Source organism: Electrophorus electricus, chromosome 10 (assembly GCF_013358815.1).
Source record: "Electrophorus electricus isolate fEleEle1 chromosome 10, fEleEle1.pri, whole genome shotgun sequence".
In the NCBI taxonomy this organism is placed as follows: domain Eukaryota; kingdom Metazoa; phylum Chordata; class Actinopteri; order Gymnotiformes; family Gymnotidae; genus Electrophorus; species Electrophorus electricus.
Genome location: NC_049544.1, coordinates 2,558,305 through 2,629,968, shown reverse-complemented (window position 1 = coordinate 2,629,968; position 71,664 = coordinate 2,558,305). Strand labels below are relative to the sequence as shown.

The 71,664-nt window shown below is 41.3% G+C and overlaps 4 protein-coding genes across 7 annotated transcripts in view; 3 read left to right on the top strand and 1 right to left on the bottom strand.

Moving 5' to 3' along the window:
• The window catches only part of grik5 (glutamate receptor, ionotropic, kainate 5), a 53,797-nt gene extending 43,772 nt beyond the window's left edge, over positions 1-10,025 (top strand). For all 3 annotated transcript variants that reach the window (XM_027019461.2, XM_035531015.1, XM_035531017.1), the window contains exons 13-22: positions 164-271; positions 405-608; positions 754-867; positions 1,276-1,385; positions 2,097-2,270; positions 2,563-2,728; positions 6,278-6,503; positions 8,520-8,648; positions 8,909-9,030; positions 9,372-10,025. In XM_027019461.2, the coding sequence (XP_026875262.2) occupies positions 164-271; positions 405-608; positions 754-867; positions 1,276-1,385; positions 2,097-2,270; positions 2,563-2,728; positions 6,278-6,503; positions 8,520-8,648; positions 8,909-9,030; positions 9,372-9,980 (1,962 nt within the window). In that variant the 3' untranslated portion in view covers positions 9,981-10,025. The remainder of the gene's footprint in view (positions 1-163; positions 272-404; positions 609-753; positions 868-1,275; positions 1,386-2,096; positions 2,271-2,562; positions 2,729-6,277; positions 6,504-8,519; positions 8,649-8,908; positions 9,031-9,371) is intronic.
• A 20,430-nt stretch (positions 10,026-30,455) lies between these two features.
• LOC113583249 lies at positions 30,456-50,385 on the top strand. The gene is made up of 20 exons (XM_035530719.1): positions 30,456-30,716; positions 31,052-31,369; positions 34,426-34,704; positions 34,840-35,106; positions 36,815-37,090; positions 37,192-37,449; positions 38,058-38,246; positions 38,364-38,373; positions 38,406-38,443; positions 38,663-38,682; positions 40,528-40,671; positions 44,109-44,162; positions 45,022-45,331; positions 45,557-45,704; positions 45,792-45,813; positions 46,142-46,340; positions 46,800-47,321; positions 49,382-49,460; positions 49,513-49,637; positions 50,336-50,385. Exons 1-20 carry the CDS (start codon positions 30,668-30,670, stop codon positions 50,383-50,385), a joined length of 3,357 nt encoding a protein of 1,118 aa, XP_035386612.1. The 5' UTR covers positions 30,456-30,667.
• A 4,392-nt stretch (positions 50,386-54,777) lies between these two features.
• Positions 54,778-61,773, top strand: ceacam1 (CEA cell adhesion molecule 1). The gene is made up of 11 exons (XM_027019470.2): positions 54,778-54,832; positions 55,171-55,428; positions 56,886-57,164; positions 57,676-57,939; positions 58,080-58,355; positions 58,577-58,828; positions 59,875-60,150; positions 60,365-60,616; positions 60,803-61,078; positions 61,307-61,537; positions 61,691-61,773. The coding sequence occupies exons 1-11, from the start codon at positions 54,778-54,780 to the stop codon at positions 61,771-61,773; spliced, it is 2,502 nt and encodes an 833-aa protein (XP_026875271.2).
• Positions 61,774-65,794: 4,021 nt separating this feature from the next.
• On the bottom strand, positions 65,795-69,580 carry pafah1b3. 2 transcript variants are annotated; one of them, XM_027019454.2, is made up of 6 exons: positions 69,476-69,580; positions 68,852-68,942; positions 68,647-68,736; positions 67,926-68,042; positions 67,537-67,659; positions 65,795-67,413 (listed from the first exon to the last, which is right to left on the bottom strand). In XM_027019454.2, exons 2-6 carry the CDS (start codon positions 68,930-68,932, stop codon positions 67,156-67,158), a joined length of 669 nt encoding a protein of 222 aa, XP_026875255.2. In that variant the 5' UTR covers positions 68,933-68,942; positions 69,476-69,580; the 3' UTR covers positions 65,795-67,155. The 2 variants fall into 2 exon arrangements, with proteins under 2 accessions (XP_026875255.2, XP_026875256.1); XM_027019455.2 differs by having other exon boundaries at positions 68,647-68,713.
• Between the last annotated feature and the right edge of the window lie 2,084 nt (positions 69,581-71,664).

The window sequence follows — 71,664 nt, the reverse complement described above, 5'->3', positions numbered from 1 at the left end:
ATTGTAACAGTTTTCTGGAAGAGGTGCAGGGGTGTCAGTATTTTTGTGCACCAGATTAAGAAATGGTAATACACATGTGTGTTATGTGGCTTTTATGGCCCAGTGCAGCCCTGAAATCAGAGCCCTGTGAGTTTATAAGTTCTGGTTTCTGTCTCTGTGTTAGATTGGTATCTGGTATTCTAATAACACCCTGGTCATGAACTCCACCAGTCTGGACATCAATGTCTCTGAGACTCTGGCGAACAAGACCCTCATCATCACCACCATCCTGGTGAGGTCCAACAGCAACACATATGCAAGGGAAAGGCTTGTTTTCTGTGAGGAACATGCTTTGACCAAGGTGGCCTGCATCCATCCATCCATTCCTACCATGTGTGTGTGTGTGTGTGTGTGTGTGTGTGTAGGAGAACCCGTATGTCATGAGGAAGGTGAATTACCAGGAGCTGGAGGGCAATGATCGCTATGAGGGCTTCTGTGTTGACATGCTGCGGGAGCTGTCTGACATTCTGAAGTTCACCTACCGGATCAAACTGGTCGATGACGGTCTGTACGGAGCCCCTGAGCTCAATGGTTCCTGGACAGGCATGGTCGGGGAACTGATCAACAGAGTATGCTCTCTCTCTCCCTCTCTCTCTCTCTCTTTCTCTCTCAAAGACACACACACACACACACATTTTATTAATGTGAAATTTGCACGTGTTGTCTGCACTCATCCTTTTGGCCTTGTCCTTTTTTGCTCTCTCTCTGGAGCAGAAAGCTGATTTAGCGGTAGCTGCCTTCACCATCACCTCTGAGAGAGAGAAAGTCATCGATTTCTCGAAACCTTTCATGACTCTGGGCATCAGCATTCTCTACAGAGTTCATATAGTAAGATGTACAGATGTACAAGCACCAAACACGCAAGCCACACACACACACACACACACACACACATTGAGGGTGCTCGTAATTCAACTCACGTATTTCGGTTGAGTTGATCCATAATAAATATTCCCTCTAGTGGTGAGGAGAGGTTATGCATGCAGTAAATAACCTTTTCCCATTGATGCATGTACAGAGTGTAGATGTGTGAGGTAAACCAGCGGAGACGAGGCATTCTCCTCCTTATTGCCACACTTAGTGTTCCTGTAGTAGATCTTGTTGACCAAAGTGAAGCTAAATCAAACGATCTCTGCGTGAATGAGATAAGACAGAGTGTCTGTATCTAAATATTCTCTGCTTTCCCTGTTTGTTTGCTTGTTTGGAATGATCTGTGCACTGCTTGTTTCCCGCCAGGGCCGAAAGCCAGGCTATTTCTCGTTCCTGGATCCCTTCTCCCCAGCCATTTGGCTCTTCATGCTGCTGGCGTACCTGGCTGTCAGCTGTGTGCTTTTCCTCGCTGCCAGGTACACGCTCACTCACATACGCACAAACGCACACACAGACACACACACACACACACACACACAGGCACACACATGTACACACAAGCACATACACGCAAGCACACACACACACGCATACACAAGCACACACACATACGCACACTAATGCATACCCCCTCTCATAAAGAGCATGTTTTGATTTGTTTTTATGTATTTTGTCAACCCCAATTTACAATCCTCTGCCCATATGCACAGAGCCAGATTACAGAACCCCAGGGCACAACTTCCATTCATCCCCCAATACCCCCCCCCCACACACACACACTCACCCCACACCTCCTACATGGACTATCCTAAACCTATGAACCACTCACATATCGGACACCATTCATTCTCCAGGAGACACTGCAGTTTGTAGATTAAGTCCATATCTATGATGGAGTTATATGGAGTCACTTTGATCTGAGAAATGGAGCAAGATTTTAACTGAACAGTGAAATAGCACAACAGACAATCCTGCCGGTCTGGGAGAGCCATGGTTACAGAGCCCTGTAAGCACTGCCTTCTTATCCGTAGTCTCTATGTGGTCTCAATGTACCCACAGCCCCCTCCTGACCCATCGGCATGGCGCTACGGACGTTGGGGGGGTAGAGTACTGGGGCATGACGAGGAGCAAACGCGTGTACCCGCAGTGTGCCACCCTAAGCGTGTGTGTCTGCATCTGTGTGCCAGGTTAAGCCCGTACGAGTGGTACAACCCTAACCCGTGCCTGCGGGATCGCCGGGACCTGCTGGAGAACCAGTACACACTGGGGAACAGCCTGTGGTTTCCAGTGGGAGGCTTCATGCAGCAGGGCTCAGAAATCATGCCCAAAGCCCTGTCCACCCGCTGTGTCAGCGGAGTCTGGTTAGTGTGTGTGTGTGTGTGTGTGTGTGTGTGTGTGTGTGTGTGTGTGTGTGTGAGCACGTGCGTGAGTGCGTGTGGGTGTGTGTGTGGGTGTGAATGCGCCTGTGTGATGTAGTTCATTTTTTTGTAGTCACAGTTTCAGTAAACTGAAATTGGCTAAATTGCATGACACTACAGGTGATAATAAAGAAGTAATAACTTACTTCATTATAACTCCTTAACTTCTTCTTCCTTTTTATCCTCCCTTTTTTAAAAGCGTTTCTAATGTATGCTAATTATCTCTCTCTCTCAGGTGGGCATTCACCCTGATCATAATTTCTTCGTATACAGCAAATCTGGCTGCATTTCTGACTGTGCAAAGAATGGAGGCCCCCATCGAGTCCCCCGATGATCTGGCGGACCAAACCAATATCCAGTATGGAACTATTCACGGGGGGAGCACCATGACCTTCTTCATGGTATAAACCACATTGTCTCTCTCTCTCTCTCTCTCTCTCTCTCTCCTTCCCACACACGCTTACGAGCACACACATGCGTCCCCGCGTATACAAGCGAGGAAGTGTGTCAGCTAGTATTTTCGTTTGAGTGGGAATGTGCTTGTATGATGTGGGTAGAGTGTGTGTGGGAGAAGAAACTTCAAGAATGCGAGCTAGCCTTTATTTCCAGCTCTCACAGCAGTGTTAGCATCTCATGTGTTTTCCACTAATCAGTGCACTGCTACAGTGTGATAGGACACAACAGAGCAGTCTATCAACAATCAATTAACCTCTTCACCCGCATTAATGAAGCTGTAGCGTTCGCACAAATTATATGAATTATTAATGTGCTAACTAATTTTCTCTGGCTTTTTACTTGTGCACTACTTGCAGTAAAAAAAACAAAACAGCTTTGTGTCTCTCTTTAGATATATAGAATCCTGTTTTTTTAACCCACAGAACATGAGCCATGTGGGTGATTGATCTTAACAGCAAGCAGCAACAATAAACACATTTTCAGTGTTTTGTTCAACTTAATTATACTGTCAGTTTTTTTGCTAAGTGTATATTTATGTGTCTATTTACTTTGTGTACTTATGTGTCTATGTGCTGCTCTTTCTACCACTGCTTCTTTATGGTGTCTTTATGTTTACATGGTGGTGGCAAGTTACAGTTTAGCAATTGCCTCTGAAACATTGGGCAGGATGCACACAACGTCCTGGCACTTTCCATCCCCAGTGGGAGGACCTATAGATGGCGCTATTGCATTTCCACTTGAACCTTCAGAAGCTCTGGCTTGCGTTGGAGATGGCAGGTCTAGTGTTGATAAACAGGGTTTGATGGATAGAAGACCCAAAGCCTTCCATCTGTAGGTGCGGACAGGCTTAGAAATACTCCTCAGCTCCTGGACGTGGACCAATTTTACCAACAGCACCCATCTGCTTCCTGTTTGCCCAAAGTACAAGCGCGAGCTACACAGTCTAGCATTTTAACATGGTCAGGTGACTTTTAACTTCTGGCACTATTGCAATTCTTTTTGAATTATCGTTGTAGCAGCCAGCTAATTGTTAGCACTAGGGCATGCCTGTCATTTTAGGCCCAGTACACCACTGGACCACCCGAGCCACTGCAGGGCATTGGCAGGCAGTCAGAGCAGGGAGGTCACCCGGCTCATCTGGCCTAGTGTAGCGGTGCTTCTGCCAAGGTCCTGGGTCAGCAGCATTACTCTGCCTCCGAATGGAGGTGGGACACACCCTCTCCACCACAGACCTGGCGCACACACTACTGGTACTGTGCATGTCACTGGAAGCCACTGGTGCACGCCCGACAACACAGAATGCAAGGAAGACGAGTTTATTTGTTTCCTACATGGTGGTAATTCAAAGTGCTTTGCACAGGTGTAGAAGAATCTACATGATAAGAGTTACATTCTGAGGTTTGTTGCCTCAGCATGGTTTGATGGACATTGCTTAACAGACTTGCTTCTCCACCACTGAACAAGAACAAAGACATAAGTTTATGATTTGACCTGAGTTGGTCCTTGATGGTTCTCTTTGCAACCCTAGTCAACCTTCCCACTAACGTAACATGGTAGAGAGATGTAGGCGATTGGTGTTTTCCAATGTGACTACCATTCTTTTACCAAACTGGAGACAAAATGACAGACCCTTTTTCAATGGCAGAGTATGACAGCTAATGTCAAATTCAAACATCTGTAAGGTCATACACATTCAGGTTTTTTGGAAATTAACCCATCACTTACATGCATGTAACAATTACCTTTTCAATTCAACTATTGTCTTTTCCAGAGGGAATAGCAGTGTTATTTTTGCAGTGAAGCTCACTGGCCTGGACTCTGGGGTTGCCATGCTTCACGAGCACTGCTCTGAACATGCTGTGCTTTTGCTACTAGTGAAATCCTCTATTGACTCAAGTGAATGTACATGTAAAGTTAGTGCCATATCAAGGTCTAGCAATGCTTTATTGTAAGTGAACAAAGAAAGTCTGTTAGAATCCTTCTGCCCTGCACGGGATTATGAAAACGCTCTCACACCAGAAATGACCAACAGAGGGTCATTGTTTTCAGAAATGATGTGAGACAGCTGGGTTTCCTTATAGCGTCATGAACGAGGCCAGCATGCACTGAACATTTAACCACCACAGGATCGTTTCTTTAGTCTTGAAGAATGACTGTTTTCTCCATACAAAGAGGCAGGTAGTGACAGCCGTGGTGCCTTGAGATCCCAGGTGGGAGACATTTCCTTGCCGTTCATGTAAAGCGGGTGAAGATGGCTCATTTAGATCCAACTAAATCTGTGCTGAGTGGACAGTTACGTGATGACTCAGAGAGTCCTTTCATTTGGAAGTTACAAGCGCACACTCTGCAATGGCACATTCTCTGCATTTGGTAATACATCCCAGTTTCAGCCCGCCCTGCTCCAAGAACTGCCCAGTTCCAATTTTCTCCAGCTAAGTAGGGGCTTGTGGTCCGTAATGGCTTGGACAGGCATTCCTGCAGGTATTGCGTGGAGCACAGGAAGCAGGCGGTTACCTATCAGGCATAAGTCGCCTATCGGGCATAAGTCCTGCAAGGCCACAAGCAGATGGAACTTGTCTTGTCCAACAGCTGGTAACTGTAGGAGAAGATAACTGACACAACACCTGGACTGGTGGTAACTGTTAGACACTTGAGACCAACCACACACTTTAAGTTACAGTAACACTGATGAATCTTCAGGAATCGTCAGTTGTAATATTTTGATTGAAACTGATGTTAGATTTTTGTAGCATGGTTGTTGCTGAACAAAGGTTTTTTTCCCCCTTTTGAACAGTTAGCTCTGCCGTTCAGTTCTGTTCTCCACCAATCACAGATCACTAATCTGATTTAACACAAATTGTTATTAATTATCCAGTAATGAATAATTCATGAATAATATAATAGCACATAATTACTTGTTGAATAGTCATTAATTAGCATTAAATAATTCAACTTTAAACGTGTATTTAGCACAATTGATTAGGATTGGTGAAGCACTTGGTACTTGTTTGTTTTTAATTTGAAAACCAATTTATGGAAAACCAGTTAAAGGACAACCAATTTGATAATGCTTAAGTACTTTTTACTAAGCTAATAACTACTTAAGCATTAATGAGCCATCAAACATTTAGTTATGACACTGGTTCAAAATTGGTACAAAATCATTACACCATCAATGTAGTAACAAAGTAGTGAAAAGAAATGAAATACTTCTATAGTAAGACTCCATTACTTACTTTTAACAATAAACACTTAACTATTCATTAAGAAACCATAATGTTACATATAAATCAAATGTGTCATTTATTGAAAAATCATGTGAAAAATCAAGTTAAATGAAATCAAATTTTGTTTTCAAATCTACAGTGTATAAATGTACATGGGGTGTACTTCTCCTCTCCTCTCCTTTCCTTACCTCACCTCACCTTACCTCACCTCTCGTTTTAAGGGATTTTTTGGAAGGAATTTGTTAAGCCTCTGACCCTGCCTTTCAGAACTCCCGCTACCAGACGTACCAGCGCATGTGGAACTACATGCACTCCAAGCAGCCCAGCGTGTTCGTGAAGAGCACAGAGGAGGGCATTGCTCGCGTGCTCAACTCCAAGTACGCCTTCCTGCTGGAGAGCACCATGAACGAGTACCACCGCAGCCTCAACTGCAACCTCACGCAGATAGGAGGTCTACTGGACACCAAGGGCTACGGCATCGGCATGCCCCTGGGTGAGAGGGCCGGGAGGGAGGGCCATGCCCCTGGGTGAGAGGGCCGGGAGGGAGGGCCATGCCCCTGGGTGAGAGGGCCAGGGAGGGAGGGCCATGCCCCTGGGTGAGAGGGCCGGGAGGGAGGGCCATGCCCCTGGGTGAGAGGGCCAGGGAGGGAGGGCCATGCCCCTGGGTGAGAGGGCCGGGAGGGAGGGCCATGCTCCTGGGTGAGAGGGCCAGGGAGGGAGGGCCATGCCCCTGGGTGAGAGGGCCGGGAGGGAGGGCCATGCCCCTGGGTGAGAGGGCCAGGGAGGGAGGGCCATGCCCCTGGGTGAGAGGGCCGGGAGGGAGGGCCATGCCCCTGGGTGAGAGGGCCAGGGAGGGAGGGCCATGCCCCTGGGTGAGAGGGCCAGGGAGGGAGGGCCATGCCCCTGGGTGAGAGGGCCAGGGAGGGAGGGCCATGCCCCTGGGTGAGAGGGCCAGGGAGGGAGGGCCATGCTCCTGGGTGAGAGGGCCAGGGAGGGAGGGCCATGCCCCTGGGTGAGAGGACCGAGGAGGCGGGTAGGGAGGACCATGTGGAGGGGTTAATGACACCTGGGCCAGTGCACTCCCTCATGTACCAGCATGGATGGAATGAGACAGCAAAGCACTTTTGTAAGTCACCCAGGACTTATGAGTGTGTGTGTGTGTGTGTGTGTGTGTGTGTGCGCGTGTGTGTGTGTGTGTGCGCGTATGTATATATATATATATATATAGTTAATTTTGAATATTTTCTATATTTTAGAAAAACAGTGAGGGTATCAAAACCATGAAAAAACACAGATGTAATTATTCTGTGTTAAATAAGTACCAATGACTCTCTTAAATTTTAGTTTCTTCAAATTCGCCATCCTTTATAGTGATGAGAACTATGCAGAATCTTGGTGTTCTCTTAATCAGCTTCATGAGGCAACAACCTGTGATGTCTTCTAGAAATTCTCATGCATGCTGAGTACTTGCAGGGTGAGGGATTACATTTCTGAATGAAAACTATTTGCTAAGGGAGCATTTCAAATTAAAATTTTATTTGATATTTTTTATGTTATTTTTATTTTGTTTTTTAATGTTATTTTCATGTTATTATTTTGAAATTTCGATTCGTACGTAGGATAATTTAAGATGAAAACATTAGATTACAATGTGTAACAATCTGAGCACAAACAGAGACGGAGTAGTATGGTGAATGCAGTTTAACAGAGAACACGGGTAATCCACATTAGTAATCCAAAGAACATGAACATAAACCAAGGTTGTAAATCCAGAAAAGCAGTCAGCGAAGCAAAGCAAACAGACTGGGAACAGGCGAGGAGAGTAATCCAATTAACCAGATGAAACAGTGATGATAACAAACGGCTCAGAAACGTACTTACTTTGTGAAGTTACTTTGTGAAGACTGAATACAAACACAGGGTTTACAAAGACTAATGAGAACTAACGAGACACAGGTGAAGGCAATAACAGGTAAAGGAACTATGGAGGGAACCAGAAGAAACCAAAACAAGGAAACACAAGGAAACAAAACCAGGAAGTAAATAAACATAGTGGCGTTGCTGTGGGAACCACGTGTGTGTGTGTGTGTGCGTGTGTGTGTGTGTGTGTGTATATCTTTAAGACTTTAAGACTTTTTCTAATCATAAAGTATGGGGAAATGTTCCAGGGTAAAAAATAAGGAAGGAGAACACAAAATGGCAATGGCACAGTCATGTCTGTCTCATATGACAGGTTTCTGTCTCTTTCCCTTTCTCTCTCTCTCTCTCTCTCACTCTCTCTCTCTCTTTCTCCCTCTCCCTCCCTCTCACTCACTCTCTCTCTCTCTCTCTCTCTCTCTCTCTCTCACTCTCTCTCTCTCTCTTTCTCCCTCTCCCTCCCTCTCACTCGCTCTCTCTCTCTCTCTCTCTCTCTCTCACTCTCTCTCTCTCTCTTTCTCCCTCTCCCTCCCTCTCACTCTCTCTCTCTCTCTCTCTCGCCCCCCCCCCCCCCCCATCTCTCCCCCCTCAGGCTCTCCTTTTCGTGATGAGATCAGTCTGGCTATCTTGCAGCTTCAGGAGAACAACAGGCTGGAGATTCTAAAGCGGAGGTGGTGGGAGGCGGGCCAGTGCCCCAAAGAGGAGGATCACCGAGCTAAAGGCAAGAGCCCCCCCCCTTCTGCATCCCGCAGAGCTCCCGTCTAGCCTGCGCTCTACGGGCTTATCTGCACTGCAGGTCACTGTGCAGCTCTGTCAGACAGCAGTTTCTGTGCAATGCAATTAAGTCTGTACGTTTTCTCGAATAATGCTGCTGGCAGATGTCAGCAGGTACTTCGGTGAGCGTTAGGGATTCTGTATGTGCCTGTGTGTTTAGTACTCTGTGTGCGTGTGTGTTTTGTATGCTGCGTGTGTGTTCTGTAGGCCTAGGCATGGAGAACATTGGCGGGATATTCGTAGTTCTGATCTGTGGGTTGATCATTGCCGTGTTTGTGGCAGTGATGGAGTTCGTGTGGTCCACTCGACGCTCGGCTGAAACAGATGAGGTGCAGCCTAGGCACTCCCTCTCTCCCTCCCTCACACACACACACACACACACACACACACACACACACACACACACACACACACACACACACACACACACAGATACACACACAAACGCACACACCACCCCAAAAACCCCCCGTGGTACTGTCCCACCATGTGTACTGTACGTTATTGACTTTGTTCAGCATGTGGTGACTATTTATGGCTTTTTAATACTCCAGGTTCCTTCCCAAGAGCTAGTGCAGATATGACCTAAAGTGGAGTTGACACCAGCCCATATGCTCGTATGTTGTAGTGAGAGCCATGATCATGCTCTCTGCCTCTCTGTCTCTCTCAGGTGTCTGTGTGTCAGGAGATGTTGACCGAGTTCCGGAATGCGGTGTCCTGTAAGAAGAGCTCCCGTCTACGCCGTCGCCGGCCCCTCTCCAGCTCTTTGGCCCTGCGCCACCCGACCCGCATCACGCTGGGGGCCCCACGGCCCCTGCGGCTAGTCAGAGAGATGCGCCTCAGTAACGGAAAGCTCTACAGCGGGGCGGGGCCCTTAACAGGAGGCTCTGGGGCTGGGTCAGGCCCCTCGGAGCTGGGCCCCGGGCCCCAGCGCCTCCTGGAGGACCCTCTGGGGGCCAGCAGCACACCTGCGGGGCCCCTAGGCCCGCCTGCAGTGACCGTGCCTCTGCCGCGGGGCTGCACTCATGTGCGCATTTGCCAGGAGTGCCGGCGCATCCAGAGCCTCCGCACGACCGCGTGCTCCCGCGTGCCACCCTCCGCCTCGCCCCTCCCACGCCTGGCCCCGCCCCCGCCACACTCGTCCTCCAATACAGACAGTGAGGGGGGCCGGGGGCCGAGCCCGTGTAGGATAGGCCACTCCCCACCCCCCCCGAGAGGTTGCACACTCCCTGCCCCTCCGAGCAGTACGAGCACAGACCTGCTGGGCGAGCAGGACTGAAAGAGAGAGGGAGAGAGGGAGAGAGGGAGAGAGGGAGTGGATGAAGGGAGGTACGCCCAGATTTGGTTGGGGGGGGCGGGGGGGCAGCAAAGTATTCTGCCGTTACTGCTCTCCTCGCCGTTCGTGGCAACGGAAAATAACAGAAGAAACTGAATGCTTCCCCCAACACCTTTCACTTGCGTTCGCATTCGCCATTTTGAACTTGCGCTCCTGATGATGTCATAGAAACCCTCTGATAAGGTGAAAAGCATCTCATACAAAGAACCAAAATGGTGGCGTGTTGACCTCCTCACACTGTAGGGGGAATGGGAGGCTGAAGTCCAATCAGTAGCACAGAGATACTTCACCTCCACGTAAGCTCCTCCCGTCGCCCCGTGGCACAAACACTCCCTCCAGCGGAACTTCCCAGTTTCTCCGGAATGACAGTGCACACCTTCAGTGGAGGAACCTCTAAGCTGTGTCAAATGTACAGCAATCGAACAAACTGACACTCCACATAGACTGAAACAATCCACATGGACTGGGTCATCCTCGCCTTTTTCTGTATGACGTTTATTATTATTATTGTTATTATTTTTCTTTGTCGGTTGATTCCCCAGGTCTAACTTTGGCCCAGCTAAAATGAAGATATCAATTTATGGGCCTGAACACACTCAACGTGAAGTGTGCTGTGCTGATGCTGTTTCCTGCTCCGGTAGATCCTGCAGTAACTGATGGGGTGCACTTCTGACAGAATTGACACCTCGGCAATTCAAACATCTATTTCATGTCTGTTTTCTAGAACAGTTTAAATGATAGTTTGCTTTGTTTCAGCCCAGCGCACTGTTGTGCTACACCTTAATTGGAGTGAATGTTCCAGTGTTTGTGGGGAGTCACAGGGCAGTCCATTTTACCAAACATCTAATACGTGTCAGTGCAAAACACAAGGACAATGGTGTTTGTCTTTGTTACACAGTTGTTGGTGTGTGATTGCTTCATTCATTACTCAAATGATCTTGCCATTCCTCGACTTGGGTGTTCTTGTTGTCAGCTGACTTGGAAAGGAGCCCTAGTAAACTCCTACTGACAACTGGTAGCATATAAAACATTAATTTAAACACAACAGTAGCATGAGGGAACATGCCGATCTTATGGTAAACGTTTCATAGCACATGATATTGCAGTGTATTTACCGTCTGTGTGTGAGCTCCAGGTGAAAGACTGATGCTGTTGACCCTTTACGATGAAGTGCAGTAGAGTGTCACATTAAACTTATACTTCCTACCACTCATCACAGTCAGTCAATGTTTTTGCTCGCCTGGTGAAACACGAGACGTATGGATACGGAAAGCCAAGCCCAGATGCCGAGTGAGCGTAGCGTATCCCGGCCTTGGGTGCGGAGAAGTGAAAACAGTAAGACCATTTGCTGTGCTGACATACTAATAAAGGCAAGAACAAAGTCCTGCGTATATAGAAACATCAAATGAGTCCAGATGCACAATACCACACACCGCTATTAATGCAGGCAGCAAGCCCACATGAGCACACGGCCGCTGATCTTCCACATTCATACGGAGGTGTTTCAAATGACAAAAACTGGTTGGTTTAGATGTGGTGACTTGACACGCACGCACGCACGTGCTATTTTAACATATTTATTTTCCCCTGTCATCTTAACTTGTCAAACTGACTCAGTGTAAGACTTAATGCCAGGCTAAGGAAAACAAAGATATCATACATTCCTAAAGAGGTCAAAGGGGAATCAAACCATTTTCTTTGTTTTATATTTCTTTGCTCTTTTTGTGTTAGTTTTCAAATTTCTATACTACTGTACAATGGGTTATGAAAAAGATGGTCATGAATATTAATATGATTATATTGTTGTTATTATAAGTATTCCTACTGAAGTGCAGGAGTCATTTGGGGTGTGTGAGGGGTCAAGGGTTAAGCATAGGGCTGAGGGCTCTATTACAGAGTGTCCACCTGATGTTGAAGCGACAAACAGATTTCTTTGGAATAAAGAATACCAATCAATCTGTCTTTAATGAGTTTTATATCTTCTTTGGGTGTTTACGAGAGACTCTGTCTATAGTTTTCACAGTACAGGATCTGGGCACAGAGCAACAGGTTTGAAATTCTGTTCACTGTCATATTGTATGTATCTGGGTGTTTGGTTTCTTATGATATGTATCTGCTGCTTACACCTAGTCATAGTTATGTCATGGTGATGTCAAAGCTGTTACACCAAAAGTAGCTGCATCAGGCCCCCAAAGGCATGTCGGGTGGCACTCTTCAGACCGCAAAGACATGGCTGGCTGTCCTACAGAAACGGTATGTACTCCATTATGGGCTATTTCACCTCCTCCTCACCTGACCTTTTTGCTGAGCGAAAGCCATTTATCTTCAAATATGTATCTGTCATGTGCATTTCAGACCAAGAGGTTGTTTATGCATGTATAAGGTAGCTTAGCCGTCTGTTCTCTCAGAATATAAACGTTTGTCAGCCACATGCTACAGTGACCTACAGCGTTTTTATTTGTAAATATGATATAGTGTTTATTGTAGCTGGGTGGTACAAATATAGAGAGTACAAATATATGGAGTACAGTTTTTTAAAAGAAATATATTGGCCTTTTAGGAATGAAGTTGTAACAGCCATTACAAATGTGGCTAATTCTCTGGCAGAAGTTTGTCGCCCCCCTCTGGTCATTTAGAGTCTCCTGTCTGGAAGAGCTGCACCCGGATATCTGCGCTGTTATTATCGGCCGAGTCGTGATAAGCTAATATACGAGGTGAGTGTACTTGTAAGCTCATCTTTAACTTACTGCTTTGTCAGGAACTTATAAAACCTCTGGATCTGACAAGCTGTAAAATGGTTAGAATAACAGGAAATCTGCATACAGTTCAGAAGGCTTGAAATAAAACCATCACTTTTTGTTTTAGGACGAATTTCAATCAATGCTGTAAAATCTATAATGAAAACAATGAACATTAAAAGAATGTATGATTGGAGATCAGATCACCTCATTAAAGTTGTCTGCAGAATAAGGTCTCAACTAACATGTACAAATACTAAAGTTATGTGGCATATCCTCTGGTAAACTTTGCTTTTCCATATGATAAAATGTGGTTTACCCTCTGGTAAAATACATTATATGCTTTGGTAAAGTACAGTATAAACCTCTGATGAAACAGAGTATACACCTCTGGTAAAATACAACATAAACCACTGTTAAAATAAATTATACACCTCTGGTAAAATACAGTGTAAACCTCTGGTAAAATACAATATACAATCTGGTAAAATGTTATATGCCCAATGATAAGATTAACAGAAGCATACTGAAGAGGCACCTTAGACCCTTATAGAACTATTGTAGAGTTTGTACTCTTTAATTAGTAGCTTTTGTAGAGTCATGGTTTCTATTTATTTTAGTGAAATAGCAAATCCTTATGACCTTAATTCATTTGAAGTGTGAAGTAGTTGGAAGAGGAACACTCAGTAAGGACAACTGTCAGTGGAGGCGTTTGTTATAAACCCGGGTTGCATCCAAGCAACGGCTATCTTCCCTGCTTCAAAACAACAATGGCATCACTGTTCGTAACTAAAACTATAGCTTATATATCTACTATGCCCGGATACTGGGACTTGTACAAGGTAGAAACCATGACTCAATACAAATCAAACTTTTCCTGAACAAAACTTTTCAGCCTAGAGCAAAGTAAGTGATAAGCAAATTAACTAATAACCTTTTATCAATGTATTCATAACCTCATTTAATGTTTTAGGTTAAGATATATTTCTGTCTTAATGGAAGTGTTGGAGGCATCGTTACAGTTTGTTGGTAATGGGATCTTGAACATTTTCTATGCTTTGATGTTGACCAATGAATTAAGGACCATTTTACAGGCTTACTCCACTATGCCAAAAACATAACTTCAACATGTAATGTCTTATGCAGCAAGATTTTTTTCATAAAGATCATACTTAATACTAAATAAAATAAAACTTGGCTTGATTCATTCTCAACTGTATTTTTTATATGCCGGCAGTGGCCCTGTGATTACAACTGACCTGAGTAAAAGGTGAAGGCTACAGGGTTTAGGGTTCAGGGTTGAGAGTAGGGAAGAGAGAGTAAGAACACTTCCCATCAAATTAATGAACATAAAAAACTTGTTCAGGTCGAGGCCCACTCCGGCCACCAGAGGGAGGCCTCGAGTCAACCACACTACTAATCAGGCTTGATGCCCAACAGCTGGGCTAGATCTATAAATGCCCAGTGACCCAGTCATTCAGTGTTGGGTCTTTGCTAAAGTTCTGAGCCAAGCTCCTAGCCAGTAACTTCAGGTATTGAGGTCTGTAAGCCCTCATGCTACACCTCATTTCTTCCCTGCGAGGGTGTCTGTGTTTTTACACGTCCCCTCCCCTCTCCAGTTTTCCTCTCTCGAGTCTCTCTCTTTCTCGAGGTTTCCCTTTGCCATTCGGGTTCCTTCCCGTTTTCTGGTTTTGTTTGGGAAGTTTTAGTTTGGTTTTCCCCAGTGCATTGGGGTTGCCATTCTTCCCATGGCGTCCTTTGTTCTCCCTTTTTTTCCACGCTCGGCGTGGTGTTTAGTATTTTGTTTTGTTTTACCTGATCCAAGATCTAACTGTTCTGCACACTGGCCCACCATCATTAGAGCGTGGTTGCTCACCCAGTAGGCTGTCGGTGTCATCACCTAGCTGACTTTGAGCCCATCCTACATATAAAATCGAATTATGATGCTGGTGGCACAGAAGAAGTGAGAGTTGAACTAATGTGCTCTTTATTATCCATGATAAATATATTCAGTAAAGTTATCCATGGGAATACTCTGGAAGTCGAGTCACAATACACTGAAGACTTCCAGTGGTTTCCATGACCGCTAATGCGCAGCGTTGTTCCTCGGGACCTGTGCAAGTATAAATAGGGAGACATAGCGATGAGAAGCAGGCGTGTCCAATCAGTAAACAGGTGATTGGGAGCGGGGTAAACAAACAGTACAGCCCTCGTCTGATGTAGGCGCTTCCCTCTCGCTGTTGGACAGGCCAACCATGACAGAACCCCTCCCCAAAGACACCACCAGCCGCCTGGAGCGAGGCGGGCCTCTGGGATGGGCCTCTGCGGGCGCAGCCTGTGGAAGGAGGCGATGAGGTCGGGGTCTAAAACCTGGGAGGCCGGAACCCAACTACATTGCTCAGGACCGTACCCCTCCCAGTCCACAAGGTATTGCAACCCCTTGCCTCTCCTCCGGGAATCGAGCAGGGCCGTCACCTTGTACGCCGGGCCCCCCTCCGTTTCCACAAGCGGATGCGGGTTGAATGAGGAACCGTCCTCTCCGGCGAGGGGACCCTGCGTCACGGGCCTCAGTGCTGAAACGTGGAAGGCCTGGGAATCCCGACTACACCTGGCCAGACCAACCCAATAAGTTACCTCGTTGATTTTTCCCTTGACCGTATACAGGCCCTCATATTTTGCGGCCAGTTTGCCTGTGGCACCTGTGTGGCCATCCCCGGTTGATACCCGATTAGCTGAGCTGTACGTGTGGCACCAGGATGTCCCGTTCCCACAGTGGTATGAGCCCATGTGATTAAGGCACCTTGGTGTTTTGGAGGTACGTAGAGGTGATCAGGTGGGCACTGCAGATGTGGGTTTGCGGGCTTTATTTGTTGGTGGATGTCCAACTCCAGTGACCACAAGAAGCACGAGGGGGGAAGAATAGGCTCCTCACTCGTCAGTAGGGCTTCCGCATGGTGTTGTCGGGACAACGCATCCACCCTGGTGTTTCTCTCCCCAGGCCTGTCGGTTACGTGGAACTTGAACCTGAAGAAGAATATGGACCACCGGGCTTGCCTAGTGTTCAGTCTATTTGTGGTCTGTAAGTACTCTAGGTTTTTGTGGTCAGTGTATACTGTAAAGGGGTGTCCAATGCCTCCACTCCTTGAAGGCTAATTTCATGGCCAACAACCCGAGGTCCCCTACACCACAGTTCTGTTCCGTCAGGCTTAGCTTCTGGGAAAAGTAGGCAATGGGTTTAAATCCCCCTCTCTCACCTGTGTGTTGAGACAACACGGCACCCACTCCTGTGTCTGCAGCATCCACCTCCACCAAAAAGGGCTTCCCTGGGTCTGGTCGCTGTAGTACCAGTGCAATGATGAAAGTGGCCTTGAGCCCCTCGAAAGACCTTTCCACCTTGGGGGGTCCACCTGACCCGCCTAGCCGGTCCCCAGAGTTGGTCTGTGAGAGGTTTAGCAATGGAACTAAAGTTCTTGATGAACCTCCTGTAGAAATGAGCAAAGCCCAGAAATCGTCGTATCGCCTTGCGCGTGTGTGGTCTTTGCCCGGCTGCATACACACACTGCCCTCCTGGATGACGTACCCCAGGAAGTCTACCTCCCTATAGTGCAACTCACTTTTCTGCCGTGCAGCGATGAGAAGCAGGTGTCTCCAAACAGTGAACAGGTGATTGAGAGCGGGGTAAACAAACGGTATGGCCCTTTTCTGATGTGGGCGTTTCCCTCGGTGTTGGACCGGCCAACCATGACACTAATACTGGTTAATCTTCAGATTACAACAATGTAAACATGATATTCTGCAATAGAACAAAAATAGTAGCAACAAGCTATTTACTGAGATCTCCAAAAGATTTAGTCATACACAATTATCGGAATAATTAAAACTGGAAATGGTGGCTGTCCTGTCCGTTGGTTGGATAGCAAGATAAGGGATAGCTTCTTTTAAATGAGAAAATTTGTTCAGGAGTGTCAAGCAGAGCTTAATGAATTAGAAAAGTAATATTGGTTTGCTAGATCATATCCATTAGTTTTTCTAGAGTAATATATATCATTTTGTGGTGAAACCTGAGATTTAAACTATAGCTAATAATTCCTGTTCTCTCAGTACACACAACGCTTATTGGGCATGTATAATCTTTACTAGAAATGACTGCTTATGCTGATCTTTAAAATGTCTGATAAGGCTGTGAAACCCATGCTCAGTATATTTCAAAAATATAAAGTAGAATAATTATGAAATACACTATCACGTTCAAACATGGTTTATTAGTTATCACTGGTCAGAGCAGCAGGGACCTCCAAACCAGTCCAGAAGCTGTAAAAGAGAAGAGGGATTTTTATTCAAGGAACTCCAGTCCACACAGTAAATAAACGCCAGCTGGAATCCAGGCAGACAAATGAAACAGAGGGCAATTCCATAAATCAAAAACCAAAGAAGTAGTTCATGAACCAGGAAATGGAGACAAACCCTTACAATTCACCCCTGCCCTCCACGTCCATCCTCCCATGGCTGGTAAGTGAAGTCATGCCAACAGGAGTTCTCGTGCCAGCTGGTCATCAAAGTCAGTTAGTGGGGGCGGGGTGATCTGTGTGTGTGTCCTCATGTCCAGCAGGCTGTTATTATTCTCAGTCTTTCAGGCACTGAAGGGCTTTGGTTCCTCCCACCTCCCTCCAGTACTAGAGGGTTTGGCTCCTCCCATCTCCCCCCAGTACTAGAGGGTTTGGCTCCTCCCACCTCCCTCCAGTACTAGAGGGTTTGGCTCCTCCCACCTCCCTGCAGTACTAGAGGGTTTGCTCCTCCCACCTTCCTCCAGTACTAGAATGTTTGGCTCCTCCCACCTCCCACCAGTACTAGAGAGTTTGGCTCCTCCCACCTCCCTCCAGTACTAGAGGGTTTGGCTCCTCCCACCTCCCTCCAGTACTAGAGGGTTTGCTCCTCCCACCTTCCTCCAGTACTAGAATGTTTGGCTCCTCCCACCTCCCTCCAGTATTAGATGGTTTGGCTCCTCCCACCTCCATCCAGTATTAGAGGGTTTGGCTCCTCCCACCTCCCTTCAGTATTAGACGGTTTGGCTCCTCCCATCTCCCTCCAGTACTAGAGGGTTTGGCTCCTCCCACCTCCCTCCAGTACTAGAGGGTTTGGCTCCTCCCACCTCCCACCAGTACTGGACAGTTTGGCTCCTCCCACCTCCCTCCAGTACTAGAGGGTTTGGCTCCTCCCACCTCCCACCAGTACTGGACAGTTTGGCTCCTCCCACCTCCCTCCAGTACTAGAGGGTTTGGCTCCTCCCACCTCCCTCCAGTACTAGAGGGTTTGGCTCCTCCCACCTCCCTCCAGTACTAGAGGGTTTGGCTCCTCCCACCTCCCTCCAGTACTAGAGGGTTTGGCTCCTCCCAGCTCTTTTCACTCCTCCCAGTCTTTGCCTTCTCCTTCTCTGCCACCTTCTCTGCCCTTTCGAGTCCCTGAGACACTGAAGCGCTGCTCTCCTTCCCCTCCCTGTGCTCTGGGCTCGGCTGCGCTCGGTCACCTATGAAGTGTGGGGACACTTCAGGCTGGTCCTCTGCAGGACTCGGGTGGAGGCGTTTTACAGTTAGAGGACCGTTGGTTCTCTAACTGCTTTTTCCTCACTCCTTGCCTTCTGTCTAGCTTCACAAAGTTTTGTTTGTTTCCTGGTTTTATCTGTTTCAACCCCAATTTCTTTTTGTCTCTCGCTAAGCATCATGAGATACCTTCGCTGCCACTGCACTTCCTGGTTTATCACAATTTCTCTCCATTTTTGCTGTTCTTGTTCCATATACATATGTATGATTTACTTGTACATTTCTCTCATCCTCGTGCAGTCATTTCATCCGTCTCAGTCTCTCCATCTCCTTCATCTTTGCATCCTCAAAATGAGCTTTCCCTCTTAGTGCTCTCTGTTGTCCTTCCCGTACTGTACTGTCCCACATTTTCAGCTCTCTGTTCCGTTCCTCCTCAGTCTCTCTTTTTGGTGATGGCTCCCCCATGGCACCTTTGTATTGTCCTCCAGGTAAACTATTTTCTGCCTTTTTCACCAAATAGTTTGGTGCTATATATAATAATATAATAGGTGCTATATTTTCCTTTCTAGGAGGCTCCAGGTGCTTTCAAACTGTCTCTTTTTCCTCACACCTTGCCTTTTCTTTTTCAAGCCTTATTTCTTCCTTTCTCTCACTGAGCATCATGGGATCTTTCCTGAAACTTCATTTCCTGCTTTAGCACGATTTCTTTCCATTCTTCCCTGCTGATTCTTTGGCACTTCCTCCATTTCCTTTGCCATCCTTCTCTCCATTTCTCTCGTTTTCTTTCCCATCTTCTCTTTTCTCTTTCTCAAATACATACAGCATGTATCTTCTCTCTCTTAGTCTTCCCGTTCAGTTCTCTCCTTCATCGTGTCCAGCTCTCTGTTCCGTTCCTCCTCCGTCTCTCTTCCCTCTTGTCTTCCACCACACTTCCACCACTCTGTCCTTTGTCGTTTCAAGCTCTGTTTCCAGAGCCTTTGCATTCTCCTCCCAGGTCGTGTCCACCTTTGTCTCTCTGGTCCTACAGTGGCAGTGCTTACTTACTCTCTCTGTCATTCTCTTTCACAGGCTTCTGCCTCAACACCTTCTAAAACAAGCAATAAACAACACATGTAACATCAACTCTTAGAAACACAGAAGGCACAAGCCAAGAAACAGTGACAGAATGTCAGTATACAAAAACTGGCATGATAACTCTGGCTAATCTCACTGTGAGCCTACGCCTCTCCAAGCCTTCGCCACTAATCACTAATAACGGGATAATGTCACGTCTCTCATTTCTCATTATTTTCAGCTTTTCCATTTTCATTCTCTTCTGTTTCTCCAGACTGTTCAGCACTTTCAGCTGCAGGTGTTTCTGCTGGATTGTCTCTGGCTGCTGCATCTCACTCTCGGCTGTGATGTCGCCCTCTGGCTGTGGGTTTGTCCTGCACTCTTTCTGCACTTATCACGCTGAATGCTGAGCTCTGATTTGGGAAATTAGAAATAAACAATTTCTCTTTTTATGACAAACACGTATCCATGACAACATAGGTTTAATGTCATTTGACATAAAACATGCTTTCGAAATTTGAAAAATTAATCCCTGGATACAATTTTTCATGTTACAATTAAAATGTTTTAATTCTCTTAAGCTTCCATCAGATTTTCTAATCAACCTTATGGCCTAGATTGGAACATGTCACTCATGTCACTCTTTAAAAAAAACAAATATTAATTGTATAACTACATTTTAAAAAGCCTTAATTGTAATAAAAATTCTAAAACATATAAGGAAAGTCATAAAAATCATAAATCCATCAGACTTACTGTCACGATCAGTCCCTTCTATCTTCCGTGTTCCGTGTTTTCCCTGTCTTGTGTTTAGTTCCGTTCCATAGTTTTGTTTTGTCCTCACCTTGTTTGATTGCTTACACCTGTCCCTCGTTCATGTATTTAAACCCTGTTGCATGCCTTGGTTGGCGCTGTTCACTTGAATTATTGTATTTTTGAATTATTGTATGTGTTTGAATGTTAGTTCACTGATGGTTGTGTGTATATTTTAATCATTTTGTTTGTTTGTTCTCCTAGCCTTAGCCCTGAGTTTTCCCTAGTCTTTTGTTATAGCCTGATTCCCCTGTTTGCTTCCTCTTGTACTCTTGTTTTGTTAAGTCATGTATCCACGTACTCTCTGTGTCGGCTCTATGACCCTGGACCGCCTAAACAACTCTAATTTTGGATTTGCCCCAATTAAATCTCGCTCTTCTCCGCACATGCATCTGCCTCCTTACCGCTCAACATTACACTTACCTCTCGTTCTGTCTGCATAATTCAAGCCTATATGATATAGAAAACGAATACGGTAGGTGTATTTGATCTACTGCTCTCTGCTATCTCTTACTCTCATATGAGGGTGTGTGTGTGTGCGTGTTGTGTGTGTGTGTGTAGTTGCCGCTTGATGTCACAAGGGCTCTGTGATGTCTCTGTCCTCTGTCAGGAACCCTCCTTATCAGTGGATATCTATGAACCTGTAATACAGCTTCGTAGAGACCTGGTTTGTAAATATGTATGTCAAAGTTTAGTAGAATTAGCTATATGCACTTTTGGATAGGATTGAAATCAATATTTAAAATTTTATTTACGCTTCTCGGCTTTTTGGCTAACCTCAAGTGTAGTATCCGTACTACGGCTTGATTTATTGTGGGTTTTTATTGCTGATGTTTAATTGTTTTTATTTTGTTTTTTAGGCCTAGCTTGTCCTGGTGTAGAGACCCCTGGAGCAGCTTGAAGACTCTGACGACATCATCGGCTGGGGGAGCCTGCAGAGGACCACAGTTCTGGATCTGCCTATAGGAGGAGGGTGGAAGATCCAGGACCTAGGCTGAAGCTCTAGGCCCTGGGGGAGCCGCTCTGGCAGAGCCTAGGTCGGGAGCGGGTAGTGGAGGCCTACTCAATACAGCCAAGTTCCGCTTGAGTTGTCCGGGGGAGGAGACCCCCTTTACCAAGAGGGTCTCCTTCATACGGGAGGTTCTCTTCAGGGCCTTGGGGCTGTCGCCGGGAGAACTCATCTGTTCCCAGCGCAACAGGCCCTTGAGGTTCTACGATGTGACACTCTCCTGCTCTGAGGTGTATCGGGAGGTCCTGGGGTGGAAGGAGGTCCTCTTTGGTCACCCTATGGGGAAACTACACGTGGTGGAACCTCTGTGGGACAGTAACCGGAAGATGGTTACTACCTACATGTTTAATACCCATGTCCCTGCAGAGGTGATCCACAGGTTCCTCCAGCAGTTCGGAGAGGTGCATCTGGGGGACCGAATGGTACGGGACAAGCTGGGAGTGTGGAATGGGCGCCGCCAGTTTATGGTGACTTTTAAAGAGGATGGTAAGGTGGGGTTGGTACACCCCCCAGCCCTGTTCTCTTGGCAATAACCGGGGGTACCTCTTTTATAGGGAACACCCGGTCTTTTGCAGGAATTCCCAGGGCCACGGCCATAGGACGGAGGACTGCCTGGACCTTCGGTGTTTGAACTGTTTGGACCCTGGACATATGGCCCGGCACTGCAGGGGCCCCAGGAGATGTCTGCAGTGCTGGGAAGAAGGGCACCTGGCGCATGCCTGCCCCAGTCAGGTGAGAACTTGTATCGGCTAGGGGCAGGAGCACAGGAGTGGCAGCACCTGAGGCACCCAAGAGAGCAGTGGAGAGTCCTGGGCCAGATGGAGGGGAGGTGTCAACAGGATTGGAGAAGAGGGAGACCCCTTCAGGAGGCCATCAGGTGGAGGGGCCTGGGACGACCTCCTCCACCCTTCAGTCCTCGCGCCAGCAGAAAAGTGAGTCCGAGGAGTCTGGGCAGTCCCAGGTGGTGAAGAAAATGGGGAAGAAAGTAAGGACCGGCTGGACCGAGGAGGTAGCGCCCAGGGCCCCCCTTTCCTCTACCCTCAGGTTGGACAGTACTGGGAGCTTCCCATCTCCCACTCCACTGGTCATAGACTTGGACATTACTGAGGACAGTGGGCTTTGTTTTAGTTGTTTTAATATTGTCTTAACTTTTTTTTTTTTTTTTTCTTTTCTTAGATGATGGACGGCTTTTAAACCTGCAGTAATTACGAGTGAATGTGTGTCTTGGTTATGTTACGGGAAGGGGTTTTATGTTTGTTGGGATGATGGTTTTAAAGGGGTTTAGTATTTGTGTGTAATGTTTTACTGGTTTTTGAAGAAGTTTATGTAAATTTTTGAATTTCATGATGGTTTATTGTTATTTGTTGGAATTCGAATAAACTGGATTAAAAGAAATTTAAATTTCATTTACCATCTTTTGTCCCACTGAATTTAATCATTCATGTATGACCACTGAACACATGCCAACAGTCACTATGCCGTTTAGAATTACTTTCTAAATGAAATAAATAGAAGGTTCTGCCTGTCTAACCAGACATTTGTTAAGGCGCAATGACCTAAACGTTTACCACCATTGCCTCTGTTTCTTAACGAATACATTTAATAAATGTAATTTCTCATTCACAGTTAATCCTCTAGCGTTTACCACATCGCAGTCGCGTCACTACACTCTGACCTCTCGTGGGGACATCATACGCACCACGCGCAGCTTCAACCGGCCCATTTGGGTCCACGAAATACCGCACGCGTCTAAAAGACCACAGCGGGACTTGCGCAGTTTTATTGTCCATGCTGAAAACTTTCTACACTCCCGTCTGCTGGGCAAGCGACATCAGCGCAAAGCACACAAGCACCATTAACATCAACAGGAAAGCAGTCCCGGAGCGCAGCCTTGTTCGCTTCATACATCTGGATAAACGTAATAAGCACTTAATAATATTTCTTTTGCATTTTTCTGCTCTGGTGTCGCTATAATTCGGTACTACATCAACGTCAATCCACATAATCCACATATACTGCAGCTGTGACTGTACACGTAAAAACAAAGTACAGTTTTTGCACTACAATTATATTATTATTATTATTATATAACTACAGTAACGCCAAAACTCCAGGCGTCAAATTAACGTCCCATATTTTAATTATATTTGAATGGCTAACAGCTGCTAAGGCAAAACAAAACAAATCACAAAAAGATTAAGCAATCTACCACAGATTTTTTCTGTCTGTTTATTATATGTGATTAATTAGATTGCTCATGTTTTAATGTATGCTTGCATGATTATAACCTGTTTGGTACTATGGATTTACTAGGTGTAACTGTACAGCCAGGAGTCTGTTTGCAGTTAGTTTTGGGGCTTTGGAAGACCAGTGAAAGTTACATTTGTTTGGGGAAAAGGCAAAAAATGGAAAAAAAGAAATTAAAAAACAAGGGGTCTTTAAAGGAACAACATGTAATGCATTTACTGTACTAAATCTTAAAATGTCCATGATATGGCATCAGAGATTTACCAAACATACTTACCTGAAATACAGTGCAACAGCCAGAATGTTCTCCTTTGTAATTTCCATTCTGGACTGGAAAGTCTGTTTGTATTTTGGCCTGTGATCCCACCCACTGCACATTTCCTAGTGTCATTTTGACACCCCACGTTGCCAGATATTAAACATGTTGACAAGCAAAAAGTGTGCTGCAGCCATGGAAGCAAGAAAATTAATGTTAGACTCTATCCAACCTAAAATTCTCTATGACCTAGAGATGTACCAAAATACAAGTAAAGATTGGTGATGCTTTTGAAAGATGGAGGCGGAGCTCAGAAGGACCTTAAGATGAATGCTAAGTTGACTAATTTTCTTCTGGTAAGCATCGAGCTTCAGCTAAGGTTAACTATCAACCAATACAACTAGGTAACAAATGTGAAATTATTTATACATTATCTGTTAAATTGAGCAGTATGTTTGTTTACAGGATAATGGGTTTATTGCATTTAACTAACATTGACAAATTTATTTAAAACAAAATAAACATCAGCTGGTTTATAATTTGCAAAGAACAAAAACATTCTAAATGTGTATATAAATTGATCAAAGAATGTATGACTCATTGTGGCTTGCCAATGTCAAAGTTTAATGTTGTGCTATTGGTGAAAGTTCAGTGTCCTCAACCTTGCAACCTGCATGAGCTTTAGGTTTGGGGAGGAAGTGGTAGAGCCGGTCAAGTCTCTCCAATATTGTGAATTTGGACTGTCAGTGCATGATGTCAATATTATACATTGGCCCTGTAGAGCTGAAGGACTGGCAGAGAGACATGACTTGATTTTGGGATGTTTCTGGTTTCAAACAATCTATCAATCTAATTTTTAACCATAAAATGATTTATTAACCCCAAATTAAATCTGACAAGTATGTTTATTAAACTCTCATTATTCACTGATAATTTCTAGTACATGCACTGTAATGTACACAGCCACTGGGTACACCATAACTTTGAGGTAATAAAATGTTTTGGGGTAAAGGAAAGGCCAAACTTTAATCTGTATTTTCATGAGTCGCTATGTGATCTAATTATAATACGCTTTGAAGTTCTCTGTAACAGGTGCAGAGTGGTGCAAGACTGTGTTTCAAAGCATAAAGATGAATAATGTTTCTGAGGTCTCTTTAGGTCAGAGACCTTTTTGAGTTTTTACGTGCAGAATTTTATTAGTGATGGAAAATATCTCTGTTTTTAATAGACTCGAAAGCCTCTTTGAGACTTCTGTGGCTAAGCATGGCTTGTTATTGTACCACAAAGGCAGGGTGATACTGACCTGCAACATCATCTTGCAGGTGTTTGGTGGTGGTCATCTTTGTATAAAAAAAGGAAAATCTTCCAATGGGATTTAATGGTGTCAAGCTTCAATTTGCATATGTTGAATAATGTATGTTTGAACATAGTGGTGGAGATTTCAAACACAAGTATGCAAAGTGGGGCAATTACATAATCACTTCTGAAAACTGTGTAAACATGTGTGTTCTTTGTGTGATTGTTAGACATATTCCGCGCTATTCCTCGTTTGTATGCAGCACTGAGATTAGAATAAACACGGGACCGACTGTTCTCTTTGTTTAATTCTTGAGTCTGCATCTTTATTTCTATTTGAGTGTACTTAATAAAATCACTGGAATGTGGGAAAAATCTAGGAACCACATTAATTGGTGGCCCGTACCACGGAGATCAATTGGATCAACTGACAAACGGACCCACACCGTCAGCAGGAGGGTTATCGGCACCAGCTATCTCCGGTGGCACGTTCTGCTGTTTTAATGTTCCAAGCTGTTCCAAGTGGTTCTAAGAGGCCCGCGTTCTCTCATTGGCCTGTTCTAAAAGGATTCTCAATTTTTCATTGGCTCTCCCGTTGCTATGCCGTTGCCGGCTCGTCACACTACTCCCTGCTGTCGATTCTCACGGCGTGCGGTAAGTATCGCCGAGTAAAGAATTTTTCCTTCGAGTCGTTTTACAGACGTTTTACACTCTTTTTCTTTACATGGCTTTTATTTCCCATACTGTACTGCAAAAGTGAGATTTAATGGTAGCTAGAACCGACCGACAGAGCTAGCTCGCTCAATCGCTAAATCGCTCGCTCGTCTAGGTGGTTTATGTGCGAAATACAGGGTGACTGACCATCTGGCTAGATGACATTAAAATGACTGATGAAATGTGCCCAGGTAGTTTGCATGCTAGTCTGGAGTGGTGCTTTACAACTCGAGATCGACTGTGTTGCTGTACTGTATGTATTGCAGATGCGCCGCGGTGTACAGCGTCGATTGTAAGTGTTCACTAAACCTGGGACCAGCTGGTCGTCAGGCTGGACATGTGGCACTTCATGCGACGGTTCGCGGCGGGTGTCACCACGGACAGTCACCAGCTGTGCGGCCTCTTCATGGGCCGCCTCTCCTTCTGCGTCTTCGAGTGGGACGCGGAGGATGTGGCCCTTCTACAGGAGCCCAGGCAGTCGGAGCTCGGGGAGGTCGCCTAACTGATGCCGGGTCTTCCGGCAGACCCACAGCCGAGGAGTTGGCTCGGCACTGTCGGCGCCGCACGCGCGGGGCCCAGGAGACCGAGCTGCTCGTCCAGGAGCTGCTGGAAGACCACATGGATGTGACGGACACCATGGGCGTCAGGCTTCTGGACCGCGAGAAGATGGCAGAGAGCTTCGTATCTGGTAAGTGCCTCTCTCGCACTCGCTCTCTGTATGCATGTCAGCACTGTTTACTAAAAGCCTCATTTCCTCGACTGATGCAGGTACAAGTGCGAGTGCCCTGCACTTCCAGATGTACCTGCTTGAAGGGTTGATGAAGTGGAATGAGGACCGCGTGGCACTGGATTCCTTGGGCTCCAGCTGGCTGAGGATTACACTAGGCCTGGAGAGTATACAGGTAAAAAAGGTGTTCAACCATATATGAGAGCAGTAAACATTTTTGTGCTTCAGTCCAAAAGTGTATGTTTCTTTCTTTTATTTCCAGGAGAGCCTAGGTGTCGCTACGGTGTCATCAGGGACGTAGTCCTCGGCAGCCCCGGCCTCATGACCCGGACCCGTATTCAACTTTTTGAGTTGAATCAGCAGACACTGACCCAGTGGTGAGTTTAGGGGGTTTTATATTGACCTTAATGGCACTGTGGACTATACAGGCTGAGTACTAATAGGCTCTGCTGCTTTTTTTGTTACAGGTACAACGCCAAGAAGAAAAAGCAGGAACAGGATGTTCTGCACCTGAGCGTTGGCCAGTCCAGCACTCCCATGGTGGCCCCGGAACCCTTCCCTCCCGCACTGAGTAAGCTCCCGGAGCGTCCGACTCACGGGCACCCTGCCTTTGACTTTAACATACAGCAGGATGCGTCCGGGCAGGCTTCTCAGCGTGTCCGAGGCCAACCTCCTCTTCCTCCCGGTGAGACCCCGACGAGCTCCGGTCCGGAAGGCGACTCGGCTTCTGCCACCGTCGCCACTCCTACTGCCCCTGCCGTGCCGGCCGGGCCCAAAGTGCCCCGGACCCCGGCGTGGCGTTGGAAGAAAAAGGCAGAGGCCGAGGCCGCCGCCGCTGCCCATGGACAGGCCGTCCCCACGAAGCAACGCAAGCGTGAACACTATGCCTGCAAGCAGTGTGGCCAACCCAAAACTAAAGAGTTTGGCCACAGCAGGTTTCGCGCAGCGGCAGCGGGGAAGACCGTGGAGCAGTGGATGGAAGAGATGAGAGGAGATGCTGGACAGGGTCAGTGATCTGCTGATCACCCCACTCACCCCATTGTTCATATACATAGTTTTATATGTATTCCTGCTTTAATTATTTATTGTGTGTGTATATTTATTCCTATTTTAATTATTTATTCTGTGTGTTGTTCATAATCATTTGTACTTTCAAAAGTGAAGCAGCACTGTTTAATACTGTTATACTTCACAAAGTGAAGCAGCACTGTTTAATACTCTGTTATACTTTACAAAGTGAAGCAGCACTGTTTAATACTATGTTATACTTCACAAAGTGATGCAGCACTGTTTAATACTGTTATACTTTACAAAGTGAAGCAGCACTGTTTAATACTATGTTATACTTCACAAAGTGAAGCAGCACTGTTTAATACTCTGTTATACTTTACAAAGTGAAGCAGCACTGTTTAATACTATGTTATACTTTACAAAGTGAAGCAGCACTGTTTAATACTATGTTATACTTCACAAAGTGATGCAGCACTGTTTAATACTGTTATACTTTACAAAGTGATGCAGCACTGTTTAATACTATGTTATACTTCACAAAGTGAAGGAGCACTGTTTAATACTGTTATACTTTACAAAGTGAAGAAGCACTGACTTATTCTGCTTTATACTTCACAACGTGAATGAGCACTGACTTATACTATATTTTAAATCTCACAAAGTTATTCTGCTTTGTACTTCAAAAAATGAACGAACACTGATTTCTTGTGCTTTGTACTTCACAAAGTGAACGAGCACTGATTTATTCTGCTTTGTACTTCACAAAGTGAACGAGCACTGATTTATTCTGCTTTGTACTTCACAAAGTAAACCAGCATTGATTTATTATGCATTCTGTTGCACAAAGTGAATGGGCACTGATTTAAACTATTTTAAGAAAGTGAATAAATAACTTTTTGGTAATGAGACACAATCTCACAAATAATGCACTTATTTTGATTGATATTTATTTCATGAACAATAAACAACTATTCAAACAGTTCAGTTTCCTGTGTATAAATGATTCAGTTAAAATAACTTTATTCAATTAACATTCAATTAAGTCAACTTTATTAATCTTATTCTTAACGAATTAAAAAATTTAATGCATTTTAATCACACTTTTGCACCGTGGAACCTTTCTCAGTGCACGAGTTCCAGGCATACAGATTATATTGACGCACAATGTGATGAGCATGATGGAGATGATGGAAGAGGCTACGCTGGTGGATGGGAAATTTAAATACAAGAAACCTCCAGATGGAAGTACAAACAAAAATGTTGTTATTTGCACTTTATGCAGGAAGGAGTTTGCTTATCACAGGAGCACAAAGCTTCTAATTAATTAGATTAATTTTTTTAATCGAGACCCACCCCTAATATATATATATATATATATATATATATATATATATATATATATATATATATATATATATATATATATATTTTAGTGGGAGATATTTAAAAAAATGCGGAAAACCATTAGAAATGCAGAAGTCAATGAAACTGACATTCTGTGAAATGTCTGTTGGAGTTTCGCATGGAAGCTTAATCATGATAAAAGCGAATATAATTACACACAGATAGAAGATATTCAAAAGCCAGTCTAACAGCATGAAACACAGCTACTTGACATGCATGCTCAACTGCACATGGCTACTTAATATGCGAAACAACAGCCGACCCTCTATTGCTATAGTCCCGCCTCCTTGCCAGAGGTCACAGAGGTCACCTGGCCAGGAATTTGGGCAGGTTCTGGGTGAACCGTGCATCCCGGAAGGCCGGGGACGGCGTGGATGGGGTCGGGTGCCTCCGGAAGGGCCAAGGGGGGGGGCCGAAGTGGCTCCGGAGGGGTCCCGGGGCCCCGGACTGGCCCCAGAGAAGACCTCGCTATAGGTTGGGGCCAGTCCGGGGCCCCTCCAGAGCCGCTTCGGCCTTTGGTTCGTTATCTTACCACAAGGGCAGGGTGATACTGACCTGCAACATCATCTTGCAGGTGAGGTGAGATCATCTTTGTATAAAAAAAGAAAATCTTCCAGTGAGATATAACGCTGTCAAGCTTCAATATGCATCATGATGGATCTCAATTTGCATATGCTGAATAATTTATATATATATAGATATGTATATACGTTCATATATTCATATGAATACACACACACACACACACACACACACACACACACACACACACACGTGTGTTTTTTGTTTGTTTATAGCATGTTAACTCTAAACAACACCAGAAATGTTAAGAACAAGTATTATTAATTAATAAATATTAATTAATTAATATTAATTGATTATAATTAATTAATTAATTAATATTATTTCCTGCCCCCTTTATCTTAAAATTAATAGTGTCCTTAACCGGGCACTAATACAGTGATATGCTGATGCACAACACGTAACTTAATTTTACGCAAGTGGACAGGTACACTTATTACTTTATATGTTATTTATGTGACGATAAAATGACGTCACATTTACTTTAGAAAAGCAACGCAGTTCGTTACCTATATTAAGACGCTGCTATTTAAGAGTCGGGGAGACCGGGGATGGTTGTAACATGAATGAAAGTGCGTGTGTATGCAAATTCAAGTAGTAGATGATTTATCTGAAAATGTTTCATAGGTAGTGTTTCATTAATGTTACCCTAAACGGCCACCATAACTCCGTGTTTATTTTACTTTTTAGTATTTGTTTAAATATATTTTTGATAGAAATCTGTAACATACAAGCGCATCTTAATAACTATGCAACGTAATGGATTTACTGTAGGCTAAAGCCTAAAATGACTAAGCGGTACTCAGATTTATTTGTTTTGTTCGGCTACTGCGTTATCAGTTAAAATGCTTCGCTGTTCCTGTTATTTAAGGTCTGTAGCCTACGTTTCCATTTTAAGTACCCTATCATTGTTTTCAGGGAACCGGCAAATGGAACCATTACATGAGGTGGAGCCTGAACGTAATGGTCTGGACGAGCAGGCGGTAAATGTGTCACTTCTTAGAACGGTTTAAACACGGACTCTTGTAGCTATATGTGACACCAGTAATTTACACCGACCAAGGATCTCTCATATTCTCGGTTCACTTCTTAGGGCACTTACATCCCATATCGAATCTAATCGGTGCTGATTCGGTTCACTGCAGGTGACATCGTCTGAGCTTAAATCCGCCTTTACAGGTCGTATATTGCCGATACAAATATTGGTACTCAGAAGCAGTAGGGAGACTCCCGAACATTTCTGATGGCTTTACGAGGTGTGTACTGCATTCTGGCGTTGCAGGCTTGTGTAGGTAAGCGATTTTCTACGTTGTTGATCAAAGTTATCTTCTCAAAACAAACAAAAAAGAATGTAGTTCAAGCAAATATCAAGTATAGTCTACCAATGTTTTATAGAAAAAATATTGATTTCTAAAACGATTTAGCTGTCATGATTAATACAACTAGTTTGTACTTTGCTACAATAACAAAAAACGCTGACAGATAGAGTTCAGGGTATTAAAGCAAGACGGATAGTAGCCTACTACAGTTTATGATAGTAACATTTCAGAGTTTGCTTAGGTGTTGCTATTTCATAAGTTTACTGTTTAATTGCATGTTTACTTAGTATATTCATTTCTTCATGCAGGAGTATGTTTCTGTGAAGAGGTGTTATTACCAAAGAGCTACAATGAAGCAGTTAACGACAAGGTGTTGTTTACCCCAATCAAACTCCCTTCTCAGCCATTCGACGAGGTCATATGGGCGTTTGGCTTAACTAGAATTATTTTGTTCTCTGGTACTCAAACGTTCATTGACAGTAACTATACAAACAGAGCTAGTCTGAAGACCACCAGTTTTGCTATGGAGCTCAGGAATCTAGATATGACAGATGCTGGAGAATATAAAATCACGATAAAAAAAAAGGAAAACAGTTTATTTGAAACCACAACACTGAATGTATTTGGTAAGTAAGCAAAACTTATTTATTGTTTTAAGTCAGCACTGAGGGTTTGTTCTTTAACATATAATTTTAAATAGTGTTCTTCCCTGAAAATCTGAAAATACAGTGGCCAGTCCTTAGGCATATTATGAACAGTCTAATAAAAAGGATTAAACATGTACATATGCACAGCTACTAGTTTAAAAACTCCAAACCTGAATCTCAGTATAGACCTCTTATATTGTAAAAATGTAGGCAGTTGTACATTTTGGAGATGTAGAGTCCAGTATGTGAGTGACAGTCCTGCCACTCTGTAGTCAGCAGAATGTTGAGGCAGCGCTGACATTTTGTGGGCTCTCCTGTCATCAGCTTGCTGCATCGGTGTGGACTTGTTCCACAAGGCAACTGAATGGTCTGATTCGACTCAATGCCAGTCGCTGATGTTGATTCAAAGGTCATTGAGATCACATTTGCAGACATCCTTGTAGTGTAATGAGAGTCTTACTGTGGGCCTCTGTCCAGATGCCAGTACCCTGAAAAAGGAGATACAGGGTGGGGACAGTAGTCATTGGCACACCTCCTGACAGCCTGCTAGACCTTTCTTTGAGAAGCCCACAGCATCTGCAGTTCCCTCTACCTTCAAGAGTTCTTGGTAGATCAGTGGTTAAGATACTTGACTTGAAGTTTAAAGGTTGGCTGTTTGAGCCCCACCCCCACCAGATTGCTACTGTTGGGCCCATGAGCAAGTTGTATTCATTTATAATTGTAAGTTGCTTTGGACAAAAAAGCATCAGTGAAATGCTGTAAATGTCCTGAACACTTCCGTTGCTTTCATTTTCTTCTTAATCAGAGGTAATAGCTTGAGTGGGCCTCAAACCAATTAGCAGACTTGACAGTCTTGATTGTTGCAGTGTTGTGAATAGGATCCACCAGATGTTCCCATTTCATTCTGATGTTGTTGTTATCTGAGGCAGGCAGGGCTTCCTCCAAGGCTTGCATGAACTCCACTACATTTGCAGGATCACAAGTCTTGCTGATATCAATGCATGGCTTTCCTTCCTGGAACAGTGGAGTTGCCTTGGCTGAAGCTTCACCCCACTGCATACAAGGAAGTGGTGGTTTGTACTTTTGTAGCTGTCTGCACTTTGGTAGCTGTGTTACGCATTGTGATGATAAGGTTAAGTTTGTGCCAGTCCATGGAATTTTGTTGTCTCTATGACACTTTGTACCAGGCTTGGTGTTGAAGAAGGTGTTAGTTGTACTGAAGTCTTGCCGACAGCAGAACTCAAGGAGATTTCTGTTTTCATTCACTTTGCCTTTCTGAACTTCCCCAAGCACGAGGGCCAATTGCAATGGTTGCTGTTAACTATGGCATTGCCACCGAGAATGAACAGTGGCATTTAAAATGGAACCTCACTTATTGCTGTGCTGCATTCACTGTAGAACTTTTTGGCATCTTGAGTAGATGGTAAAGTGGGTGTGTAGGCACAAACGATGTTAACCAGACCCACTGATGCTTGAAGCTGGACCTTGTGCAATCTTTCAGTTACCTCATTTGGTGGTATGATAGAAGTAATCAAGCTGTTTCTGATGCCAATGCCAACACAGTGGCCCCGTTTACTGACTTTTCATGCCAGGAAGGAGAATTTTTAATGAAGGCTCCCATTAAAAGAAAGCCTTATTTCCTGAGTGGTGACAATATTTATCTGTAGTCTGCAGTTTGTTAAACCTGCAGAGCATCAACAATGCCTTTAAGATGACTGTTATTAATGGATTAATTCTTACAATGTTAATAGCCTGGTGTAAGGATTATTGATCCACATGTTGAGAGATTTCCTAAATTCCGCACACTCAATGGAGCAAATGGATATTGCTGAGGCAGCACCTAATTGTCAGGGGACCAACCACCTTGAGGCTGGCAGTAGCTGCCCAACGAAAACCAAGAATTCGCCCTACCATCAGAAGTAATCCCTGGTGCCTCACTTTATACCAATTCAGGGCAAAGGTTTATAATTAGGAATTGTTGCTTCCTGCACTGTGTCAGCCCGAAAACTCATGGGGGCGTGGTCATCTACAAGTGTGATGCACCTGCCCTCTGCCTTTTATAATGTAAAAGTGATATACCTAATTCAAACTCCACTTAACATAAACTAATTTAGTTCTTTAATTGATTAGGTTCAGTAGGTTCCAAGACATATTGTTGAAGAATAAATAAAGATTGACCCCAAACTGACTGTGTCAGATTCAGGTTATTACTTTTACAATGTCACTTAAACACTATACAAAAGTCATAGAATGCCAATTTTTTTTAATCTATCAGACTCTAGTTTCTGTGGTGATCAGCACATGGAAATGCTAACTTGTGCTAGTTCTGTTGTGCCATTGTCTACTCCACTTGCCCTGTCACATACTCTGTCTCATATGGAGCTGCTTTAATAATGATTACCTAAATTCTGATTGGTCACTGAATTATCACCCATTACCAACAAAAGACAATAATTCTTTAATGATGGATTGGGCTGTTTGGGATTTGTTATCATAAAATCTTTTACTAGTCTTTTGTATTTATTGCCTCAACCTCTCAATTTTAAGTGTCCACCTTGATGGCCTTGATTACAAGGGCTATACTGATCTATTACTTGCTGCTTTTTTTTCTGAAATTGGTCACGTGTGTAAATGGAGGATTCCAGTGTGGCAACTCCAATGTAGCAAACACAATGTGGAGAACTTCAGTGCCTGTTCTTTTATTTGTTTCTTCATGTGTACTACTCTTTTTTTGGTAGGACATTTTTGATAGGTGACCATTGAGCTAGTCCAGGATGAACATTAGCATTCCATTATGTTACTATGGACTTTCCCAGTTGAACTAAAGTCAGGCAAACTAGCAAAAATGTCACAGATTATGGAAAGTGAACCTTTTTTTGTGACAATATACTTCAAATAGATGTAAGTGATCAATATCATTATCTAAAAATAAGAGCCAATAGCCAATAGCGCAGTGCATACTGTTGTTTTGGATGCAAATCTATAGTTTAGGTTCTGGCACGTTATTGACACGTGTATTATTTTTTAACCTCCAGAGCCAGTTTCCAACATTACTATAACACCAAGAGAGACGGAACTAGTTGAATTCAACAGCACTGCCAGCCTCACTTGTTCTGCCTCTGGCACCTCCATTTCATTCTTTTGGCTAAATGGCAGCTCTGAGCTAACATTAGGGGAGAGAGTTCAGCTGACCAATGGGAACACCACTTTGATCATTACCTGTGTGAGCAGAGATGACATTGGGCCATATAGATGTGGAGCATTCAACATCATCAGCAAAGACATGAGCCAAAATATGACCCTCACCATTTACTGTGAGTTTTTTCATACCATGTGATTTGTTGTTGATACAATTCTTTGGTACATCTAACCAACATGCATGACATAGCTGGTCTCTGCACGACCACAGTGGCTCTACAGCTGACTGAATATAGATCATTTCATTACAGATGGTCCCGACAAAGCTACTGTTGCAGCTGCCCCTGTGGGACCATTCTACAGCTCTGGGTGTGACATCATGCTGAGATGCTCAGCTGAGGCCAGTCCTGCTGCAGTGTTTCAGTGGGTTGTCAGTGGAACAGTGCTTGGTGAAAAGGGCCCAGAGCTCAAACTGGCCAACATTCAGACCAATCAGAGCGGCAGCTATACCTGTCTAGCTCATAATACCAAGAGTTTGAGATACTCCACTTCTCAACCCATCAACATCATTGTAGTGGGTGAGTTTAGTTGTAGGCTATTGAGTAGATAAGCCCCAGAGCAGAACAAGGCAGCAAACTAGACAGGGAAAAAAAATTGTTGCATTGTTGCACAAGATTTACTTGTTGGTCGAAACACAAAAAGAGGTTGGCACTTCCATAAACATGAAGTTTATCTAAAATGTGGACAATGGCACACAGAATTTTAAAAACACCTTTAAGATAAGAGAACTTTATTACAACATATTTAGCACAAACATCAGTTGTTAAAATGTTGGTCAAAGTCTAAGACTTTAGCAAACCTACAGCCTTTGCTTGTGGTTTTTAGGTCAATTTTTGTGCTATTCAGACAATTAAAGTACATTTTTAAAACAGATTATCCACACATATAAAGTGAAAGTATATAGACTTTAGCTCTAAAGGATTTACACCTTTTGTTTTAACTTAGCAATTGGATAACACAAAAAATTTTACACGGAAATTTTGACATTTTCACAATCAGAGCGAGATGCGAGTGATAAAATGGAACTAAATTTTTAAAGAAAAATTGTACAAAAACAGAATATCATAAACGAGATCAAGAATGAAATAACATGCTGACAAGAATAGTGCTTTCATCAGGAAGTTGGCTTAGCAAACAGTCCACAAACTCGAATGCAAAGCACTGGAGGGAGGCACCTGTGGGACTTACGTAGGAGAAAATGTAAATCATATTAAGTGATTGACTAATAATCAGGTGATTGCAATTAGATGAGTGAATGTGGATAACCATTGGTGGATGGTTCAGTGTGTCACGCCTTCTGCAAGGACACAGTCTGCTGTGGACTACACTACTCACAAACCTGTTCATTCCCAATACCCAGATTATTAGTTTCACCTGTGTCTTGTTTTTCCTATTGTGTTTCCCTATATAAGCCCTATTTATTCAATCATTGTTTGCGGTCTTGTTTCCAAGCATTTATCATTTCATGGCTGTTGTTATTGTATTGTTTATTATCATGGGTACACTGATCTGATTGGTTGAAAAACATTTTAAGCATGCTTATATTTGTGACAACGCAGATGTTTCACACCAAAACTTTATCCCACCACTGATCCTTTGCTAAGTAAAGCTAACTTTAAGCACGTGGCCCTCAGTTGTTTTGTGCATAATACAAAATGAGAAATGAATACAGTGGATGACTTTTGACCTGTAGCCTGTTTGGTCAGACTGAAGGACAGTGTGACTGCAGATGTTCATCAAATTCTGACTCTGTCATCACCTTGAAAAATGTTTAGGTTGACTGCTGTGACAGCAGAACAATTAAACGCACGTCGTTTTTCTCAATGCACAATGAACAAAAATGTATAGAATAACACATTCAATATTTCAAATTCTATCTATTATTTTTAATACATTTTATTTTTAGTTTTTTGTCTTTATTTCTTTCATTTTGCTTATTTTTAAACTAAGTCATTAAACATATAATTAACATGTATAAGGTGAATGTTTCAGCTTCAAACTATTTTTTGAAACATTATTCTTATTTTCAACACTATTCAATCAATCTATAAATAAATGAATGCAATATTAAATGATAAGGAAATAACGCACAGTACAGTAGACCAGACTCATGTAAGTGATACCAGTTGATTCAGTCACAGGCAGGAATTTTTAAAAAATAGTTTTCACATGGCCCACTGTCAAATCCCTTGTTTTATCTATGTACTTTTTCTCTGATTTTTACAGAAAAAATATCTCAAGTCACACTTAATGACTCAACAGGTCTTCTAATAGAAGGTAGATCTTTTTCCAATTTAACCTGTGAGGGTTCTGGGACCATCCTCAGTACTGAGTGGATGAAGGATTATCAGATACTGTCTCCTAGCAACAGCGTCATATTCTCGCCTGATAACAAAACAGTATTGATTGGTCCAGTGAGAAGATCAGACAGTGGTGAATACCAGTGTACACTCAGCAACCCTGTCAGCTCTGATACTGCAAAGTTCATAATGACTGTTAACTGTAAGTGCAAAATATACAGTTGGTGTTGAGTTCCTTTGTGCAACTGATCAAACATCACAACTGTAGCTAATAGTGCAATAACTTCATACTCTTTGTTACAGATGGACCAGATAAGGTTGTTATTGGTGGACCAAGTGAAGTGGAGGTGCAGGCAAAAGCTTTGACATTTGAGTGCATTACTGAATCTATACCAACTGCTTCTTACACCTGGGAGTTTAATGGAACAAACACTGGAGTGACTACAGTGTCATTTATAGTGGAACTGGTTCACTTTGAGAATAGTGGAAAATACACCTGCATAGCCCAGAATCATGTCACCAAACTTAATGCCTCAGGAAGTCATGCTTTGGTAGTTAAAGGTAAAGATTTACTCTCAACATAACAAACCTTTTTTCTTACAGGTAAACTGGATATCAGTTATGACAAATAAAATATTTTACACAAAAAGTAAAAACATTGTCATGATTAATCAAATCAGTTACAGAGTTATATTAAAGAACCAGTTCTTAAAGAACTGGTTAATTATTCAGGTTTTAGTGAAGAGCATGCTATGCAGTAACAACTTTGAATTATTCACTACATTGTAACATTGTATTAACTGGCACAAATGTATGTAAAATAAGATGTATTAAATCTGAGTGCAAATGTGTTAACATAAGTAAACATAGAAAACAACTTAAGGATAAGAGTAGTTCATGAACAGAATCAGTGTGAGAATTCTGCAATAATAATAATAATAATAATAATAATAATAATAATGATGATGATAATAATAATAATAATAATAATAATAATAATAATAATAATAATAATAAAAATAAAAATAAAATGATAAAAATATAGATTCTATGACATATGCCATATATTTTAATCCCAACATTTTTCTATTCCACATATTTTAATCCTAGCACTGACTTTTATGTGATTGTATAGAATCTGATCTGCTGGTTCTTTTGTGTTCTTACAGAAAAAGTGAGTGGTGGTGATGGAACACTGTCTGCAGGAATTATAGCTGCGATTGTCATTGGAGTTTTATTAGTAGTTACTGCTGTTGCCGGTTTGGTTGTCTACTTTACGAAATTTAAAGGAAGGCAAGTATACTGTTCCAAACGCAACCGAATTAAACCATCCATTTGCATATTTGCAATCAGAAACAGTTTCATCTGACTAAAATCCATTTTTGAATAATATTAGTATTATTTATATAACGTCAGAAATAGGCCTGGACTAAATCATTGGCACCCATGTCTTTAGCTTCACATACACACTACAGAGGTTGTATGGTTGTAATGGCTGGGTCTCCATTTTAATATAGGCTTAACTCAAGCTCCAGAGCACATAAAAATATCGGAGGTAAGTAGGAAGATCTTCAGTCCAGTATGAATATGTACGCTATGCACTTTGTACGGCTATGATAGTGAATAGATCATTGTTCTATTTTATAGCTGTGACTTGAATTATGAACTAAATGAATTATTCTCATTATTACCATTTATTATAACAAACACTTTTGATATTGGTCAGCCCCATTAAGGCACATCAATATTGATGTGTATTTTCTGACTTCCACAGCAACAGGAAATGGCAAACATGTGAGTAACTTTCTATATTTAGTATCTTTCTAGAACACCAGTGTTTCACGGTTAATTGCATTACTAATATGCTAGTTATGATAGCTAGTTATATCACACACCCTATGAATCTGTCAGGAAAAGCAGATACGTGTGTTTTACAGTTAGAAAATGGGGACTTTGAACTCACACATTAGATTCAAATGTTTAGCCCTATATGTGTTAATGTTATGAGGAAATAAGTTAAGGAACTGTTAATAGCTCTGTTTTATAGAGCTCTTGGAAAATTCATTTGTGTCAAGTAACTTTGTTCAGTCAAAATCAGGAGGCAAATACAGTCATAAGTTCATCTAAATATGTGTAACAAAAAATACTGTTCCTCGACCATACACTACGTTATAAGCAATTTACTGGGGCCCTTCTTCACATTACTGACATTTATTACTTAAATGTGTTAAATGTGTTGATTACATGCAAGTCATACACTTGTATGTATAACTTGCATATAAAAGACCAGTGTGTACATCTATATCTACACACTTATCTTTTACAGCTGTAGAACCTATTCACAGTGTCTGTTGAGGAGTTATATGGGTGTATATATTTTGTCAGCTTGACTTGAGCAAGACTTGCAAAAGCCTTTCTAAGCTTTCACAGGGGTCTTGTGCTTCTTTACTGTTTTGAGCTGTACTTGAATACTACCCTAAGCCCCAGTTAACCTACTATTTAGTTCCCTTATCGCACAGTAGATGCCAGCCTAGCAGGGAGAGAGTTAACTTTCTCCTTGACACATGTAAGCAATTACCATTTTTTTTCTACCTGTATAGGTCAACTGATTCCAACTGAATGGCCACTGAATGCTCAGTTCTCCACACGTGAACTAACAGATATTAAGAGATTGCTTAGGTGCAGAGGTAGCATTGTCTTAAACCAACGTACCTTATGGGAGAATGTCCTGTTTTGACTGTCCTGTTTTGAGTGTTTTCTGTGTGGGCAAAACTGTTCCTAAATGTTATTTATTATAGTCTAAGAGACTAAATATGTAACCGAAAAAATTTATTGATATAAATCAATACATTTATTGCATACCATTGAACAGTTCTTCCTGCACACTACTACTGCTACACTACTCACTACCCCCACCTTGTTGGATAAGTAGCAAGACACAGTAGGTACACATGATCAGATGAGATGAGTGTGTAGGGTGGTCATGTGTAATATAAGCCACTCATGCATCTTACTGTGATATTAATCATGCGTTAGTTCATTCACAACATGGCAAAACAAACCAGAAAGAAAAAAATTGGAAAATTCCTTTCATCTCAATGCATCCTACAGTAAAGATAAATAAACATGGGGAATCAAGTTAGCTGAGAAACATGAAGCTCAGCAAGTTAGTCTGTTTTGTGTATCTCTTGACCACAGTAATAACCACTCACAAAGCCTTAAAAAAGCAGATTCTTTTCCATAGCTGTAGCTGCTTTGTCAGGGTGTGTAACCCTTTTTGGATTCCAGATGTACCCATTCTAGATACTCATGGATTGTAGCTAATAACACCATCCATGTGTAGCAATGAGTTGGCAAAGCGAGAATCAGAGACCCTCATTTAACCCAGTGAATTATTGAATATTTTGAAGTTATTGAGAGACCATTTTCTCAGTATTAAAAGAGTATAGCTCTTATATGAGCCTGTGCAATTATAAATGGTCATCTATGCATCTGCAGTACCACAATGAATACATACCAACTGCTACACTAGATTTGCCCCAAATGCTATCTATTAGTCACCTGTAAAAGATGAATATTTTATTTTTATTTTATTATCATTAGCCTATTTACAATGTGTCAATGTGTCTCTCTTGTTAGGAATTAACCTACACAGACATCAAACATTTTCAGAATAATCAGACCATGGTGAATATGGGTGGAACCAATGCACAGATGCAGCATGAAACTCTAGCCATGGTAAGGGCACTCATATTGTCTCAGCATAATCAGGGAAGCAGTTCCGTTTCAATCAATTTAGGCTCATTAGTCTCATCACAGTTAACAGGTTAAGGGAGATGTACAGTGAGACATTTGAGCTGGCATTGTTTGCTGGGACCTTTCACAGAAACTAGACTAATGGACATGGCATAAAGCCGAGGGGGGGTGGGGGAGAGGTATTCCGTATGCTGCACCAGACGTCTGCCTACCCATAATCACTCATGCTAAAGATGAAACCCCTATGGAATGTTTTATTTGTGGGTGAGTGCTTAAGAGCAGTGGCTAACAGACATCATTTGAAGATCAGCAGTTGCTGTAAAGATTTGGCTTGGTGCTCTGCAACTGAAAGCTAGAATTTGACCTCAGAGGCATGTTGCCATTTCTAGGCTTGTGGTTACTTTATCACTGCATACATCAGTTCTAGGTGCAGTGGGAAAAAATGTAACTTAATTGAAATAAACTTTAAAACATTTTGATGAAGAAAAATTAATTGAAGAATGAATTCATCATTGATGTCCAGATTAAATGATTAAAAAGAATCTTTAATGTTGTACCATTAATCTTTCCTGTAATTTTAATTTGGTTTCATTTCCTAGAGGCTGGCTTTAATGCATATCTATTTTTTAATGCAAACAGATAGCAAATGGATGTTTAAGATGTAGAATACTACTATTGTAAATTATTATATATACTATTACCCTTACCATTTTAAAGTGTAAGTGTGACTGGACCTAAATTAAAGCCAGCTGCATGAAAAATAACTAGAATAACTGCCACTTCAATCTTTGTAGGGTACAACACCTGCTCCAGATACAGAAGTCACATATTCTGAAGTGAGGAGGAAGTAGAGATATGCTTTCATCATTGGATATGGACCATGATGGGGAAGTTTACTGAACATATCTGTCCTTGCACTTGATATTATATAGAGACATGTAATAGAATATGCATATGTGGATATATTTATTACATTCTGGAGTTTATGGTGACATTATAACAATGATCCACATGAAGACCTGGTAATCATTTCATCTTAACTCAATGGATTTTAACTTGTGCAATTAAGTTCGGAAGGTTGTAATATTTTCCTCAGTAATTCAGAACAGAAAGGGCTTGCATGGCCTGAGATAACATATGTTATGAAATACCCATTAGATATAACTAATATAATGAGAAAGGGCCTTTTAAATTAATGCGGTGTACTTATGTGTGCTTACTTCTCATCTGGTAGAGATGGACAGTGGATGTGTTTGATTTATTTTACCTTTGGACTTCCTCAACTTCATGCACCTTTGCACCAATGTTTCTCAGGAAACCAAAAACAGGAGGTCGCTTCAGTCTAATAAAGTTATGCATTTATGCAAGCTATGCAAATAAACAATAAATAAGAATAATAAATGGTAAATGTTTAGTAATACAAAGTTATTTTTAAAAGTGACTAAATTATATCATGTTTTTACTTTCTATTTTTGTAAAACTGTTATATTTTTAAACTAACTTTTTATTGAAAATATCTTCTTGTAAATATCCACTTATATTTTGTTGACATTATTTTTGATGATCTAAATCTAAAAGCTTGTGCGTTTTGTTTACTGACATAACATCATCCTTCCTTCAGGGAGTATTGCCAACTTGCACATTGTTAAGGTTGTATGAAAGGTATGCATAACCCTTAAGATCAGATTATACATACTCTCATAGTTGATATTATATTAATCATATACTCAAAACAATTGCTTAAATAAAATAAAGCAATTAAAAGAATTTCAAATGAAAGAATACTCATTTTTCTCATACTCATGTTTACAGTTTGGACCTTTTGCAAGATATTGCATACAGTGGTGTGAAAAAGTGTTTGCCTCCTTCATGATATTTTTTTGCATGTTTGTCACACTTACATGTTTCAGATCATCAAAACATTTAAATATAAGACAAAGATAACACAAGTAAGCAAAATGCAGTTTTTAAATGAAGGTTTTTATTATTAAGGGAAAAAAAATCCACACCTACATGGCCCTGTCAGAAAAAGTGATTGCCCCTTAGACCTAATAACTGGTTGGGTCACCCTTAGCAGCAACAACTGCAATCAAGCATTTGCGATAACTGGCAGTGAGTCTTTTACAGTGCTGTAGAGAAATTTTGGCAGACTCATCTTTGCAGAATTGTTGTAATTTGACCACATTGGAGGGTTTTCAAGCATGAGCTGCATTTTTAAGGTTATGCCACAGCATCTCAATCGGATTCAGGTCAGGATTTTGACTAGGCCACTCAAGTCTTCATTTTGTTTTTCTTAAGCCATTCAGAGGTGGACTTGCTGGTGTGCAGAACTCAAGTGCGCTTCATCTTGAGGTCACAAACAGATGGCTGGACATTCTCCTTCAGGATTTTTTGGTAAACAGCAGAATTCATGGTTCCATTCACCACAGCAAGTCTTCCAGGTCTTGCAGCAGCAAAACAGCCCCAGACCATCACACTACCGCCACCATATTTTACTGTTGCTATGATGTTCCTTTTCTGAAATGCTGTGTTACTTTTACAGCAGATGTAATGGAGCATACACCTTCCAAAAAGTTCAACTTTTGTCTCATCAGTCCACAAAAGTCTTGGGGATCATCAAGATGTTTTCTGGCAAAACTGAGATGAGCCTTTATGTTCTTTTTGCTCAACAGTGGTTTTTGTCTTGTAACTCTGCCATGCAGGCCATTTTTGCCCAGTCTCTTTCTTATGTTGGAGTCATAAACATTGACCTTAACTAAGGCAAGTGAGGCCTGCAGTTCTTTGGATGTTGTCGTGGGGTCTTTTGTGACCTTGGATGAGTCGTCGCTGTGTTCTTGGGGTAATTTTGGTCAGCCGGCCACTCCTGGGAAGGTTCCCCACTGTTCCATGTTTTCGCCATTTGTGGATAATGGCTCTCACTGTGCTTCACTGGAGTCCCAAAGCTTTAGAAATGGTTTTATAACCTTTTCCAGATTGATAGATCTAAATTACTTTGTATCTCATTTGTTCCTGAATTTCTTTGGATTGCAGCATGCTGTCTAGCTTTTGAGGACCTTTTGGTCTACTTCACTTTGTCAGGCAGGTCCTATTTAAGTGATTTCTCGATTGAGAACAGGTGTGGCAGTAATCAGGCCTGGGTTTGGCTAGAGAAATTGAACTCAGCTTTCCAATGATGTGATAAACCAGAGTTAATTTATGTTTTAAAGGGGGGGAAACACTTTTCCACACAGGACCATGTAGGTTTGGATTTTTTTTCCTTAATAATAAAAACCTTCATTTAAAAACTGCATGTTGTGTTTACTTGTTATCTTTGTCTAATATTTAAATTTGTTTGATGATCTGAAACATTTACGTGTGACAAACATGCAAAAAAATAAGATATCATGAAGGGGGCAAACACTTTTTCATACCACTGTATATTTTTTCTCTTTGTTCTATTCTTTTTGGTGTCTGTGTGACTGTAGATTGTTATGAAATACAAGATGGTTTCATCGCTTATCTCCAACTTCGGGAAATACGTACAGTCATAGTTCCCATTTTCTCTTTCTTTTCCGAGAATGATCTAAACAATCTGAAGATATAATCTCATGGTCTATTTTCTCCTGAAAATTGTAATATGTTACAACTGTAAAACTCATGAATCAAAGTCAAACATGACCTGGACTGTGTTCTCCCAGGATGAAATGAACGGATGGAGGAGGCCGATAAGCCTGCAGTCATAAAACCCATAAAACCAGGCTATAAAAAGTAGTAATACTGTTGCCTAGTTACCCAGACTTAGAGTATGCATTCGCTTTCCTTTCCCAAGAACTTGTGGCACTGCTGGTCATGATTGTATATAATCTGAATCAGAAACCAGTGGTAATCATTGCTATATACAGCAAAAAGAACTAGATCTTACAGTACAGGTACAATATTTTGTCCATAGTTTTAAATTGGACCATTGAAACAACATTTTCCATTTCTCACCTGCATAAATGTTTCACATTTTACCTCAGTTTGTCATGTTTGCAAGGTTTGGCCTTGAATGCACACATTTAATAGAAAAAAGACAAAAGTTTAAAGATTCATACTTTATTTTATGTAGAGGAAAGGTGGGAAGCAGTATTTGTTACTTATAAACCAGATGCACTCTGCTGTTAACCAGGGTTGAAGTTCATATTTAGTGCTCGAGACATACTGTTCCCTATCAGAGAAAGTTCCTTCTGATTCAGGCCATAGGCATCACTGGCTGTGTTGTAACTTGTGAGACTCTGTTGCTCAATGTTCAGTTTGCTAATTGTTGACTCATCCAGGAACAGGAAGTCTGAATCAAAGATCAGAGGAGCTTTAGTTCCTCTTACATTGTGAAAGGTTTTAAAGTCTGTCTGTTCTCAGTGTAAGGATTGGCACCAGGCTGAGAGTGGGTGGAACCCCACAGCGCTGATGGACGCTTTCCACCAGGGCCTCAGTGAGGAGCTTAAAGATGAACTGGCCCACCAAAATACTTCCACCTCTCTCTATATCCTGATCGATCTGGTGTTGCGAATTGACAGTCGCATACGGGAGAGGCGCAGAGCACGGGGACCAGATGTCAGTCAAGGCTCTTGCGGAGCGCCGCGCACCCTTAGCCCTGTTCATGTGCCTGACAAGCAGGGGGACTCCGGACTCCGGCCAATGCAGCTCGGACACACCCGCCTTTCTCGAAGTGAGCGCGATGCTCAGATGTGGGAAGGGAGGTGTCTGTACTGCGGAAGCTCGGGTCATCTTCGCCCAGCTTGTCCTGAGCTCCAGGGGAAAAGACAATGTCCGTCAGGGGAGGGAGGACCTCTGACAGACTCAACCAGTCCTCGCCGAGCTCAAGGGTTGTTCCTCAGTACCACAATTGGTTGGTGAATGTCTGAAACACATCTCCAGGCATTTATGGACTCAGGAGCAGCAGGCAACTTTCTTAACTCTGGGTTAGCCAACAAGTTAGCCCTGCCACTGGTCCCACTGGACGAACCCCTATCAATTGCTGCCATCGATGGTCAGTCCCTTGAGCCAGGGGTTGTTAGCCATCCGACCCATCCAGTCATATTGTGAGTCAGCTCACACACCAAACATATTGCATTGTTTATTATCCATGTTCCCAATTTGCAAGTGATTTTGGGTACCCCTGGCTTCAGCGACATAATCCTGGCTGAGCCGGTCAGTGCTGTCTTGGGTTTGACATGTCAATGTCCTGTTTGCAGTTATCCAAGCCTCGGTCTGGGTCCAGTCATAATCCTAACCGTCTGGACTTGTCTCGAGTCCCCCAGAAATACTGGGACCTTAGGGAAGCATTTAGCAAACAGAAGGCCAACTATTGCCTCCCCACCGACCATATGACATGGCCATGACCATGACCATATGGCATGCCTTCCTGATGTTTCCATTTGTCGTTGAGGTAGACGCATCTGAGGTGGGCGTTGGTGCAGTTCTGTCCCAGTGATCGGGAAAGGACAAGAAACTGCATCCCTGTGCCTACTTCTCTCAGCGTCTGTCCCCTGCAAAAAAGAATTACGACGTGGGTTACCACGAATTATTGGTGGTTAAGCTTGCCCTTGAGGAGTGGAGGCACTGGCTGGAGGGGGCAAAACACCCCTTCCTGCTCTGGACAGACCACATGAACTTGCTGTACAGCAGGCCAAGTGACATAATCTGCGCCAGGCCAGATGGGGACTGTTCTTTGCCCGGTTTGACTTCACTTTATCATACCGGCTAAGAAAGCCAAACCAGATGCTCTCTCCCACCAGAGGGAATCCTCACATTTTTCTGCTCTGCCCCCCTGGCCTGCGTCGTAGTGCCAATCCAGTGGGGGGTTGAGAAGGCAGTACATCAGGCCCTCCTTGCTGAACCAGATCCGGGTGGAGGCCATCCAGGGCAATTGTATGTACCTAAGGCAGTTAGAGCTTAGGTCCTCAAGTGGGGACATGCATCCCCCTTTTCGATGCACCCTGGAATCACATGGACGCTCGAGTTTCTCTGTCGGTGATTTTGGTGGCCCCGCATGGAACCCGACATCCGAGCATTTGTGAACTCTTGTCGCACCTGTACTCAGTGCAAGGACCCCAGGACAAGGCCCGCTGGTCTATTGCACCCCTTGGCTGTCCCTTCGCACCCTTGATCTCACCTGTCGCTTGATTGTATCACAGGACTGCCCCCATTAAGGGGCAACATGGTGATTTTGGTGGTCGTCTACAGGCCATTTCTTTGCACTGCCAAAACTGCCATTGGTGAAGGAGACAAAGTATTGCTTACACAAGTTGTCCGTCTTCATGGACTGCCTAGCGACATCGTGTCAGAGCATGGGCCTCAATTAATTAGCCACTTCTGTAGGGCGTTTTGTCGGTTGTTGGGGGCAGAGGCCAGCTTGTCCTCGGGCTTCCATCCCCAATCCAATGACCAGACTGAGAGGGTCAACCAAGACTTGGAGCGCACCCTCCGCTGTCTGGCCTCTTCTTGCCCATCCTCTTGGTCTGAGCACCTATTATGGGCAGATTTCGCCCACAACACCCTGTGGCACTCCTCCTTAGTCATGTCACCTTTTGCGTGCCAGTATGGCTATGCCGTACTGTACGGCTTTATGCAGTACTGGACGGTGATAGTAACGTGCATCGTGACAGATAAAGACCAGAAGTACCATGTCAGCTCAATCAGATGGGTGACAGTGATAAGTAAGATGCCCCTGCACCTGGACTTTCCTGGAGTCCTTTCCCAATCTTTAATGCAATTACACTTAAACTAACCAGCTAGACACATCTGGTGCAAAGTGAGGTCAGGAAGGAAGTGATCTATCCTCTATCCTCTTACAGATCCCATTTCTGTGATGCCATCAACTGACCAGCCGCTACTGAACCAGACGCCTAAAGTGGGTCGGTCATTCCACCTCACTTGCAATGGTGCTAGTCCACCAGTCACTATAATCTGGTTTAAGGATGGTGGAGCTCTTACCTTAGACAACAGGATGAGTCTCTCGTTTGACAATGCGACACTGTCATTTAGTGCCTTGGAAAAGCGCAATGGTGGTCAGTATGAGTGCAGAGTAATTAATGGAAGTGTCAGTGTTATAAGTGGGGACTACTGGATTAATTGTAAGTATAAAGCCCATCACATCAAATACACTAAGTTTGCTAAACTATAATCATAAAATCCAAATTCAGTTATAAAAGTGTAAATTGTAATAGGCATGGTGTTGTAACAATTACCAAGACAAAAACATCTGATAAAAGTGCATTCGAGTCTGTCAGCCACAGAGACTCACGATGAATGTCTAGTTCGTTAAAATCCGTAATTTCAGAAAAACAGCAATAATACATACACTGCCAGGCCAAAAAAAAAGGTCACCACCTGGATTTAAATAAGCAAATAGGGAAGAGCTTCCCATTGGATAATTACTTCATGGGTGATTATGTATCAGCTGGCAACAAATTATTTAACTCTAACTGATGCAATGAGTAGCTTCTTATTTAATAAACAACCATGTCGAAAGACACATTCTGTGGTCGTGGAAAAGATGTTAATCTGTTTCAGAAGGGTCAAATTATTGGCATGCATCAAGCAGAGAAAACATCTAAGGAGATTGCTGGAACAACTAAAAGCAGGTTAAGAACTGTTCAACGCATTATTAAAAAGTGGCAGGACAGTGGAGAAACATCATCTTCGAGGAAGGAATGTGGTCAGAAAAAAATCTTGAATTATCATGATTGGCGATCACTTAAATATGTGGTGAAACAAATTGTAGAAAAACAACAGTAGAACTCAGGGATATGTTTAATAGTGAAAATAAGAGCATTTCCACATGCACAATACGAAGGGAACTCAAGGGATTGGGACTAAACAGCTGTGTAGCCTTAAAAAAACCACTTGTCAGTGAGGCTAACCAGTAAAAATGACTTCAATTTACTAGGGAGCATAAAGATTGGACTCTGGAGCAAAGGAAGAAGGCCATATGGTCTGATGAGTCCAGGTTTACCCTGTTCAGAGTGATGGGTGCATCAGCGTAAGAAGAGAGGTGGCTGAAGTGATGCACCCATCATGCCTAGTGCCTACCGTTCAAGCCGGTGGGGCAGTGCTATGATCTGGGGTTGCTCCTGTTGGTCAGGTCTAGGTTCAGCAACGTTATGTGCCCAAAGAATGAGGTCAGCTGACTACCTGAATATACTGAACGACAAGGTTATTCCATCAATGGATTTTCTCTTCCCTGATGGCACGAGCATATTCCAAAATGACAAAGCCAGGATTCATCGGGCTCGAACTGTGAAAGAGCGGTTCAGGGAGCATGAGACATCATTTTCACACATGGATTGGCCACTACAGAGTCTGGACCTGAACCCCATTCAGAATCTTTGAGATGTGCTGGAGAAGACTTTGCCTTTTTTTTTTTTTTGGCAAGGAAGGGTATTTGTTGTAGTTGTACAAGATATTGAAAAGTAGCCAGATTTGTTCTAAATGTGTCTGCTGAAGGTATTCATCTTGAGTAATCTCAATCCAGTTTTTTTTTTCTCCCTACAATTGAATCTGTACTTATCATTTTCATAAATGGTTGAAGTGCCCTGTATGCTTCTTCAGTATAGAGGATGAACAGCAGACACACAAACATAGCAATGATGGGTGATTCAGTCAGCTAAACATTTCCTGTGAAACTGAGATGAAAGTGAAAACCTTTACAGGATATGGACAGATAAGGTCCACCACCACCAGTTTAACTGATGCTGCCCATAACCTCCTCCTGCAGTTGGCTATGTGATTGTGACCCCGACTGGACCAAACCAAGTTGAACTGGGTGTGGAGAGCCAGTTTATCTGTGATGCCAAGTGTGGGGTGGACTGCACTGTTCAATGGGCCCTACATGCTGGTTTTCCCAAGGGAAGAGGGAACAAAGATCCACTGGACTCCGTCTGAGATTGGGCAGACCCAGGTCTACACCTGCATCGCCTTGAACCCAGAAGCAGGCAAGCTTGGGCAGATGTCCAAATCTGTCACTGTCATAGGTGGGTGCAAGCAAGGGTTAAAGGGCAGATGGCCAGAGATTTGCTGCCACCTAGTGGTGGAAAAAGTGGTATTTTTTTATTGAATGGTATTTTACTGTAATTAGACTGTTTAAGCAAGTTAATAGCTGTATATCTCTGTCTTGGGTGTTGTCTTCTCTCCCCTCCCTGCATCTGATTCAGTCCCCCATGGGGCTGAGGTTTCTGGCTGAGAGTATGCTGTGTGCATTTCGCTGCAGCTTTTCCCTGGCTTGTGACTGAGTATAAAAGATGCGTGTTTGATAATTGTAAAGCAACCCTGGGTTCCTTGAAAGGCACTAAATTAATATAACTTCATTCATTCATTCATTCATTCATTCATATTTTATACTGTGAAAAAAAAACTAACTAACAAAAAACTGAACCAAGTAATTGATTATTGCTGTAACTGATTATTGCTGTAACTATACCTGAAGGATGTAAAGTACTACATGACTTTAAATGTACCTGTAACTGATTATTGCTGTAACTATACCTGAAGGATGTAAAGTACTACATGACTTTAAATGTACCTGTAACTGATTATTGCTGTAACTATACCTGAAGGATGTAAAGTACTACATGACTTTAAATGTACCTGTAACTGATTATTGCTGTAACTATACCTGAAGGATGTAAAGTACTACATGACTTTAAATGTACCTGTAACTGATTCTTTGCAGAGGCACTGCCCCGCCCCATTGCCAGTGACTTCAACGCCTTCCGCTGCTGAGGTGGTCAGTGCAATATTGCTGATGCTGGTTTCTGCCTTGGTCTGAAGGGGGCACACTGCACACTCTTCTGCATCAGTTCTCTGCTACTGAACTTCATTAATCCAGCCCAGTACAGACCAATCCCCTCAGCATATAAATGTCCTGTTTTTGAACTGTGATAAGGATGGCAAACTAAAAGTTGCAAATGAAAAATATTATTGTCCATTTCTAAAGTAGTAGCATGTGTGTTTATAGAAGACATTCCCAGAGCGAAGCCAAAGTGGCAGTTCTGTTGTAGGAAAAACAAACGAACAAACAGACAAAGGTACCCACCAAAACTGCAATGTAATAGTGACACAGTACCACAGAGACCTCTTCAAATAATCTGAAATAAACATCAGCCTTCCAGTGCTCTCAATTTATTGTGACATTAACATACCACTAGCTCAAGGTCTAGATAGCCATCTGTATATGAACTATGGGACCGGATCACTGCTTTGGGAAAATTCCATGCTGTGCCCTTTTTGAGAAGGAAAAATAGTAGGTAAGCCCATGCTATCCCAGAGGGCAGAGCTTTTGAGCGAGAGAGAGCAAGGAATGACACTGTTTGCTTTCCATTCCTTTTGATGATAGTATTGTTTCTCTTTGGGCCCCCTTTATTCATTTGAACCATTTGTTCCTCATACTCCCACATATGCGACAATATCTTGCCTTTTACTAAATGTTCATTGGTTAGGGGCAAATGCATGTTGTCTATTAGACAATAAGGGTTAATGAATTACACTTGAGTAATACACCATTGTAGCATGTTTTCATGATGTCATTTTAGTGTTTCCATGGTGTCAGTTCAGTGAATTATTATAAGAATGATTAAAAACCACAATTATTCCCCCTCAGAACTGGAACAAATAGAAATTTGCATGTTGTTACAAAGGAAGGCTTGGTATACAATGTCAACAAAATTTGACAACCAAAAGGAGCAGGAAGCAATGTAAAATTGCTCCACATATAACTATTAGTCCAATGCATTTTCACTGTATGAAATATATTACACTGTGTTATCTAACCTAACATATCTATATCAGTGCTTTATTCACAGCCTTTGTTCCATTGTCTGATTGAGACATTTCACAAAACATAGATTTTTTTTCCAGTAAAGCGCAATAAATCTGTGTCAATATTTACACTTTAGAGGCATGAACAGGTGTGACACGAGGCCAAAAGAGAAGACAGGAAGACAGAGGACACAAAAAATGCGAACCATAAATCAGACAGAGAGTCAGAAGGAGAGAAACATTATGATAATATTCAAACATATTTCAGTTGTTTCATTATTACCAATTATGCCTATAAACTACTTAACAAAATTACTCATACTAAAGTGAATGGTCTGGTTTAATGTATACAGCGAATGCCATTTATCAAACATCTGTGTGATTTCCAAACTGTCACGAGATGCTTACTGCAGTGTAGTTTTTGTGTATGTTTAGCCAGGGCGATTTATGTCTTTGCACACAGAGTTCTAGCAACCTTTTATTTAAGTCTTCAAGCCCCATTTAGTAAATACCACCTATCTTCCTAGGATCTGGTACCAGAACAATATGGACTTTCATACAACAAGAGTGAACATGTACGTTTACTCACCAGAACTTTCAATTGCTTTGATAAACATGGTTAAAAAAAGCAGTGTGTTGCTTTATTTTTTATCAAATCAAACATTTAGTATTTCCTTTTGTACAAATGCATGCATCGCTGTGCGTTACTTTATGCACCCTACTTTTGCCAAGATAAGAGTCTTTTCTTAAAATGCTAGCTAAGGTTGGAAAGTTTATATAGAGGAATCTTCTCTCCAGGCCCTTGACCTTTACTTGTGGACATCCCTTTCCTCTCAACCCCCAGGTCAGTGGAGGTCAGGGGACTGGGATAACATGCAGATTTTGATTATGCTAATCTTTTACGTGAATTATAATTAATAATTACAATTAATTCATATGGAATAAGAACAGCTGCACAGTGTCAGAGATCCATGAACATACTTTACACTAACTTTCTATTTGTGTACTTGACCCAGCTCGTTATGTTTGATGCAAAAACAAAACAAAACAACCAAACAAACAAAAAACAGTTTTTCTCTTTAATTCTTCTATAAATGCACCTTCCGAAGAGCCTTTCCGACCCCCTGAAGACTTCAGAAGCCTGTTCGGGAGGAATCATAAGCCACCATTATATATTCTTATAAAAGGTAAAACATGACTGAGAATATAGAATTACCAAACACTTTATTAAAAGTCTCTACCTTTTACAAACACTTGCTGGCTGCTTCATTATGGAAATCTTACAGGTGCATTTTATAGGTGCTCAATTACAAACTTTATATGTGCAAGGTCTCACCTACTCCATTCATCAATTCTCAGAGTCTGGCCACAAGATCACTGATGACCAATATTATTTAAACAGTTGGTCAGATGGGCAAAACTTTAAGGATTTGTTCTTCCTTGACATTAAAAATATGTGTTCATTCATAATCAAGGACATTAATACAAAGCTTTTTTCATCTTTACCAAGGGTACCAGTAATTCTGGAGAGCAACGTTTCTTACTCTCTAGGTATCACCAGAACTATATCTGAGTTGTTCCTGGGATGTTAAACTTACTAGATCATTTCAAGTTCATGGAAGATGAAATAACTGACTTCTTAAATCTTATCTGGTTCAAATATTTGTAACTGAGAAGCACCTGCTTCTTCTATTTTAAAAGCAAGCCACAATACTGACTCACATATTGCTTCAGGAGGAGGGGACTTTTTTGATGCTCACTGTTTGTGCATTAATAAGCCATGTACGTGCACACCTGGGCGCTGAGATATATACACAGGTTACATAGGGTACTGTGCAAATTTACTGTTGATGAGACCATAGCGTGGGAGGTGGGTTCCAGCCTTTCTAGCCACATTGTGAGTCTGTAATCATATATTGTCGTTGAAGCCTGCAATGAAATTGGTAATCCACCTGAATTAGTCAAATTACTCATTGCTTGTTTCTCAGTATAAAACGGGTGTCACGGCTTTGTGAGTGAAGGCAAATATTGCCTATATTGTACAATATGAATGTATCTCTTGGGATAAGCATAAATAAGGCAAACTAAAAACTTTCCTATGAGAACCCAGACATGGTTACTTACAAAAAGGGATAAAAGCACAAAATGTGCTTCTCTGAGTGACATTTTAAAAACGGGTATGAATTGTGTTTTAAATGACCCATATTTAGGAACAGAACAACGTAGGCAATAATGAGCCTGAGTCAACACTATTTGACATGACTGAGCATTTTCCAAGGAGGCAGGGACAGATATAATCTATGGAACTTGTAGTTGAGATGGAAATTTATTTTGAAGTAACAGCAGATTGTAAGAATTTTCAAAAAGATTATTATTGTTTAAAATAAAAAGAGGCACCAACATATTGACACTGTGTGTTTTTAGCATGTTCTTATACATATTGTGTATGTTCTGATACTGTTTGTATGAGATCCAATGTTATGGCCTAGTTCTGAAGGAATGGATGCATTTTAATGTATGTTAACTTAAACTAAAGAACAGGTCAGCCTTCAAATGTTGAATAATGGCATATTTTGAACAATAGAATCAAATTTTATGGATGAAGTCAAATCATATAGTTTTACATATCAAATGAAAAAAAATAGTATTTTTATTCTGCACGTATTATGCAGCAACTGATAATTATCTTTGATTATTGATCATCGCTTATTATTATTGTTGTTATTATTATTGTTGTTGTTGTTAATAAATAGTATTATTAGTTTATATTGCTGCAATGCTATTTATTTGCTTAATTTAAAAGTATACTCTGACCGACTCTTCAAAACAAACTACTATGTAACTGTAAAAAACTAAATTACCATGAATAACAACCACTTTGAAATGGCAGACAAAAAGTGGAAGATCCATCCTGCACCTCTTCACCTCTTTTTTGTTTGAGCATCATTAGTCAGATTAGTTTACCAAATACAAATGTGGAACACCATTCAAATAAACCCAAAGGTCTGAGCTCTTGCTAGGAGACCCCCTTTTGTGGTAATGTTAAAAACACTGGCTAGAAACAGGTGTGTTACCACTGTTCAATACACCACATCCAACCCAACCTGTAATCCCAATTCTCTGTGTGCGTGTGTATCTGCTTGCATGGGTTAGGGTGGAGATTTGGGATAGGTTGGGTCACACATAACGCATATATCACTGCTAATGCAATAGCTATGCAAATATTTGAACATAGGAAACACAGCCACTGGTGACTGCATCATTGCATCATTCCTGTATTACTCCACAAAAGTCCAGACTCACGTCCATTAGGTGTACTGTGAAGTAGGGAGGCTTTTTCCAAATTGGATTGCCAAAATGGAGTATAACTTCTTCTCCTGCTTCACCTTTTTCCTCATCATCTACATAACTGGTATTTATATTTAATATTTTAATTAATTATAAATAAAGAGTTATTTTTCATACTTCAGTATAACAAAACAGCATATACAAGTGTTTGCATTAGGTATTGTAGGACACATAATAGTGGTGTTTCCTCAAAGAGAGAACTTCTGTCTAAAGTTTTGTTTATAGTAGATCTAAAGTATTCTGGTTGGTTATATTATATGAAGCCTGGTCATGTGTTTGCCTGAGAAAAATTCATCACTGAAACTGAGGAAAGTAACCATACTGGTATGATAGAAAATAATGATTTTTTCTCTATATTAGGTGTATATCCTGTGACATTGGTTCCATCCTCAAACCCTGTAGCTGCTGGTGGAAATGTCACTCTGACACTGAACCCGGCAACGAACATTGAAGCTGGTAATTGGCTGTTTGAAAACAATGTCATGGTGTTTTGGTACCCGGGAAATTTCATACTGGAAGGCAGCTCTCCAGGTCGGGTGTCATTCAACTCTTCCAGTCTCCAGCTCTCCCTGTGTTTCCTACAAGTGAATGATTCTGGTCGCTACACACTCCAAGGTGCGATCCCACCTTTACGAGCAGAAGTTGCACTGTCTGTTCAGGGTAAGTTTCCAAATATGTAACATGACACCAAACCAGCCAAACACGTAAATAATAATACATTCTTTCTCCATAATTATCTTAACCCATATCCTTAAATTATTCTAACAGAGATTATGACCCTAATTACCAATTACTATGTAATTAACAAAACTTTCACACACTATTGACCCTGTTGATTATTTACAAACAGATTATTATTTTTATTTTCTTGAAACAATAAACAAAGAAATCAGTACACTGAATTTAAGTATGCAGAAGTGTAACATCTGTGTTTTTGTCACATCTGCTTCTTCTTGGACTGCCATGATCACGCATGTCTGTTTCAATTTCCCTGTTTATTGATTTCACCTGTTCCCAATTATTTCAGTGTATTTAAGACATGTTTTTTGTCTTTGTGAAGCCTTATTTGGTGTATGCTAGCATGTTCTGAACGGTTTTGTCCCTGCATGTTATTTTGTTTCTCTGTTTGTTTGGTTTTAGTTACTGGTTTCTGTTTTTGCCCTTGTCTGCCCAGTCTGTCTAATTTTCTTTTCGACCTGGTTTTGACCATTAACTGTTTTCACAGCTTCGTTTTTGCACTGTCTGCCTGTTTGGTCAGCCTTATCATTAACCCTTTGGATTAACCTACACTCAACTCTGCTTCTGCCTGTTCAGCCTGACAGACTTCTTCATATCAAAATTCAAAATTGCTGTGAAGACATACAGTCATTATCATTCTCTCTCCATCTTATAGCTTATATAATTTTTAATAGTTTTTTTAGACTACCTTCTGGTTTTGAAAGGATTCTGTCAGTGTAAATTCATATGAATAGTTAGGTACATAGTTAACATACTTTGAGTTATATAGCCAGGTTCAGTTGTTATGGCTTTTTCTAGAACCTCATTCACAAGAAAGTCCAACATCATCTTTATTCAATTTACACATATTCTTTTTGAGATCTGGTAGTAATGAATCATGGGCCTACAGGGAAAATACATAATCACTGATCTAAATATTGGCACAGTATGTGCATGTACAATTGTTGTCCTGTTTATGAACAGGAGTTCACAGGGCATTTTGTCTGACAATAAAGGCTGAGAGAGAGAGAGAGAGAGAGAGACTGACATTTTAAATGTACACTTTGTTCCAAAGTCATCAACTGAAGCAAATACAGCAAAAATACCATCTATCCAATTCAAATGTAGCATGTTATATGCTAAAATAAATGCTGCGAATACATTGTGATAGCCATCTGTGACTCACACTATAACTATAAACCAATGAACTGTTGAACGATCTTTATGCTATACTTGTGCAAGACCATTTTGAGTGATTGAAGCCCATGGACAGGTTAATGATATCCAGTGAGAGAAGAAAAGTAATTAGTATGTTCTGCATTTTGATAATACCTAATGTAGCAAAGTTTTACAAAGTAGCAATTTGAAACTAGTGGTTTCCTTGTGTTTGTGATTTGCAGAGCCTATCACAAATGTATCTCTGGCAGTGAGTCAGACCAATCTGGTAGAGTTTAATGACAGTGTTACATTCACCTGCTCCGCCCACGGAACACCGTTGGAATTCTCATGGCGCAACAGAAGCTCTGAGCTCACGAGTGGGGGCAGTGTTCAGCTTAGTAGTGATGGACGTATTCTTACTATTACCAATTTGACAAGATATGACCAGGGTCCTTTCACCTGCATCGTGGCAAATGGTATCAGTAATGGAACAAGTGGGACTATTTACCTCAAGATCAGCTGTGAGTATGGCATTGCACTTATGTTGGAGTAGTTCATGATCTTGGCAGAAGCAATTCATAGCGGACACTGCAAATAAAAATATATAAATTATGAATCTCCTATAGGGCCTTACACTTCAAAATATCTGCCTCTGAATTATACAGGGCAGTGGTAGCTCAGTGGTTAAGGTACTTGTCAGCTAAATGCCATAAGTGTAAGTCTTTGTTATTTTACCTATTTGTCGAAACTTTATCAAGTCTAATAAATAAATGGCTGAGGAGGTAACATTATCTTCCAACTTCACTCAGTAAGATTGATAGAAAATGTCTAGAAATAGTTTAAATAAATTATAAACAATCTTATAAAAAACATAACTTGTTAGATATTAACATCTGCACTCAGTTTGATTTTATTTAACAAGATATTTTTGCATTATACTTGGATATTCAGTGTGTATTATTTAGAAAGAACATATTTTTCCACAATGACTGGACTCTTGGGCAGATGAAACTGTGTATTTTGTCCCCTTAGATGGTCCCAGTAATCTGACAATGATAGTCATACCAAAGAAGACTGGGTACATTTCAGGATCAAACATCACTCTGACCTGCTCTGCTGATTCCAGTCCCCCAGCTTTGTTCCTCTGGTCCAACAATAATGTATTTCTTAATACATCTGGACAAAGCTTGCAGCTTACAAATGCATCTCAGAACCAAACAGGAAGCTACACTTGCATTGCCCACAATACAGTCACTCTCAGATACACTACAACCAACAAAACCATCCTCATCCTTGGTGAGATTGCAATTTATAAACATTGGTCTTTCTTTCCTGTTGAGTATAATATTTTATGAAATCAAGCGGCATAGCTTCAGCAATCTGGGAAGATTTGTGCTAATAGTGACTAATGAAACATCTATTCATCTGTCAATTAGACCCAGTATCATTTGCTACAGTGCTGCCTTCTAGCAACCAGCCCATCTTCAACATGTCCTTCACTCTGAGTTGTGACATCATTGGTCCTGTGGACTCCACTTACTGGGAGAAGAATGGCCTGTACCTGCATTCTGACAGCAGGATCTTCCTCTCCAACCAAAACAAGACACTCACACTCACCCAGCTCACTCTCCCTGATGATGGAGATTACCAGTGTGTAGCCAGCAACTCTGTGAGCAACATGACCAGTGGGTCCTACAGACTGATGGTCAACTGTGAGTATTATAAACATTGCTAGAGTCTCCCTTCATTTAAAGCCTGTGACATCTGAAAAAATTATTTCACTGATTTTGAGAAAACATCTTGATTGAAGAATGTCCTTAGCAGTACTTACAAATGCTGTTATTCTTAAATATTAGCCAACCAAAATGATATAAAAAGGAAAAAGAGCATTAATAGTTTAAAGTATTAATTTATGCATTTCTTTATCTCAAAGATGGACCATGGAACACCTCAGTTTCTGGTCCAGCCATTGCAGCAGTATTGTCTTCAGTGTCACTGAACTGCTGTGCCTCCTCTCAACCTCCCAGTGAATACACCTGGTACTTCAATGGCTCAAAGGTGGCAGAGGGCACCACGTATATGACTGGAGCTCTCTCATTGAACAACAGTGGAGAATACACCTGCATAACCTACAATAACATCACAAGCAGGAGTGGCAAGGCCACATGGAACCTATCTGTCATTGGTGGGATAAAATGTCTTGTATGACCAAAACTGAACATGGACTGCTTTTTTTCTGCCCTAAAAAGACATTTTTTATTCCTTATATTCGTTATACAGTATAGCAACTTCTACACATCAACCAAGAGTCTATAAACAGTTTAAAGCCCTATTCAGACATGAATCGTTTTACAAGGGAATGTGCGGTAATGTAATTATTACCAGCTTTTCTCACAGATTTTAGTCCCATCCGAATGTGCCATGTGAGACATTTTTACTGACTGCATGCTCCCACGTCAGTAAAATTCAAGCGCCATTTACCTTCAGTAAAACGAACCATAAAATATAACCCCAGGTTATATTAATCCCATGCCGATTGTCATATCCTGTGGAAAATGAGTTTTCCACAATTTTTCTCAAGTATGGATGCACTTGAAGAAGCATTTAGTTTCGACATGCATGGCACAGATACCTAGGATCGTTCAAGTCTGTGGCAAACCTCAGGTGTTGTACAACGTACAACATTCAAATGCAAAAGACGAGCTAGATGCTTCCGGCAGCTTAATTAAGTAAAGGCCTATAACCTACATACGTGTTATGAACATGATGCCTGCTAATTTTCAAACTAACCCTTAATTATTACTATAAGAGTGTTATAAGAGGTGACGTCAGTAAATGGAGAAGTCACTCCCATCAGTCAGATTTCTTATCCCATGCGAATCAGTCATACATTTTACAGACATCCTGTAGCAATATTAGGTTACTCCACGTCTCCATTTAAAACTTCTCATCTGAGTAGGGCTTAAGACTACTTCATATGATATAAATGTCATAACATAATGCTTTCTGTTGTAAGACATTGAAGACCAGCAATGAAGAATGCAGAATGCAGTTAAATGTTTTTCCTAAGAAGCACAAGGTCACATACTTGCAGAACAAATACATGCAACAGAAAATTCAACAAGACACTCAGCGATATTAAAACTACTAATAAATGAATTTAAATGAATGTAAATTAAGGTAATTAAATGAATGTAAAAAATAAATCTGTTAAAAATCTGTTTTCTCTAGACATAATATCATCTGCAATGGTGCTGCCTTCTAGCAACCAGCCCATCTTCAACATGTCCTTCATTCTGAGTTGTGACATCGTGGGTCCTGTGGACTCCACTTACTGGGAGAAGAATGGGCTGTACCTGCATTCTGACAGCAGGATCTTCCTCTCCAACAAAAACAAGACACTCACACTCACCCAGCTCACTCTCTCTGATGATGGAGATTACCAGTGTGTAGCCAGCAACTCTGTGAGCAACATGACCAGTGGGTCCTACAGACTGATAGTCAACTGTGAGTATTATAGATATCATTATTTCCTTTAAAATAAACTGTAATGAAGCATAATTGTTTTTTTACTTATTTGCTTTAAACTTTTGCATAAACATGTCTTATCTCCTACCTTTTGGCTGTTTCATAATAAAGAAAAGGTTTACAATTAACAGTTTAGGTCAAGTAAAGATTTCAGCAGACAGCAATATGACATCTTTGCCACTTTGTTTCCTAGATGGTCCATGGTCCTCTACAATTTCTGGCCCAGACATAGCAGAGGTAGGCTCGAGTGTGACACTGAACTGCTCTGCCCCCTCTCGACCTCCTTGTGAATACACCTGGTACTTCAGTGGCTCCAATGTTGCAAAGGGCCCCGTGTTTGAGACCGGAGTTCTTTCATTAAACAGCAGTGGACAATATACCTGCATGGCCCACAATAACATCACAAACAGAAGCAGCAGTGCTACATGGAACCTAACTGTCATTGGTAGGTTTTTATCCAATTTTGCCTAATATTTTATTACATCAAGAACTGTCACATCAGCTCTCAACAGGGTGGAAAATAATAAGCAAATGCAATTTCATCTTTTGCACAATTTCATCTTTCTCCTATATAATGATTTTAGTCAGATGTACCACTTTGGTGAAATATTGCCCTGTGCTTTTTCTTCAGAGGGCATCTACTCCGTGGTGGTGACTCCAAGCATGCTCATTCCTCTGGCATCCAAAGATCTGCAGCTCTTCTGTAACATAACAGGTTTTTACAGCAGCATTCAGTGGCTTAAAGATGGCCTGAAATTCAATACAACACGCACTGCCACTGTTTCTATGGACAACACCACTCTGGCCTTCCAACCTCTGCTGATTATCGATGATGGGACATATCAGTGTGCTGCAAAAAATGCAATTGGAAATCACGTTAGTAAATCGTACAAGCTAACTGCTAACTGTAAGTGAGTTTTTCTGTAATTTTCACCTTTTTATTTGCTTTATACTTCTGAAGCTTCTAGTATGCGAAAGAGACTACACACAAATTTAGCCACGATTGGGTTAGTAATCTGGATAATAAACACACAGCCCTTCGAGACATAGTTGTTCCAAAGATACATGTATGATGTATGCCCTTTATACCGATAAAACATTGATCCCTGACTTTCCCTGTTCTCTTGCTGAACAGATGGGCCCATGAACCTGATGATTACAGTTGAAGTGGGGAATGACATTACACTGACCTGTGATGCAAAGTCTCAGCCACAGAGTGTTTATTACTGGATTGTCGACAACGGCACTGATGTTCGAGAGGGGGCCAAAATAATCATCTCCATGTCGGCCCTGGGCAACAACTATACCTGTGTGGCCAGAAACCCGCTGACCAATGTCACACTCTCTGGTGTCTACATTAACTCAGGTAACATAGCAAATCTTCACATGATTAAAGATTACAAATGCTTGATCGAAGGTTTATGCAGAAAAACATTTTGGATTATGTGGCATTTTATAATCTTAGTTCATTATGGATTTATTGGCAGCTTTTTCACCATATCATGTATCTACTCTACAGATCCCAGTGCAGTGGTCCCTCTTCAAGCTAGTGTACTGCTGACTACCAGCCTTGTGTTTATTCTTGCTGTGTCAATGTTGTAAGTGGAATACTGATCACTCTTTTCTGTTTGTTTGTTTGTATAAATAAATCCTTCTCTTCCAGAAACAGTTTCAAGAAGGACCCTAAATCAGTTTTAGTTTCTCAGATGCATTGTAATAGCAAAATCAATACGCTTGGAGTTACCTATAAGGTATACTGAAAATCTGATTAAATTTATCAGCTTTTTCTCCAAAGATACCAGTTTCCAGAAATATTTCACTGATTCTACATGCTTGAAAAATGGTGCCTACCAGACAAATCTCAGGAATTTCATATTTGGCAAAAGTGATGAGCAATCCAATTATCCTGCTGGTACCTCCACCAGTAGTGCACACAAAAGTACTAGATCCACAAAAAAAGTCAGGGTAAAAGGTAGACTGGTGTAATACATATCCGCCGTGTTTATACAGGGTATACTCCTCCTACTTTACTGGCTGTACTGAGATAAATACAATTGTTGAGATCTCCAATGCATTTCTTCAGACCTTAAAATTCTTTTAAAATTAAACTAAAACATGAATTTAGTACACAATTTAGTTAATGCCAGTCTATATTTCTGGCTGTATTTTGCCTTAACGTACTGTATTTATACTTACCTATTAACAGATATATGAATATTGTGTACTTTTGTTGTTTTGAATTTATACATAATGGAAACAATACAAACAGAATGCTTTTTGATATAGTTTATATTATGTTTCACAATACAGAGCATGTGTTTGTGAAAACTGTGTTAATTCTATATCTCTGTAATTGTAAATATATCTTTATATCTTAATTTTATAGGCCAGCAGTAGAACAATGCTATTTCAGTGATTTAAAGAGTCAGTACTTAAAATGCATAATATTTATAGAAAATAAAATATTTTGATGTGGTCAAAATGACAGCCTTTGTTATGGAATTTGTAAAGGGTAGTTGCATGCATAGCCATGGCTACAAAAATATATAATATTGTAAGCAGTAGAAAAAAATTACCATTAGCATAGCAGATGAGTTTAAATATGACATTAAGAATGAGTGTTAAATTGGAGTACTGACAAGCTTTGATTTATGTTTCTTGCATTTTTTGTATGGTGAACTTCCTTTGTTCTTGTACTGGGCCTTCCATGCCGGCCAGAGTACCCCTGAGAGTAAATGAAGAACACCAATAACAACAGCAGCACCAATCAGCAAGAATTTAGTTGAGAAGGATAAAATTCACAAAAACAAGACAACTGTGATGCCTGTGTGAGTGAGCGACTTACTTGAATGGCGTTGATTTTTGCAGGGACACTTGCTCTGTGTTTTATTTTTCCCTAAGGATAAAATAAGACGATTATGTAAATACTACCTAAGAATGGTGAGAACTGGAGTATCTCCTTATCTAACCAAGAGAATGTAATCATAAATGAAAAACATAGCAGATGTTCCAAGTGTTCCAAGCACTGACAACAAAGGAGCTTTGTAGCAAAACACAGCAAAACAATAATTCATATTTCACACTGCTTTCTCATATTCTGGTTTTAATCTCAGTATGCTTGGACCTACAGAAAAACACACTTGCTGCTTTCTGTGTATTTTTGTAAGGCCCAGTATGTCCTATACTCCTGGTTCATAAGCAGCTCCATCTCTTTTGCAGTCCCATGCACTCTAACACTCCTCACCACTGCAAGCACATGACCCATCCTGCTGCTTGGGGTTTTGGCTGTTGATATCAGCAGACCTCACTGCATCTCCAGGGTTTGGTGGTGCTGTATTATGTACACAGAAAGAGGATTGCTCAGCAAATCATTTATTTTGCACCCACTTTGTTCTAAAAGCCCTTTTAATATGGCTCAGATAAACAGGTTAGATATAATGTGTGTAGGCTGTGGTATTAAACAATACTTCATGTTTAATTTTTCCATTAAGAAGAAAATAATTCAGTATCAAAGAAAAAGCATACTCCCTTTGGTGTAAAAATGTTACACATTTTAATACTCACCAGTAACATCAGCCTGTTTGACTGGATTTCACTAAAATATATTTATTAAATTAGCATACTTAGTGATATTTTAACACAACCTGACCACTGATGAAAATTTGAACAAATCCATGTCAACTTACAATCCACAAGTAACAGCTGTGAGTCTGTAAGTTCTGTAAGGACAAATACACCCATGTATATAAGTGAACAAGAAAACCTTTTTTTAAGCTTTCATAGCATGTTTTTCAAATAGGTAGACATTGATATTCATTTTTCATCATTATGGTTTGTGTGTGTGTATAACATTACTTGGGTTTAGCTGCTGCTGAGAACTAAAACCAAAATATCAAATTATACCAAGTTATAAGGAATACAATACAGTACCTTGACAAAAAGCGCTGAAGCTCACCATGACAGCAAAGACCATCAGGAACATCAGGAATCTCATATTCTCTCAAAACAGGAAACCAAGTTTTAATAAGTTCAAATCAGTTTTTTTAAAATTACTATTTTAAATTTCTGGGTGGAATCCTGGGCTGCACAGAGACTAAGCAAAGCACTGTCTGTTGAGGTGAAGCAGGTTCTGGGTTTATAAGTAGAGGTTCTTGCTGTCTGCTTTCATACAGCATGCCTGAACTTACTGTAACACAAGCAGAATCAGAGCTGACACGTTGACAATAAGTTCACATCTTCTAGGCACCAAGCTGCCAAATTTTCAAAGTTGCAAAATTTTCTGGTTAGGGTTTCCATGCAGGTTGGACATGAAAATATCCATCCTTATACTTTATCATGCCAAAGATCTTAGTTGAAACGCAATGCTGTCAAAATGGAATGCACACTGCAACTCATTTTGTCTCTTACCATATAATGGATTATAAATTAACTGAAATATTATGAGACCAAGGGAACACTCCAACTTTGCTGTCACGTTATTGCCTCCGCTCACCTGTGAGAAAACAGAATATGATACCTCTGTAGATACCACAGTCATGTCATGAAAGAAAAATAGTCTTGTTTTTACAGGGAGGATAAGATGGGTTAGTTTTAACACCACATTCATCCTCACTGGACACGAATGCGCTTCAGTAGGTGAATAATATGACAAATGATAGACCACCCTTGATGATCATCAGGCAAAAACTCCACATTAGTGCCAGACAAGCTAAGCCCTTTGAATCATGTAAATTTCCTGTAGGCCAAATCTGAAGTCCAGTTCTTCTGCACTTTATTTAGTAAGCAATCCTCAGAGATGCAATAAACACAAATACTACAAAATATCCAGTAAAAATATGTAAAGCCTACACTAGTCACACAAACTACATAGTCTGAGTCAAACTTAAACTCAGTTTAACTTTAATAGTATCCTGCTAACTGGCATTTTTAGCTTGCGCTTGTCAACACCAGATCTTAAGAATGACTGGAAGAAATAAATACATATGTAAATAAATGAAAGGTGAAACTTACAGGATAATGGTGCTTGTCTTTAGCTGTAACCAAATACTAAAGAGAGCATATGCGCAGGTGATTTACCGCTTTCTTTGACAGAGATACACAGATATAGTTGGATATCTGTATATCTCCATTTGCCGGTGGAAGATTCTCAGGTTCATCAAGTCTGCCTGCCTCTATTTAAGCATCTAAAATTCCCTGAATGCAGCTGTGATTGAGGATGTCATGCCTTTGGTTCTGGGAACAGTAACACAAACTTTAGTGTTCTTATCTTCACCAACATCTATTTGCAGAAGAAAAATTCTCACAATCCCTTATAATTAATCATGACTCCTTGCGCATGATTTATTGACTCATGGACCCTTTACACTGTCCAGGGTTCAACTTAGTCTTCTTGGCAATTTATGATACTGAATTATGATCAATCATATTGCTATAGCAAAATGTAAATGAAGAATGTTCAACATTAATAGAACAATGCAGCCAGACTGCATAATCATCAGTGGTGACAAGGACATTAATGGGCAGTCATCTTATACTCCTGTAAACTTTATTATGCTATATATAGCAATGGGGAATTCTAACTCGAAGCCTAACAAAACATTTTCACTCAATAAAAAAGGCATTGCCTAGTTCCATGGTTTTAATACAGTATTTTAACATGAAAGATATTTAAATGTATCAATTCTAAACTAGTTTACAGATTTGCATCTCCATAGTACTGCATTATGCAACTCCAGATGTGATCCCAAATTCAACTCATGCAGGGTCCAGGACTAAAAGAGTTTAATAGTAACCAAGGTCATCCATCAACAGCATAGAGCAGCATTACCACATAGAGAAGGACACTACTGAGAAGCAGGTTACCAGTACACTGCAATAGGAGTAAAGACTCCCAAATTAGAGCCATTTACAAAATCAAATATTCTGCAATTAACAATTCTGCAAGTTAAGCCCTGGATGGCTTCTGTACTACTTTTTACTGTTTTCCGTATTCTAAACATACCTGATTGACCTACTCCTCATTAACATTTTTTGGTGGCTGAAGGTTTCCTGGAACATGGAAACCCACAAACAAGGTAAAAGATATTGATCCCATAGATGGGGATCGGAGCTTTTTTTGGTCCCAAAGGGTTCTTGCCGATACACATTGTGCAATTCTCCCGTGCTTCCAGTTTGCAGAACAGACATTACAACTTGCATATAAACACATAAAACACAAATATAATGGTCATTGCAGGAGAAAAGAGGGAAAAAAAAAGAAAAAAAAAAAAGGCACAGAACCATTGTAGCCACTGACAACAAATGCGAAACATCCCCTGGCCTACTCCTCCATTCCTGTGATGCTTAACCTTGTCCATCCCATTTCTAACCCAGGTAACATGAGTGGAGGCTCCGTGTCAAATTTTAAAGTGAAAAGGTGTATTTATCCATGGCACTCATTCTTCTTTGTAAGTAAAAGAGCCAAAACCCATCTGTCATTGTTATTTGGGCAGACTCCAGCATGGACTTCTACTCAGAACCATTGCTTCAAAAATATTTTTCCTTTGAGTGTAGTTAAAGGCAAACAAAAATGGCATGACATACCAATCTACCACACACGCAAAGCAACATAATTTTGGCATTGTAGTTGAACAAGATAATAAATGTAATTGTAATTAATCACTTAGATGTTTAATGTATTATATAGATACATTGTTTATAGCAGATAACTGAACATGAATTAATGTGCAGTGGTGTGAATTACATGTGTGATTATACTGTTTTTATTTATATACATTTTTTAATATATAGATAGAGAGATAGATAGAACAGTATATTCAGTGGGAGTCAGGATGGTTGTCAGTGTTAGACAAAAATCCTGTGCATGTTTATATGCTGCTCTTGATCATTTCTATGTGATGGATATTAATCTCCAATAGTGCTTTAATACCAGTGTGGGGCAGACTTTCTGGAAATCTGGGCACCAGTGCGTTTTCAAGGTAGTAGTCAGGGTGCATGCATCTCTAGCAGGGCTTTAATGCGCATATACAGTGGCTCGCACACTTTCTGGTAGCCTTGTGGTGTGAGGTGGAGATAGTCATACAGGTCCTGGTGGGAGATGGAGCCATCTGAGTGGACGAATCCAGGATCCACATCCAAAAAGGAGGCATAGCACACAGACGCCAACTTGTCCTGTACCAGAGTGTTCACCCTCTTGTTTCGCTCCCGCAGCGGGTTTGGACTCTTACCCCTCGGCAGAACACCCTGCCAGGAAAGAGGGAAGAACAAAGTCAAAGTCAGACACCTGCTCATGGTGTAAACAATTCCGCATCTTAAAGTGAAGCGGTGGAATACAGAAAGGATTTCTCAGTAGAAGAATGAACTAACCAGCACAAGAATGTGAGCTTGAGAAAGATGCTGGTTGATCACATCAATGATGGCCATGATACCCCCACAGATCTGCTCAGGGGTATGGCCATGGTTGTTAGTCCCCACCCACACCACAACCACCTACACACAGAGGCGAAAAAGGTCATATTGTCAATCAATAATACTATGCAACAATAACAATAATAACTATAGCAGTAACTACTATAATACTAGTAAAAAAAAACAAACAAAAAAAACAAACAAAAACAAAGCCACACAACTTGATGCTTATAAATACATTGACCAACTGTATCTGTTGCAGAGAATTTGGCTTATCTTGCTGTAATGCACATTAATATGTGGTAATAGACAGCAATCTCAACAAATTAGCAGCCAGAAGAGTCTACCTTGGGGGAGATGTGGTCCAGCTCTCCATTACTAAGCCTCCACAGAACATGCTGTGTTGCATCACCACCAATCCCAAAATTCAGAGTATGGAGTGGGGAGAATAGCTTTCTCCACACCTGTCAACAAATTTTATTTATATAAAATACGCATACATACATGTAGTTGAATTGGGGTGGGAACAGTGGTTTTCTCTCTAACAGATGTAGAAGATATTGCTACCCCTGCCCCAACATTATAATCTCAAAAGAAAGAGGAAGGATTTTACTGATACATTTCATTCATGTCATTTTAAAAAGAAAAATAAAGATGCTGTTTTGGTTTACTCATTATTAAGAGTTTTCTGTTTGTTTCATCTTGCCACTGCAGCTTCATGTACTGAAGTTACTGGAGTTGTGTAGTAAAGCTACATTAGTACTAATAGCACCCCTTTATGAAAAATAAGCCTACTAAAGTGTGAGTGAATGAGTGAGTGAGCCCAAGGTGCTTTGTATATATAAAAAGTTATTTTAAGATGCTCTTATCTGCTTGTGTGTCAGGACACTTCCATAAAATACTCAAACGAGATACGCAGTTGTCGGAGTCATCCGCATTCTCCCAACACGTGCTCAAAGTATACTGAGATCACTTCAAGACTGATGGATAAGTAAATGAATGTGTCTGAATCATTGTTTATAATTGTTAGTGGTTTATGTATGTATTGGAACAAAGAGTGTAGCATACCTCAAACTCATGGAGCAACTGGACAAGAGAGTCTCCAACAAAAAGAACATCGGGTTCCTTTCCTTTACTGTCAGAGACAAAACGATTATGCTGCAGAGAGAGAAAATGATAAACTGGTCACATTAAAAAAAGCTACGCATCATGAAAACCAGAACCAAAACAGAGAGCACTATGCACACGTGTATGTATGAATATGCAAATTCACCATTGACATCCATCGTCCATCGCCTTGTACATCCTCACAAGGTATGGGTGTGGCTGCAGGGTTAGAATCTCCGCTGCTCATTGTCGTCACTCTAATAAAAAGCAAATACACAAGTCATACAGTGGGATTAAAGCATCTTTTTTGTTACATGGAATTGTGCAACATTTTACTTTACTCAGCTGATGTAAGTGCAGCCAAACTGTTCTTTAAAAATATTAGATAAACGTAAGCTGCGTGGGAGAACAGAACATCAAAATTACATGATGAAATGGAGTAACGTAATGCGAACGAAACAGGTGCAGATTTACCCTGCAATTCTACCTAAAACAATGTGTTAGCTTGAAATTCACGGGTTTGTGTACTCGGACTTTCACATTGTTTGGTTACAGGCAGAAAGTCTGAGGATCGTTTAAACCCAATGGCTAACGTGTAAGCATATAATGTTTATAGCTAGCTAACCGCTAGTTAGCTATATAATTAGCTAGGTCGTTGATGTGCATTTTATTCAGTCAATGCTAACGTTAATTTAGCACGATATCCAATTATGAGACGCAATACGAACAGCATTTTTTTACACTTTAGAATAACTGACTAAAATAATAAACAAACTGCAATTGTACTTACCTGTAGCTAGCGCTACAGCTAACCACCAACCCCCTGAGTCTGTTCTTAACCCAGGAATTGACGTCAGCGTAGGGTTTATCAAGGCATGTTAAGTCGAGCCCAGAGAGACCATCTTGAAACGTTTATGTAAATTACTCGATTTAAGACTTTCCATTCTTACCAATTACAAGCTTTTGTAACTTACTTTTACGTCTTCATAAGGCAACGATTAATATGTGTGATTGGGTATTGCAGAACTGCGCTTCATATGCGCACAGTCAATGACTTGTAAATATTATGCATCACAGATAACTAACGCTAGGTTGGATTCTTCAAGAATCTTGAATAAGTTAGATTTATAGAGGGTCTGGCAGAGATATCAGCATGTAAAAAAAGGAAAAAGCTGTGCACTCGTTAAAAATGAAATATTTAGTGATTAAAAAATTATTTATTGTTGATGCATCATTTGAAATGGGGTCCAAAAAAGCTATGCACTCAATTTAGCTGACGCCCCCAACACACCTGATCCACGTTACCAGGCAACGGAGTGTTCAAATTAACGGTGGGAGGATGTTGATCTTTACTAGATAAACAGCAAGCTAGGTAGGTTAGCTAGCGAACATAGATAATGTAGCTGTATTTAAAAGTTATCAAGCTAGTTAGTTCTCCTTAAGTGTTGGACAAAAACAAGCCCTACACCTGAGGTATGAGAAAATAGAATAACCGTAAAAACCTTTATTTATTCTGGTGCCGACAAAAATGGCTAATTAAATAACGATAACTAATTGATGCCAGCTGTTGGCTATTGACAGTGCCCCTGTTGTCGACCAGAACAAGCTAGCTAGGTTAGCTAACGCTAACGACTTTTCTTTTCTTAGAGATGATGGTCAGTAGCATGTTTTCTTTGTATTTCTTGAGGCTATACAAGAAATTCAGTTATTAGGTTACCTAAGTTGGTTGAAGCCCGAAGTTAACATTTTTTGTTTGTTTTTTGTAAAAAAGAAAGAGAAATAGAATTAATGGATGTTTGTCAAAACACTGGATAGTTTGGTTTGTAGCAACACTTCAAAAGTGCTCCAAACAGTTTCTCTTTGTTGTGTGCACTTCAACAGCTATGAGCCACGGTGACAGAAGAGCTTTATCCGAAAATCAGAATGTCCTCAACATCTTTAGCAACAATATCAAGGCCAAGGTTAAGTCCTGCAGTGCGGATTTCTCTGCCTCCTGCTGCAGATCAATTTGCTGTAATGACAGGACATGATGATTGCAATATTTCTCAAAAGGTAAAACGACTCAAAACACGAAAAGAGAGGAACCAGATTCGAAGGCAGGACAGCAGTAGTTGTTATCAAAGACATCAACAAGGTAAAAAAGGAAGCAAAAACAAAGCATGGTGTTATAATTTACAGGATTGCCCCTATGGTCATTCAGTGAAACATTTACAAAAACAAAGGGCAGTTCTTAAGCCGCTTCCTCAACAGAAGATAAGTGTCATCACTGAAGGTCGTCTTACATCTATCAGAGGCCTCTTTAGTCATCAGGTGAGGTCTGTGGACATCAAGCGACTTGTAAAAGAGCAGAAGAAAAAGCACAGGTCCAAAGAGAATCAGCCAGGGCAAGATACTTTATACAACTCCCCCTCACTCCCATCATCTCCTCTGCTGATTTCTAGGTCTAAATCAGGTGAAGGTGGTAGATGTATACAGGAAGATCAGAAATCAAAGAGGCCTAGAAATATATCATCTCAGCAGATGGCTCATTCACAGATTAATTCACAAGACACAGTCTCTGTGACTTTGTATAAAACAGATAGGAAGCACAGTTGTGCACAAACACTTCATGAAGCTGTAGATGCAACTAGCAGATCTGGAAGCCCTTGTAGTCAGAGAAGGACTGAACCTGTAGTTTTGTCTTCATTAGAGTGTGAACATGTCCATAAATCCTGCTCAGCCAATGCTAAAGCTAACCAGAATGAACCCTATATCACTCCAGAAATGAAAGACACCTTAAAATCACATGATCAAGAACAAACAACAAAACCTGCTGCTGCCAATGATAAGAGACATGGTTTTGTAAATACCCCAAAATTAGACAGCAATCCTACAAAGTCAGTACTCTTAAGTATGGCTGCTTCACAATCTGACTCTGGTCATCCATCCTTCACAACCTCTTCACCTGCACTGGACAGAGAGAAAATTGCACAGCCAACT

What these genes read in the sequence shown, in the direction of transcription:
- pafah1b3 (XM_027019454.2), bottom strand. Translation starts at nt 68,932, where the DNA reads ATGAGCAGCGGAGATTCTAACCCTGCAGCCACACCCATACCTTGTGAG. An exon ending in ATGGACGATGGATGTCAATG is followed by an intron (nt 68,737 to 68,851) that starts GTGAATTTGCAT and finishes CTCTCTCTGCAG; the next exon opens with CATAATCGTTTTGTCTCTGA. An exon ending in AGTTGCTCCATGAGTTTGAG is followed by an intron (nt 68,043 to 68,646) that starts GTATGCTACACT and finishes ATTTGTTGACAG; the next exon opens with GTGTGGAGAAAGCTATTCTC.
- LOC113583249 (XM_035530719.1), top strand. Translation starts at nt 30,668, where the DNA reads ATGGCTTTACGAGGTGTGTACTGCATTCTGGCGTTGCAGGCTTGTGTA. An exon ending in CATCAACATCATTGTAGTGG is followed by an intron (nt 35,107 to 36,814) that starts GTGAGTTTAGTT and finishes TGATTTTTACAG; the next exon opens with AAAAAATATCTCAAGTCACA. An exon ending in CAGTTTATCTGTGATGCCAA is followed by an intron (nt 49,461 to 49,512) that starts GTGTGGGGTGGA and finishes GGTTTTCCCAAG; the next exon opens with GGAAGAGGGAACAAAGATCC.
- ceacam1 (XM_027019470.2), top strand. Translation starts at nt 54,778, where the DNA reads ATGGAGTATAACTTCTTCTCCTGCTTCACCTTTTTCCTCATCATCTAC. An exon ending in AGTTGCACTGTCTGTTCAGG is followed by an intron (nt 55,429 to 56,885) that starts GTAAGTTTCCAA and finishes TGTGATTTGCAG; the next exon opens with AGCCTATCACAAATGTATCT. An exon ending in TGGTGTCTACATTAACTCAG is followed by an intron (nt 61,538 to 61,690) that starts GTAACATAGCAA and finishes TCTACTCTACAG; the next exon opens with ATCCCAGTGCAGTGGTCCCT.